General features: G+C 32.5%; 5 protein-coding genes across 21 annotated transcripts in view; 2 read left to right on the top strand and 3 right to left on the bottom strand.

The window, feature by feature from the left end:
* On the bottom strand, positions 279 to 4,693 carry LOC18587204 (NADPH:quinone oxidoreductase). Its single transcript, XM_007010902.2, has 5 exons — positions 4,340 to 4,693; positions 4,060 to 4,251; positions 2,374 to 2,667; positions 404 to 1,016; positions 279 to 327 (listed from the first exon to the last, which is right to left on the bottom strand). The coding sequence occupies exons 1-4, from the start codon at positions 4,434 to 4,436 to the stop codon at positions 604 to 606; spliced, it is 996 nt and encodes a 331-aa protein (XP_007010964.2). The 5' UTR covers positions 4,437 to 4,693; the 3' UTR covers positions 279 to 327; positions 404 to 603.
* On the top strand, positions 10,464 to 18,907 carry LOC18587202. 5 transcript variants are annotated; one of them, XM_007010900.2, is made up of 10 exons: positions 10,497 to 10,764; positions 12,164 to 12,779; positions 13,598 to 13,665; positions 13,756 to 13,957; positions 14,241 to 14,338; positions 14,429 to 14,498; positions 14,605 to 14,676; positions 14,812 to 14,925; positions 17,145 to 17,227; positions 18,711 to 18,907. In XM_007010900.2, exons 2-9 carry the CDS (start codon positions 12,360 to 12,362, stop codon positions 17,205 to 17,207), a joined length of 1,107 nt encoding a protein of 368 aa, XP_007010962.2. In that variant the 5' UTR covers positions 10,497 to 10,764; positions 12,164 to 12,359; the 3' UTR covers positions 17,208 to 17,227; positions 18,711 to 18,907. The 5 variants fall into 5 exon arrangements, with proteins under 5 accessions (XP_017985181.1, XP_007010962.2, XP_017985182.1 ...); XM_018129693.1 differs by lacking the exon at positions 18,711 to 18,907 and adding an exon at positions 17,420 to 17,511; XM_018129692.1 differs by lacking the exons at positions 10,497 to 10,764; positions 18,711 to 18,907 and adding an exon at positions 10,464 to 10,481 and having other exon boundaries at positions 17,145 to 17,511.
* On the top strand, positions 27,173 to 29,260 carry LOC18587201 (aspartyl protease AED3). The gene is made up of 3 exons (XM_007010898.2): positions 27,173 to 27,776; positions 28,043 to 28,517; positions 28,612 to 29,260. Exons 1-3 carry the CDS (start codon positions 27,318 to 27,320, stop codon positions 28,965 to 28,967), a joined length of 1,290 nt encoding a protein of 429 aa, XP_007010960.2. The 5' UTR covers positions 27,173 to 27,317; the 3' UTR covers positions 28,968 to 29,260.
* On the bottom strand, positions 30,296 to 39,850 carry LOC18587200 (putative disease resistance RPP13-like protein 1). The gene is made up of 8 exons (XM_018129279.1): positions 35,452 to 39,850; positions 34,354 to 34,482; positions 34,000 to 34,075; positions 33,323 to 33,397; positions 32,584 to 32,746; positions 31,322 to 31,891; positions 31,093 to 31,217; positions 30,296 to 31,004 (listed from the first exon to the last, which is right to left on the bottom strand). Exon 1 carries the CDS (start codon positions 39,573 to 39,575, stop codon positions 35,484 to 35,486), a length of 4,092 nt encoding a protein of 1,363 aa, XP_017984768.1. The 5' UTR covers positions 39,576 to 39,850; the 3' UTR covers positions 30,296 to 31,004; positions 31,093 to 31,217; positions 31,322 to 31,891; positions 32,584 to 32,746; positions 33,323 to 33,397; positions 34,000 to 34,075; positions 34,354 to 34,482; positions 35,452 to 35,483.
* Positions 51,909 to 60,948, bottom strand: part of LOC18587186 (putative disease resistance RPP13-like protein 1) — a 29,895-nt gene continuing 20,855 nt past the window's right edge. For 2 of the 13 annotated variants that reach the window (XR_001929859.1, XR_001929860.1), the window contains 8 exons: positions 55,845 to 55,973; positions 55,491 to 55,566; positions 54,813 to 54,887; positions 53,306 to 53,385; positions 53,110 to 53,187; positions 52,817 to 52,861; positions 52,588 to 52,712; positions 51,909 to 52,499 (listed from right to left, as the gene is read on the bottom strand). Coding sequence is in view for 1 of the 13 variants with exons in the window: in XM_018129232.1 (XP_017984721.1) it covers positions 57,025 to 60,948 (3,924 nt within the window). In the remaining 12 variants the exon portion in view is untranslated. Of the gene's footprint in view, positions 52,500 to 52,587; positions 52,713 to 52,816; positions 52,862 to 53,109; positions 53,193 to 53,305; positions 53,386 to 54,812; positions 54,888 to 55,490; positions 55,567 to 55,843; positions 55,974 to 56,992 lie in introns of those variants that run through there. The other 11 variants (XR_001929861.1, XR_001929862.1, XR_001929864.1 and 8 more) reach the window with 9 other exon arrangements.

Genomic DNA, 60,948 nt, shown 5'->3' with positions numbered 1-60,948 from the left:
AGAAAATGTACATCCAAGTAATTAAGACCTCATCAGAAGATTTTAAAGTTTTCAATTAATCAATGGAAAGTTGTGTTTTTCAGGGCCCTTGTTAAGATAATGTATTTGGAAACGGAACTAGTAATCAGTTAATCACCCCTAAAGTAAAACTAAGTACTTTGACTGTTTCCTGGACTTCTCAAATGTCATGTGTCTCAAAGGTTTCCATTTCAGAATTTTCCTTACTGGTGCAAGTTACTGGATATTTCTCCTCAAGAGTTCCTCATAATGGAAAGTTGTAAAAGAGAAAGGGTAAGCTAACTAGGAAGTTACATTCCCAAACTGTTAGAACCTTAAGGAAAATTCAACACTAATAATCAACATCTTCTGATGAAAATGTCATTAAGTTCTAAAAGGCATATTGGAGTTCTACACTTTTAGATAAGGACAAGGCGACTGCGGAACACTACATACAGCACCATGACAACTTAACCACACAAACACTTCAAGAGATTGCTTGATTACACTTCAAGAGATTGCTTAAATAATCAAGCAATCACACAGCTTTATTTTATTCTGTCTATGCTTTCATGCATAGTTTTACATGGCATACACACATAGCACTTAACTATAGGCCACCCAGAAATCAAGGCTCCTGCTAAACACATTTCTCTTGCAGCAAGCATCCTCAACATTCTTAACCCAGTAACTGAGCATGAACACAATGAGGAACAACACCCAAGATGCAGCCAGTGCCATTTTGTACATCCTTTCCCTTGCATTATGATTGTACAGTTTATCCTTGAGCTTGAAGTTCTTGTCTTGAAACTGACTAATAACTCTTCTTTCACCGTTGCAGGTTTCCAAATCATACTGATCATAAGGTTCTGAGGTTCTTCCAAGCTTGTATTCTGTGTTAGCATGGAATCTTTGCCCAATATTTCCTTTGGTGAATGGTATTAGAACAGGTCCTTCCTCAGATACTCTGCCACTCTGCCTTGGCAACTCTGATATCGCCGAGAGGTTAAAATTGCAACCTACATCAATAGATTAAAGAGGACAATTAGGCAGAGCAAGAACCCTGGAGTGATGCTGCCTTAGAAACTGAAAACAGGAATAAATGCATAAACAGAATCTTCACCTCTTGGGTGCTTTTGTCTAGGTCAGATTGCTCTTCTGGGAACTGTTGTCAGTAAATTTAAGTTCTAACCAGATTCTGGTACTGGATTGAGGAACATCCTTTGGTAATGTCTTCTCTCCCGTTAAAGGAGAGAGACAGAGTTCAATGAAATTCTGGAATTATAAGTACTATTTTACAAAAGAACAGCATCTTTTGTAACTGTGAATGTGACTTCAAGAAGGGCAGGACTGCAACTTCTAAGTTGGCAGTTTCAGTACGGGTTGCAGATACAAGCTGGTTTTAATTTGATCCTAATCAGCTCAATCGTTTGCAGATATTAGAAATATGCATTCTTTAAAATGTCCAGTGCATTACACCAACAGACAGGATCCAACATTTGAGGACTTGAGGTAGTTGCTAATTGGAAGCACACTCACCCTCCCGACACATTGATGACTCTTCAGATGAAATAATGACCAAGTTGTTCCTAGCTAAAATTATCCTGAAGTTTGAAAAGGTTACTTAAAATCAAATTATTTCCAACTCTCTTCCCTGTTTAGATTCAAGTAAGGTTAGAGAACTAGTACATACATGCTTAATACCCTGAAGGATGCTTTACAGAATAACCCCTAGTATTTTTGCTGAAGTGCTCCAGAATGATCCCACCATGGTTATGACTGATAATCATCTCAATGGGCAAATTTTATGTCCAGAAAGATTTTAAAAATTTAGCATCATGAAATTCATTGCACGTTCAAGTGAGAAATTTTATCTCCAATATCATTCAAGCCAAGAGATAAGCCTGAAAGCAAGAAAGCGGCAAACTGTCGCTACAGACCCAGTACACAGGCATGATTTTCTTGCTCACAACAACTTAGAAATAACTGACTTTATTCTGCAGACTGTCTGAGTTCATATGATATGTATGCTCATAGTGTTATAATTTAATTCAGGCATATTGGGTGCATAAGGAATAGCAAGTTCAACATCTTCGCCCAGGTAATGCCTATGTGTAATGAAGTAGCTGTTTGCAAGGCAGTGGACTATCAGGTGCGTATTATTACTATTACTGCAGTACTTTTTGTGTAAGTAGTGCACGCATTATTAGTACATAAAGTGAATGGGAATTACAAGGTTTGAATTGCACCTAGCATACTGCAAAGAAAATCTAAACAAAAACAGAAATTACATTGTCAAACAGCAAATGCTTATCCATCACAGTAACAATCGAACAATTGACAAAAGCCTGACTGACCCACTTACTCAGCACTTACCTTGGAGCCGCAGCGTAAATGCTTGCAAGGCAAGAAGAACTTCCTTTATTTTCTGCTTGGATGATGGGTCAATGAGGTTGCCATCACTATCAAACTTTGCAGGAGGCTGAAATGCATTCAAGTAAAACTCAGGCTTATTGATAAAATGAAGATCAAGATAAACCCCAATTTGGCGAAGATGATACTGTGCCCGCCCACCACCGAAACTTCCTCCAGCGCTTACAATGGCAGCAGCTTTATCAGCCCAAACATTTGGTGGTCTAGAAGCCCAGTCAATCGCATTCTTCAGTGGTCCTGGTTTGGTGCAGATAATAATATAAAGTGAACAGGATTGTTTAGCTATGCAAAACCTTCAATGCTGACCTCAATCTATAAAGAAAAGTCAAATCAGTTTAATAAGCCTGTACCACAGTTAATGCCATGGAACTTTTAAGTTAGAGATTCTACTTCACCATCTATAGTGGTGAAAGTCTGCCATTATACATGAGAAAGAGTTCCTAAGTACTCTAACCAAGCAAGGAAGTAGCCTTCTGTCAAATTGCAACAAACATTATAAACTGGTTTTGAACTAAATGACTACAAAATATCCTCAAAAGGCTTATGTTTAATCAAAATTCTTCAAAAGAAAAATTCCAAAGAACAGAATGCAACTTTAGGAAGAGTATACTACGTTTGAGTATTTATTATCCCTTTAATACTTTGAGGCACTCTTTTGAAGATGTATCACATTACACCTCATCTATGTAACGTCACAGAATGACATTTATAGGTCAATCATGAATCGCATCTTAATAAGTGCTTTAGCAAGACCTAGTTTTAAGGTAAAGAACATGTTTGCACTGATTGAATTCACAAGCTATGACCGCACATAGAATTATCCACACAATAGAGGGGGAAGACATCTGAAATTTCAAAAACTGAAATTAATTGGTTTAGTCCATTAATCTGGTATTCTCTGAATAATGCACACCCCTAACATGAGGCAGCTATGGGTTATATCACATGTATTACAAAGTTTGACAGTACGTTCGATATAAGGTGGAACCAGCAGGTATCTTTTAGTAACTCAGAACATGGTAGTAACTACTACAAGAAGTAGTACTTTAGATTTGAATCCCACTCGTACAAAAAATAAGTAGTGATTTAGCCATGAATCACACGTATATAGCACACAACATGCATCTGAAATGGCTTTCCTTGATCACACAATTTTCAACTAACATATCTTGTTTCTTTGTTAATTTAGAGCATATTCAATAATGGCATTCAATATGTTCTGAATCTACTGATTACTGTGCAAAACCAACATAGATCTCTTGCAAACACAAGAACTAAAACTTTTCACTCTTTACATCTTCAGTTAAGGTGTAATAAACTTTGTGACTTGTTAGAGTCACAGAAATGTTGCATTTCTCTTACCTACGCACTTATATTCAACAATCACACTAGTGTACCACAACTCTAAAGATTCTTACAAGTACCATATTTGCAAATCAGAAAAGAACCCAACAATGACTTTACATCTTACTACACCCTCACCACCTCACAGTTCTTCCACCAAGTCAAAATCAAGATTTTTTGATAGACTTCAATTCTGATGAAATTCTGTTTTGGTTTATTGTCTGTAGAAGTCGCTCCAGCTCGTTAAAATTAACATTACAAGGAGAAAGCTTAGGGATGGCATACCAGTAACAGAGTAGTTGTACTCAGGGGAAGCAAAAAGGATGCTATCAGCCTCCAAAATCTTCTGCCTGAAAGCCTCAACAGCAGGCGGATACTTCCCATTATCCTCGAGATCCGTGTTGAGCATGGGAAGTGGTGATATGTCTATGTACTCTATCTGCATCCCATTGATGGACTCCTTACTTATCTCCAAAGCTGAAAATTACAAACAAGAAAAACATAAACAAATCGAATGGAAACCATCACCAATCCAAAAACAACCCAGACTTAGCGGAAACATTACCAGTACGAAGTAAGCCTCTGTTGTAAGAGCCTTTACGCAAAGACCCACAAAGGGCAGCCACTTTGATCACTGGTTTTGCTGCTTGCAGTGCTTCCATTGCTCTCTAATCTTCTTACAACGCCCTCCACAAACCTATGAGTTATTTACTCGCGCGTCTTAATATAGAAGGTTCAGAGCGGCGAGAGAGGAAATGATCAAATGGGGTCGAATGAATCGAGGTTGGTGGGTGGTGAGATTTTTGACCCTCAGATTGGAACGCTCTGGACCACTGAAATAATTAATCAAAGCAGCATTTTCGATGTGAGGAAATAGCTTTTTTAAGCCTTTGCTTGCCTATCCATGGCAGCATGGATAGTGCTTTTGAGGGCATCAGCATTTAGGTTTTTAAAAGCTAAAATGGTCAAATAATGTAAAAAAAAATCTGCATTACAATATTACAGTCAATTTGTCACATAGGTTATGGAAAGTATGCTGAGTTTGAAAGCTCTAGAAATATTATATAGTACATAATAATTTTTTTATATATATTTAATGTATTTTTCTCAAAAATAATTAATTTATTTTTTATTTATAAAGATGACCAACTTTCAACGATTAATCCACCACCTCACAAATGTACCTTTATACGAGAAAGAATAATGAGGGGGAAACCTTTTCTTTATAAATGCATTATCCATAGAAGATTTTTTTTAAAGGAATTTTTAAGATAAAAAAGTTATGAATGATGATTTTTATGTCATGTGACATTGATGAGGCATGTAAACATACTATAATAGATAATAATATGACATGATAATATAGTCACATTATATTTTTCACTTTTCATATTAACATCACATGAGTATAAAATAACAAATGGTATTTTAATTAGTTACAGTTTGTCATGAGAGTTTATTTGATTAAATATAAAATTATAAATTGTTGATTGAATATAATAAAAAATAAAAATTTTATATGAATTTTTTAAAGTATTATATCAAGAAAAAATAAGCAAAAATAAATAACAAAAATAGTCTAGTCTATTTGTTATTTGATATATATTTGTTTACCAATTTAAATTATATGTTTCTATATATAGAGATAAAAAAATTAAAAATAAATAATTTGACTATAGAACAAAATAGATTATTCTCCTTTGTTATATGAGATAATTGAGTCAAAACTCAAAGGCAAGAACATGATCAAAATATTAAAATAAAGAAGAAAAAAAAGGGTTTGTCTCAATTCACAAAATCGGATAAGATAGTTGAAAATCTTTTCAAATTTGGACAACAGCTGGCAATTTAAACTTTTTTCTCTAATTGTCTGCTTAAGATTTGGTCATCCTTTATGTTAATCCAAATATATAAAAATAGAATAAAAAAAATTAGAGATCAAACAATTTGATACCACAATAGTGCACCATAATAGAGGTCGTAATTAAACTTAAGTTTAATAATTTTCTTTACAAGTCACAATATAAATTTTCCAATGCAAATTGTTTCTTTTTCTAAATAGAAAAATAAATACAAAGTATTTTCCGATGCTAGAATAAGAATTTTTTTAATTTCGAAAAAGGCAAATTTGAACACAAATTCTAAAAAGGGTTAAAAGAAAATAAAATCTTATATTATATAAAATTGTATAAGTTACAAAAAATTTTAAATTATATATTAATAAATAATGTGTATATATATAAAGTTAATCTTAATTTGCATCGAAACATTTAGTTCATTGGTTGATGCATGATCCCTTACTTAAAAAATAAAATTCGAATCCCCTCTCTCTCAATTATAAAAAAAGAAGAAGTTAATCTTAATTTTATTAGAGTCCAATTCTATCTAATTAACAATACTATAATATAATTTTAATAAAATATTTTAATCTAACTAGATAATATTATTATATTATAATTTTAAGAGGGTCCAGAATCTCCAGATAACACCATCATTGCCGCCCTTTGTAAGGACAATCGTGCAACCGAGGCTTTGAAGCTTTCATCGGAAATGAGAGGTAAAAAAATATATACAAAGTATTTTCCGATGCTAGAATAAGAATTTTTTTAATTTGGAAAAAGATAAATTTGAACACAAATTCTAAAAAGGGTTAAAAGAAAATAAAATCTTATATTATATTATATAAAACTGTACAAGTTACAAAAAATTTTAAATTATATATTAATAAATAACGTGTATATATATAAAGTTAATCTTAATCTGTATCGAAACATTTAGTTTTTTGATTTATGCATGATCCCTTACTTAAAGAGCAGAGTTCGAATTTTCTCTCTCTCAATTATAAAAAAAATAATTAATCTTAATCTTATTAGAGTCCAATTCTATATAATTAACAATACTATAATATAATTTTAATAAAATATTCTAATCTAACTAGATAATATTATTATATTATAATTTTAAGAGGGTCCAGAATCTCCAGATAACACCATCATTGCCGCCCTTTGTAAGGACAATCGTGCAACCGAGGCTTTGAAGCTTTCATCGGAAATGAGAGGTCAAGGCATTCCACCAACTGTTGTCACTTCTAATTCCTTAATTCATGCAATGTGTAATTCATGTCTGTGGCTCTTTGTAAAGACGGTAGGGCCTTAGGGGCTTAAGATATTGTTGAAGGAATGATTCAAAAAGGTGTTGAGCCTGAGGCTAGAAGTCGACTGAAATCGATAGTTAGTAGTGGTCGGCCTCGCAGGGGACATTGTAAATCTCGAAAGGAGCTCTCTCGTGAAATGGCTCAAAATGGACCCTGACACTATTACTTACAACACTCTTAATGGCATGCAGGTCACAGATAGAGAGACTTTCGGTTGCACAAGAACTCTTCAAAGAAATGATGAGTACTCCTGGCGTAGTACCAAACATGATCATTTACTCTGCTTTGTTATATGGCTTATGCACGCATGGTCGTATTTATGATGCATTGGGACTTTTCAGTGTAATGCGGAACAATGGATAGATGACTTGTGTCAAGTTGGATATTACTTGGTGCACTCATAGTCAAAGGGTTACACCCTAATGTTTACAATTATAGTACAATGATCAAATGGCTTCGTAAAGAAGGGCTACCAGATGAAGCATATTTGTTGCTTAGGAAAATGGAGGTGGATGATGGCGTTGCATGCCTAATAGTTGCTCTTATAATACAATGATCAAAGGGTTTCTTGAAAACAATGACAGATCAAGGGCAGCAGAAGTTCTTCATGGAATGGTTCACAAAGGGGATTTCTGCATATGTATCAGCAGCAGCCATGCTAGTGGCTCTATTATCTAGAGATTCGACAGATCAATCTTTTTGTTATGTTATGTTTTTCAGGACAATTATAGAGTTGTTATGTCATCTGCAGAGAATGCAATGCAAGCATGAAAGACATACAGCCAGGCTAGAGATATTTGAATCTGTGAGTGTTTGTTATGTCGAAGCATCTTTGTTTTGGTATATATATGTATATTGCTAATAAATCTTCCTTAATTATTTATATTTATTGAAGGAGTTGGAAATCAAGTTTAATTGAAGCTTACCTTTAAAAATTGCATGTGTTGAAAAGCAAGTTGGCTCCCAAATATTCTATTAGGATAAATAAATTTCAAATTTTTTTGAGAAAAAAAAAATGCCAGTTGTAATAAGGAACATTTGGGTACCAATCAAATTGATACCTTTCCCACTTACAACCTCAGCATATCTTATCTACCAATAAACATTCCTCCCCTCAAATGGTAACACCTTTTGCTTTTTCCTACTTTCTCAATTCTTTTATTATTTTAGGTTATTTTTAGAAGTAAAACTATTCTTAGCCAAGACAACGAGAGACATATTTTTAAACTTTTATATTTTTATTTTGAGTTAAATAAGTTCTTAAAATTAACTATTTATTAAATATCGTTAATTCACGTAATAGTAACTTGTTATATTAACATATCATAATAGATGGTAATATGACATTCTTCTACAGTATGATGAAATGGTAACGTAATATTTTTTACTTTTCATGTCAACATTATATAGATGTAAAATGATAAATGATATTTTTATTAATAATAATTAATCAATTATTAGTTATAAGACTTATTTGACTTAAAATAAAAGTATAAAAAATTTGATTGAGCGTAATAAAAAAATATTTATTTGAATTTTCTTAAGTATCTTAATTAAAAAAAATTCTAGTACAATATTTCCATAATCTAATTTTTTTTTTTTTCAGAACATTGGGATACTTCAATTTAATACATGATAATTGTTCAAAATCAACTTGAATCAAACCATATATAACCCTTACTACAAATCTCATATATTTGTTGGTTTATTAAATCTCACCTTTGTTTGTTTCTAAGCAGCCCTATTATCTGTCCTTTGTGCAAGATGGAACATCAGACAGTGGAACATTTGTGTTTGCTTTCTGAGTGGACAAAAAGAGGGGTTTAGTTTGGTGGGTGCAATTGTCTTAAGATTCAGAAAGATAGGAGTGACAAAATTTGATGATGGGCTAGCTAGTTATCCTTGTTGAAATATTTGGAGAAAAACATTCTGATGGAAAATAAAGTAAAGGAGAGCTTTTCCTTGTTGACATGCCTCGGAAAACCAGGTGTGAAGTTTGTATTGGCAAAGAAGACTTGAGATCTTGAAGGTACAATCATGAGAATACTTTGGCATTGAAGGAGGCTGCCTTCCTAGCTGTTAAGATGAGGCTCAACAAAGTTTTCTTTTTTTTTTTTATTTGGTTAAAAAGAATTTAAATTCTGTTATTTAAACAAGAGATTATATATCACCTAATAAATCAAATGCTCGAATGCATAGAACTCAACAAAGTTATATAAGAAAGCATTCTGGTAAGCAGAATTTGGAAAATTTTGACAGATTTTTCTGATTCCCTAGAGTTGTTGGCAAAAGCAAGGTGGAAATGTGTGAAGGATCAGTCAAAGTAAGAAGAATGGAATGGCAAGAGAAGTGAACCTTAAATTGATTTCATTTGCAAGAATTAATTCAATAAACCAAGCTTCACGGCCAAGAGTTGATTTCCACCAAAGAATGCAGCCACCTTCCCTGTATCCATGCAACTCTGGAACCTGCTTTGTGGGATCATAACATTTTAACTTTCTTGAACAACTTTTGAATGCTAACTTGTCTTCTTTGCTAACGTCAAATGCTGATGTGGCTGCAGTCAAGAGGGGGAAATGCCATCGTGTCATGTTTCATTCTTCGAAGATGAAGTAAAATGGATGTTTTAATCTCACAAAATTTTTGTACATTTTTAATTATTATATATATTTTAATGGCCATAAAAAGTAGTATATTTATAGAGATAGTGGCTTCTTAAAATTTTTGTAATTATTTATTTATTATATATTTTAATACTCTTTAAAATAATTTTTATTTAATAATTAATATAAATAATAAATAATAAAATAATTTCATAAACTCTAATATTTTTATCCTAATTCTTAAATTTATTCACATCTTTTTTTTCTCTCTCTTTCTTTTTCTCTTTTTCTTCTCTTTTATTTTATTATTTTTACTTTGTTCTCTTCTATGCAAGTCAAACACAATTCATTCTTAAGATTTATGAACTTGTAAGCTTAAATAAAGACCACTCATCATAATTGTGTGAAATTAAGAAGAGGTAAATTTTTTTTATTTATATTTTATATATTATATTTTATAAATTTAATAAATATTGTCGAGTATTATTTTTTTGTAAATATTTTTTTTATTTATATGTTACATAAAACTATTATTTATTGTGAATTTTTTATTATTACTTAAATATAATGTATTAATTTTAAAAATTTTTAATTTTTATTTTTTTATCTTAACAAAAATTATTAACTCATCATTGTCAAGCAAGTAGAGAATCCTGAAACACTTGTAAACATGAATGGCACATCTTATTAGATTAATTTTATAAAAAAAACGTAGAAAATGTGCTGATGAATAGACTAATGAATCCCATGTTTCCTGGTGCATTCCTTTGGCACACTGTATATTGTAGAAAAAGACAAAACATAACCCCACTGGATAGGGATGGGAACATCTTAATTCTGGTACTAATGGGGAAACCATTCAATATAATACCCAATGATTGATTAAATAAATGAATTCCGTTAATTGCGCTGTTGACTGAAAAACCCCGGTAGAACATTATAAGCAAATGGTAAGCAATTTCCTTTCCTTTAATGGCTTCCTTTGATGAAGGATGATGGATCTTGAGTTCCAGCCGAAAATACTTGGTAAATGTAAAGCATACCAACCCCTCCTACACTAACCAAAAAAGAAAGAAAGAAAAGAAAAAGGCAAAAACTCCCTAGGTTCCAAGCACCAAGACTTCAACTTTTCACTTTTAAAATCTCCCTCACAGGATTCTTGATCCAAAGAAAAAGAGAAAAGCAGATCCTTTGATTGTTTTTCTTTTCTCTCTCTGCGCTCACGTCACTACTGTACGTTTCTCTGTCTCTCTCTTTTAGCATATAAAAAACATAGTAGCATATTAACAAACTTTGTTGGTTTCCACGTCTTATGCCCTCCTGTAAATACCATGAGACCAGGAACATGGGTTTTGAGCTAATGAGCTTTTAATACTATATTCACTCCCAAAGTTCTTAACTTGCGCCTTGGGTTTTCTCATTTACCCTGTTTTCGCATTAAAAAATCATTGCTTTGCTGTCAAATTCTCACTCCTTCTCAATTGTAATGGATAATCATTTTCTCTCTTTAGGTAAAGTTCATGAAAATTCAAAGTTTTTTTATTTATTCATTCATACATCTTTTAATTTTTTTGTTTGTTTGACTTCTAATTAGTAAACGCTTTAAATAGAAATGACTAGTGGCTGGATTTTGTTTGTTTGTTTGTTTATTTATTTACTTATTTAGTTTTTTGATCTGAATTTTGACAAAGCTGCCTGTGAGTGGGTTGTTTAATTCTAGTTTATTGGTTGTATCTTGTTTTGACTTTCTCGTCTGGTTCACTTTTAGTTCTGGTGTGTCTGAAGATTGCTTGGTTGTGGAGGGCTTGAATTTTGTTTGGTGTGCTTTGAAATTTTTTTAATTTGAAGTTTGATCCTTGTAGGAACAGTGTTTAATTGTGCTAACTACATTGTTGTTTTGACTGATATTTGATTAATTTGAGGGTTTTGTTTGGTTTTATGGAATATGGATCCCACTGTGTTCTTTTCGGATTTCTTTGATCCTTTTATGGAGAAATTCTGTTATTCGACTGTGAAATTCAGTTGTTCTTAGATTATAATATGCAATGTGAGCCTTTTTTTTCTTTTTGGTGTTTCATCTCTAATAACCTTTTTTTTTTTTTGAAAAGGGATTTTATTGGCATAAAGCCACTATGCCATATGAAGTCTTTAACATGTTGCTAAAGACTTCTGCTCGGATGAGACCTTTAGCTTGTGCAGAAGAGGTTATATACAGTTACAACGGGAAACTGCTCACAAAATTGATAGCAATTCCCTTCCCTAGCTGAGCTACATAACAAAAAGATAGCTCTTTGCCCTTTCCTAAAGATCTGCTCTGTACAGAGAAAGGGAAGAAAACAACACGCATGTCTCTCTAACCCAAAACCCAGAAAAAGCTTGGCTGTCGAAAGCCAAACACAGCCCCTTGACAAAGCAAAACCTAGAACAAAATATCTTGTCTATTCTATGTAGATTTGCCGGCTCCTGTTTGTATATTTTGTAGTAGAATGTATATAATTGATATCAAGTACTTCATATTCTGATTTATGAATAATTCTTTGCATGATTTTGATTTCTTGTGGATTACTGTAAGTGTGTAGCCTTGGGTAATTCTTCATCTGCATCAAATTGATTTACTGTAAATCTTTTGCAGGTGGTCTTTTGGAGCTTGCATTCTCCTGCAAGTCAACTGGAACTTCAATCAAGTTAGGAAAGAAATGAATTAGTGGCTTTTTTGTCATTAACCAGTTTGGACTTTTTGAGTATAACAGCTTGTTTTAAAGCAATTTGAACCAGGAGGGTTTGTTATAATTTGGAGGATCGTAGTCCTCATTTAACAACAACCATCAATGATAGTGAGAAAGAACATGGGACGTTTGTCACCACTCCTTCTTGTTACATTAGTTCTTGGCTTTTGCTTTGCAACATATAATCTGGTAACAATGGTAATGCACAATAGATCTATTTCAAAATGGAAAGTCAACGACTCCAATGGTGGAATATTTTTTGATCCTGTCATTGAGATGCCTGAAAATGTGAAGAAACCAAACAACGCCAAACAGCCTTTCCATGTTGCCTTAACAGCTACGGATGCTCCATACAGTAAATGGCAGTGTCGCGTGATGTACTATTGGTATAAAAAGCAGAAGGACTTGCCTGGGTCAGAGATGGGAGGTTTCACACGTGTTTTGCACTCTGGAAGTCCTGACAACTTGGTAGATGAGATTCCTACCGTTATAGTTGATCCTCTTCCAGCAGGGCTGGATCGGGTGAGTTTTTTGCATCATGTTTTTGGTTAATGCTATTCATTCCTTTTAAGAGCTGTCACTTGTTTCACGTGTGTTAAAAGCCTTATGATGGTCTTAGATTTTCATTTTATTAGTTTGAGTCTTCAATTTGCTTATAGATGAATTGAACTACATTGTCACACGGTAGTTAGTTAACAGATAAATTAAAGAATAATATTTCAGAGGAACAGAATTGTTTTGTTGAAAGAAGGCAGCAGTTCATATCTTTTATTTGGTCCAGATCGTTGGCCTTCTTGAGTGAGTCATTAATTATTGAATAGATAGCAGCAAAACGAATTTTGATATATTCTTTTCTTAAGTTTCAGAGCATATGAATAGGCATTGTGTGCTTCAAATGGTTGCTTGTAATTCTAAACTCCTTTAAAGTGTTAGAACTATGATGATGTTGTGACTTCTTATAGAGCACAAGTTGCATCTCATTGCAACAAGCTGTAAAACTTACCTTTCAAAAAGTGGGTACATTCTCATTAATTTTCATGAACCTTCATGACTCTGAAAACAATTATAGATTAGTATAAATTTGGCTTGAAAGAATGCATTCTTCATATATGCTTTATTTATTGAACAGCTACAAATGGAAATTTTCATCTGCTGAAGAAATGAACATAGAAGGCTTGTGGCTGATGACTTGTTTATTTTGGCAACATATACTTGAATATTCTTCTGTTTTGTGTCTATTAATTTTATTAAATCAAAGCAGTGGCAATTGCTATGACTGTCTTTGTTTCTAGAATTTGCGCTGTGCATGTGTTTTCTGAAAAGATTCTCTCTCTTCTCAGGGATACATTGTCTTAAATAGGCCATGGGCTTTTGTGCAGTGGCTGGAAAAGGCTACAATTGAGGAAGAGTGAGTGTTCTTACATGTCATGATTTAATAATCAGTTTCATCATACCTTAATCAGTTTTTAAAGCATGTTAAACTTTTCTCTTGATGCAGATATATATTGATGGCAGAGCCTGATCACATATTTATCCGTCCCCTGCCTAATCTGGGGCATGGAGGATACCCAGCTGCCTTTCCCTTTTTCTACATTAAGCCGGCTCAGAATGAAAAATTGTTAAGGAAGTTTTACCCAGAGGAGATGGGACCTGTGACAAATATTGATCCAATTGGCAATTCACCTGTCATAATCAAGAAGGTAAAAATCTCCTATTAACTAATTAATAGATTTGGCTTGATGCAAATTTTGTTGTTGAACAATTAATATCTGAAGTAGTTGGGCTTGTTTTCAACATGGTTGATATTTACTATTGATACTATGTTGTATCTATCCTCAAACGATTGTATTTGTTCCTTTGTGTCAACTTAATTTCATTCCGTTTACACTGTTATTGTTATTCTCTGTCTTAGATTTCAATTTTAATATTATAGGGTTTCTGTTAGATGAGATGCATCTATACTGAGTGAATTTTCTTTCACAGGATTTACTGGAAAAGATTGCTCCTACTTGGATGAATGTTTCCTTAAAAATGAAGAATGACCCAGAGACCGATAAAGCTTTTGGATGGGTGCTAGAAATGTGAGTATTGGTGTCTAAATGGCTGTTTATTTTAGAAAATTTAAGATCATTTGCTTGATTTTTAGTACTGACATGTTTTTCAAACCTAAGGTATGCTTATGCTGTGGCATCAGCTTTGCATGGTGTGCAACATATTCTTCGGAAGGACTTCATGCTGCAGGTTTGGCACCCTATTTTTCAAAGGCTTTCATGAAGGTTTTTCCCCTGTAGTTTTGATTAGATTAGGTGCAGCATTGATTAGACTTGTTGCATTTTAAAAATTTCAGCCCCCATGGGATTTGGAAACTGGGAAAAAGTTCATAATTCATTACACCTATGGATGTGACTACAACATGAAGGTAAAATGTTTTTAGTTGTTTAATTAAATTAATTGTTCTTGCTATTCTAAATATGAGTACTGACATGATTTTGTTTTAAATATTAACTTATTTCAAGATTGCTGAAACTTTATTTATTTGTCAATTAACATTCAGGGTGAGTTGACATATGGTAAAATTGGTGAGTGGCGATTTGACAAGAGATCATATCTACGTGGCCCACCTCCGCGAAATCTCTCCTTGCCTCCTCCAGGGGTCCCTGAAAGTGTGGTATGTCTTCATAAATATCAGTATTTAGAAGTGCTACTTGTTACATTGGATGAAGTACTTTTATTTTAAAAACCTTATGTTCATATAAGCTGCAACTTACCATCTATATCAAGTTCTATTCACATTACATTTTCATGGTATTGAAGTGTGGCTTGTTTTGTGTATGAATGTTTAATGTTTTGACTTGTTGGGGAGAATAACTCAATGAGAGCAGATGCTTTCCTTGAATTATGAGAAGCATGATGGAGAATGGAGACTATGTGCTGTTAAATTAGGTTTGTGTACCTTAACTGGATGCCTAGTATTGACTTTCTGCAATCAGAAATGGCTGATAATCAAAGAAGAAAAGATTTGGAAGGATATATATGGTTGAGAAGGAATGATCAGAAACTGTCTTTCCTATTTGTGGATTCGGAATATATATATATATATATATATATGTATATATTTGTTATGAAAATGCTAAATGCCTGGCCAATTTGCACTGTCTGCCCATCCTGCCTGATGCAGCACCAATATTGAATGCTCGTCTCTTCTCTCTCTGGTTTAGCAGATCTGTTTCTTTCTTCTCTCTCAGCAATATCATCCATTGTCTTCTCTCTTCACTTCTCTTCAATCAGATACATTTCCTAGCTTCATTTCCCTTTTAACTTTTTCTAATTTTCTTTTCCCTATGCCTTTTATTCTGTCATTTTAGCACTTTGCAACCCAAACCTTTTGGACTCAGTTTTTACCACAGTACAATGCCCATCTTAGTTGCAAACACATGGATTCATGTCAGAGAGAAATAGATTGGAAGGAGAAGAGCAAGGTGTAGGGAGAGATAAGACTGTTTTTGGGAACTTTTTTCTAAAAGGAAAAAAAAAAAAAAGAAGAAAACTATGATCAAACTTTTTGGTGATCTGTCACCTGCCATGTCAGGCAGGATGGGCAGGCTGTGCAAATTGGGTGGAGCATGCAGCATTTTCCCTCTTATTATTGATCAAGGAGGCCTATTTGTTCTTGCAATAAAGCTTTTGGTGAAACATAAATTGTTTTATCTTTCTTGAGGGTTATTGACAAGAGCTAATTTGTTTGAAAGTTTATCCAATGGAAACTTTGTATTTGTTCGGGAGTGAAGAGAAGAGTGAACAGAGCTACTTCCCCAATTTGTAACTTGGACATGTAGTGAAAAAAGGAGTTGGCACAATACCTTGATTATATAGATTTCTTGAATATTTTTGGAAATTCTGGATAAACGATGAAACTTTCCACCCATTCTTTTGTTTTCTTCCTACCAATTTTCTTCTATTATTTTTGTCACTTTGGCTTGGGGCTGACTTCTCTTCTTTTATTTAGACTGTGATGTTGATATGGAACGGCCTCAGAAGAGTCCCTTTGGATGCACTGTTAGTCTTACTCTTAGTTCATAGCAGTTTTACATGTTAGATAAAGTACATTGGTGGAATGCCAAGGGATAAAATATGGGAAAATTTAAGATTCAGGCTGTTATTTGGTGCGTAGTGTCTGTCTCCTAAGGTGGATTATCCAACTGTGAATTTGTTGCATAACCTGATTGTTAAACTCATCTTCTACCTGCTCCTTAGGTCTAATGATTGAGGATGTTGCCTGTCCAATGGTAACCAATCTTAGGAAACCCATATTTCAGATTTTCTTTAAACTAGGGTGCAATTCTATCTCTCTGTACTGTGCCTTCTTTAGCACATGTTGCATGTTATGTTTGGTCTGAGGTGATCTTTGTTTCCTCGATGACTATGCATGGTAAAGCTGAGCCAAGCCATATGGCAGACTATTTGAGCTTGACTCCGCCAAAATAAGTTCAAGATCAGCCTGGTCAAAACCTAACTTGAGCTTGTACTGAAGAAAAACAATTAGATACCTCAAGTTTGGTTTGAGGTAGCTTGAATATGCTAGTGAGGGATTCTTTCTTGAAGCATATTTTTTAGGCCACAGCTCTTTCTTGTCACCACCTTTTTTTGCCCTTTTTAGAGAGGAATTCCAGTAAAACATTTTAAAGCCAATCTATTAGGTAATGTATAGCTCATATTAGTTAATATACTGATACTCAATTGCAAGTATTTTTTTTCCCGAAGCAGATTCCAAGTTGAGTTCAATCTCTTTAATCTAAACCATTATTGATGACTCTTTCTTGCACTTTTCTGCATTGCGGTTCATGCATTTGTACTTCCGTTGTGACCCCCACATTACTGTGTCTGCAGGTGACCCTTGTCAAGATGGTGAATGAAGCAACGGCTAACATCGGCAACTGGGATACAGAATAAATGCCGGATATGATAAAGGGGTATGGAAATTTTATTTGTCCGAAACAATTTTTTTTAAATCTATGCAGACTCTAGAAAATTGATGTACAAATACCTCAGGTCAATTGTTTTAATGTTTAAAGCAAGAAATAGAACAGTTCAATATATATACATAGAAGCTAAGAAAGCTTTGATGTTTCAGATAAGGATTCTGAATTACAACCTTTTGTTAGGTTTATGTTTGCATGATTTACATGGGAGAGGTAATGGACTGATCAAAGAAAGTGAAACCTGGTTTGCTAATAACATTGTTCAGGTTCTAATACAGACTATGTACAATCAATCCAAACTTTATGATTTCTTTTATTTTATTTTAAATGTGAACCGAATAGTACACATTATAATTTTATAAGACATGACAGAGGGCTGCTCACTTTTGTAATCCAACTATTTAACACAACCAAGAAAAATAAAACAAGAAATGTGCAAGGATTGGGAATCCATGGTTGATAGTAATCAATGGAAAAAAAAATAATTGTCACTCTAAAATTTTACATTATGTTTGGTAGGAAAGAAAAAAAAAGTGGAAGAAAAGCAAAAAAGCAAAGAAAGAATTATGGGAGAAAGGAAGAGAAAGTTGTTTTTCTTTTTCTTTATTTCTTTCTTTCATTTTGTATTTGGTATGAAATATGGAAAATTGAGGGAAAAAAAAAGAGATTAAAGATAAAAGGTATAATATTTTAAAAAGCTCTTGAATATTTAAGAAAATTTAAATAAGTTTTTATTCTTATATTATGTTTAATTAAATTTTTTATATTTTTATTTTGAACAAGTAGACTTTTTAAAATTAATTGTTACTAATCATATGTAATCACGTCATTATATCATATCAACATATCATATCAATATATCGTGTGAGTAAGTTTATGTCATATTAACATATCACGTGGACAAGTGATGTTTTGATTAACAATAATTAATTAACTTTTTGTCATAAAAAATTATTTAATTTAAAATAAAAATATAAAAATTTGATTGAACGTAATTAAAAAATAAGATGTGTTAAAACTTTTTCAAATAATTTAAAGATTCTTTAAGGTATTATGTCAAAATAAAATGGGTATTTTCCTCTTAATTTAAAAAGATTATATTTAAAAAAAAAAAAAGAAAATGTGCAAATTCATCCCTTTTCCTTCTACCCTCTTATTTCTCTCTTACTAAATGAAAAAAACAAAACATTATTTTCCTTTCACTCCATATCTTTTCTTCATCTTTCCCTCTTACCAAACATAGAGTTATCTAATCCAACTTTTCTTTTCTCCTTTTCTAGTCCAACATTTTAACAGAAAACGAAAAAAAACAAAGACATATGCAAGGAATTGGAGTCCATAATTGATAATAATCAACAGGAAAAAATAATTATCATTATGAGATTATAATGAAAATGCATTTACCCTTACATTAGTTTGAGAAGAAGTCTCATTCTCCCTTAAGCTTTCCTGTTCATCTCTTTTGTTTTCACAGTTCTCCTTGGCTTGGGTGTGTCGGTGGGATATCCTGTTGCCAAAGTCACGAGCCTGACAGGAAGAAGTAGTCTTATAAGAGTCAAACACTCATAGAATTTATGGGTTGAAAACTTATAGCATTATTTCATATCCAGCCAGTTTCTAAGCCTAAGACAAAATGTGGTGTCATTTCCATTCTTCTATCTTCTCCACCACCACCACTCCACAATGTATTTTTCCTTTATATAATTCTTTTTTGTTTTCTAACTTTTCATTTTTCAATAGCCACTAGAAAATGGAAAAAATAAAATACCAATAATAAAAGTGGTAGTATATTGGGTAATTGAAGATGTATTATTGCCATAAAAAAATAAAATTTTTTTTCTCATGGGTTGTTTAGTCAATTTTTAATTTTTATTAATGATGTTTAGGATTTTGGACGGAGTGTTTATATTGAATACTAATAGAGCCGAGATGAATGCAAACAAAATTCTAAAAGTGGAGGTAATTTATTTAAAAATTTTAAATTTTTAACAATAACATAGGATTGTCTGATTATTCACAAACAGTATGAATAATAAATATAATAATTATATAAGTATTTATTTTTATGAATAGCTGAATGTTTGGAAATTTTAACATTTTTTCCATGAAAAATATTTGTATTTAGTTTTAAAAATTTGGAACAATTTTACAGAACTAACATTTTTATCAAATATTTTCCAATAACGACTTCAATTCCATAATCAAAATATAATTTTTCTGTTGTTAATATGTTTAAACAAATCAAGTCATATTTTAATAATTATGTGAACGAAATCATGCCGTGACCGTAACTCTATTGTTAATCATTACAAAGAAATATGACATGTCACCTTTAAATTTCTCTCACACAAAAAGAAAAATCTTCACAAAAAGTTTGTGAAAGTTCCTCCATTTTAATATGCTATCCTCTAGGGAACATCGTAAAGTTGATTAGAATAAAATTTTTACTTTAAACCCATCATCATAATCATTTTCCCATTATAAAATGCTGCTTTTTGTCGAGTCATGGATCAAAAGTTTGAAAGCTCTTCTATTCAAAGATAAGTGATAAATTTGATCCATCACTTTAAATAAAGTAATAAATGTTCACTTTATTCCTTTTAATAAGTTGTATTCAAAGCTTGATACATTAATACAATTTTTATCAATGATAATTGAACTAAATCGAAAATATCGTTTGTGTCGATATAAGTGATGATCTTGTATTTAAAGTTTGATACATTAATTTAACTTTTATCAATGATAATCTATTCAATCGAAAAAAAGATTCGTTCATTTCAATATAAGTGATATTGAGTTTGAATCTTATTAATGATTTATCTTAATATTGTCCAACAAAAAACATAATTCCCAACATCTTCACTTTTACGAAAGTCGAAACAATTTATTTGTTTCGAGTTTTTCACATGTAAAGATATTTGTTGACCTGAAATATCATTTCCTTAAAATCTAATGTCTAGTTTTTAAAGTTGTCTTCTTTTAAAAATAAATTGATGAAGGGAGACTTGAATTTTACTCTATAAATAAGGAGATCATATATCAACCAATAAATCAAATACTTAAATAGTTTTTTTCATTAATAATTATAATAATGTTTTTAAGGCTGTCTCTTTCTGCTTAGATGGCCAATTTCCTTCCCAATAATGAAAGAAAAAGAAAAAAAATCTGAGTTAGGTAATGGGGGAACAACCTCCAGTGAGACAACATCTTAATATTGAGTAGAAGAGGTAGAGATACATCCCTTTCTCTTAAATTTGGTTGAGTCTTACAAGGATAGAGACAGTTTATGTTCTTAATAACCAATTATAGGCTAAGGTGCTTATACTATTTATGGAATTGCATTAAGATGAACCCTGACACTCGATCCGGATGATAATAGGCTTTTTAAGTTTTGTTTGATAGAGAGGTTCAAAAATAAAAAGATGAAAAATTAAGAAAGAAAATATATATTGTTTATTAGTATAAGTGGTGAGAAAAATGAAAAATTAAATAACAATAAGGATTTCGTTCCTTTAATTAGTAGTGTTAAAAAGTGAAAAAGAAAAAAAAAGATATTGATGTTATTTTGTCATTAGGCATAATACTTAAAATAAGTCTTCGAAATATTTTAAAAAATTCAAATAAAACTTTTTAATAATATTCAATCAAAGTTTTTATGATTAATTGTCACTAGTCAAATTGTCATATGATATTTACGTGACATGTTGATATGTTATAATAGATGATAACGTGATATGTTATTATGATATAATAATATGATTACGTCGTATGTTCATCTTTCACCTTAATATCATATAAGCATAAAAATGACAATTAACGTTTTGAGTAATAACAGTTAATTAATTATTAATTATAAAAATTTATTTGGTTTAAAATAAAAATATATAACCTTAATTGAATGTTAAAAAATAAAAACTTATTAAAATTTTTTTAAAGTATTATGTCTTGTCTTATCATTAAACTTTTCCTTCTATCGGGAAAAAAAATTTTAAAATTACGAAAAGACCCCTTTCTATAATAATGGTGGGCCCAGGCCACTAGAATATGTTTTGTGATGTTAGGCCCGGGCAAGGCCTATTATTCTGACAAAGAAGGCCCGTGAAAGCTCCAGTGCGTTGAATTTAGATTTCTGGAAATTCAATCCCATTCTGCTGCAAATGGTTGATGGTCCCAACCATACACAATGGAACTGGACCCAACATTTTTATTTTTATTTTTTAAAAAAATCTTTTTCCTATTTTGTGGTTCAGTGGGCCAAGATTTTAATTCCTTTTTCACCAATTAGATGTGAATGCTCTCAAATTATGAGTCCATTTTTGATTGCATATATATATATATATATATATGACTCGATAAGGTTTAGAATGATCCTTATATCATTTGATTTCGAAATATATCTTTAATTCTCTTTTACGTCTTGAAAAGATAATATATTATCAGTATTAAAACTCCTTGTGTCAGAAATCGAAATTATATAACATGAAGTTAATTTTTATTATCTTTTATATTTCAATTGCTTTGTTTGAGATTCGAAAATTTTTTTTACTAACTAATTCGATATATATAAAAAAATAATTATTACACTTGAAAGGTTACATTTTATTATATTTGTTTGTTCAATTTTTTTATTAATTATAATATTTAAACTCGATTCTTTGAATTAGAGAATATTTGGACCAATCATTGGGTCTAAGAGTGAAGCCAAGGGTCTACTTGGTTTCATTACAATTTTGTCCCATTTAATATCTTAAAATTGAGTTGTTTTCATATTTACTAAGATCCAAATTTTCATGTTCCCCACTTTTCTCATCTATCTCTATTTAAAACATTCTAGACATCTCTGGATTTTTTTTTTTTTGCATACTATGCCTTGAACCAAATACTTGAACTATAAATAGGACGAGTTTGAAAGTTCAACAATGGATATGTCTCGTTATATGATGGGTTTTATCAAAAAAATTGTTTCTTATTTAAAGAAAAATAAATTTGAATTCATTTCTTTGAATGAAGTGATATGCATATATTTATTATTAAATCAAATGTTAAGAGATTAATATTAATTATTTACATAAATAGACGTACGAAAGGTGGAATTTCAGATAAATATAAGTGTTTTACCAAAATCAATCACAAATTTTGACTAATTTAGTTGATATATCACGTTTTTCGTTTTAATTGATTTATTTATTTTTATCAAAAAAAAGAAATCGAATGTAACTCTTTAATTAAAAGATACACGCATTTAACGTTGAGCCAAATTCAGATATATGTTAAGATGATTTTTTGTTTAATTTTTGGAGTTATACCTCAAACATTGGGTCAAGAACACCACAAATACCCTACAACATTTCCAAAAATAAATAAAGAATTTCCATTTATAAATAGAAACATGATCTCCCCACCTCACTGTTTGTAGGAGGATTTAATAGTGAGAGGTCAGAGGGCAACAACAAAGGTCACAATTAATCTACAAGGCCACCATGCATGTGAGGAAAGTGTCGGCCACAGCAAACAAGAGGGAGAGAAGAGAGCAATCACTCTCCGCCTCACCGCTCAGGCAATGTGCTCACGTGATAACCCTTCATCATTATTATTCATGAAACCCCAAAAAAAGTGAAGGAAAGGTAAAAAGGACAGAGAGGGAATTGGACAAAATCTGCAGGTAAAAAGTTTGTCCACCATTATTCTGCAGATTTTTTCTCTCTCTGTTTCTAGCTTTGAAGCCATATTCACTTCATGACATTAAAGTACTTGGTGGGATGCTTCAATCAATGGTGCAGAAGATTTTATTTGCCAAGTATTTACTTCTTCTCTGTGTTTGTCAAGTTGTTCTTTGCACTTTTTTTTTACCACTCTGAAGCAAAACAGTTCACCTCCCAATTTCCTTGGAAACTTACCAATTAAGGGACTGAACTTTGAAATTTATTATGCATTAAAATGAAAAAGTATACTACCATGTCTTAAGAAGTAAGTATACTACCATGCCCTTTATTGCTTTTTTTTTCTAATTCAATATTATTAAAATACAAAAATAAATAAAATATTTGAAGGCTTATATATAAAATATGTAATTTTTTTAGATAATAAAATGTATGGTAAAATATTCTCACATTTTGACTTTTAGTCATAATTTCACGCAGATTCATTAATTTTCAAAATGGACAATCTATTTTAAAAGTGTAAATATCATTAACAGAAACTATGAAAAAACTAAAATGCTTTTTATTCTTTATTAATTTTAAAAATTACAATTATTTTTTTTTACGAAAAAATTTATATCATAGTAATATTTAAAATTTATAAAAGTAAAATTATCTTTTCAATATTATCACTTCATCAAATTAATGAAAACATTAACAGTTAACGGTTGGACCTTTGTGTCCAGAGAAAGATTTTTTTTTTGGGAGCAGAATGCTTATTTCAAAAATTAATAAATTCGTCTAAAATTTCGATTAAAACTTAAAGAGATATAGGTATTTTAAAATGTATGAATCTACTTTTTTGTATATACTAATCATATTGCAACCTCTTGGTAATAATAGTATTATATACCTTTTTTTTCTTCTTCCTCAAGAACTAATTCTTGATTTATTCAAATAAATTCAATTTATATTAGCATCACTACCACTTCTCTATCCTTCTATGTCTTTAGACTCAATTTACCTTTGGAAATCAACTTTTTCTTGTTACTATTGTCAATATGAACTTTCTTGAGCAATCATTTTTCACCGGGGGGACTCCTTGAGTAAAGTTTCTTTAGCTGCTATCAAGAATTTTTACACAACCTTATCCTTTTCCTTAGAAGGAAGCAAGCAGTGAAGTCATAGCAGAAAGAAAGTCTAATTTCTGTTTATGTTGCATTTTTTCTTTGCTGGAAATGTTAAGAATTTCATTATTTTACTCAATGTTTTCTGCTATAGGAAAGATATGGATTCAATTAAATGCCTGAATTTTAATAAAATCATACTAAAGTTCCGTAAAATTGATAAGTTTGGTTAATATTAAAATGAATACTCCTCGTCCGTTTTTCTCGAAGTAGTTATATATTTTCGGAGAAAATTACATGTTTTTACGCTTATTAAGTTGTTAATTATACTCTTTTATTTAACATGTTGATGTTGCGATTAGAGATTAAAATTTCTTGAGTATCAAAAAAAGTTTTTTTTAAAGAGACATTTTCATGATTAGAACTAAAAATGTTAAATTAAAAGTTTTAAATTCAAATCTTGAGAATAAATAAAGGTGAGAATTAATGGGTTAGAGATGACTGCCTTCTATTGTGTACCTGGACCAAATTATAGATCAATCAAAATATTAATTTTCATGATCATCCTTCCCTCAAATAGAGTGTCAAAGCAAACAAAAAATTCTTAGTAATAAAATTAAAAATTTATGTGATTTAAAAATATAAAAAACTCAAAAATCTATGCACTATTAAATTTTATTTTCTCTTTGTTTATTAATAAGTGTGAAATTAACCTCAGACTGACAGCTTATAGAGTTGAGAAGATGTTTATAATCTTCCAAATTCATGTGTAGTTGTTTTATTCCAAAGTGACAAAATTGACAAACAGTGTAGCTTCACATGCTACTTCAAACGGGTGTTTTGTTCCTATCTCATGTCTGATAGACAAAAAGCCAGCAAATGTTTGACTATACTAGACCTGATGAGCTTGACTTCACTATTCATATTTTGTTTTCTTTCTTTCTTTCAATTTTTTATTTGGGATTGAATAGTATATAGTTTTGTTTTCATATTATATGTTATAAAAAATTTATTTTCGATTACATTCAATTAAACTCTTGTATTTTTGTTTATAGTCAAATACGTTTTTATAACGTCATTTGTCATTTTTAAATCGACGTAATGATGTGACGTTAACATTATATTAACGTAAAAAAGTGAAAATAATACACGATCATATCATCAAGTTATGTAAGCATGTCATGTCAATATTTATTATGATATGTCAATATCCATTATATCATTTCAGCATGTCATATTATTAACATGTGACATAAAATGATAAGTAAACTGTCAATCATAAAGTTTTATTTGATTCAAAATAAAAATATAAAAATATAATTAAATTTAATACAAAATAAAAAATAATTAAATTTTTTTTTAAGTATTTTAAAAAAAAAATCTCAATGCGAATGGGAGATGGAACCCTACATAACCCATTATACAAACAGCCCACAAAAGCAAATCAGCTTTTTCTCTCCCCTCCATCATGTAGCTTTCCAATATTTCTTCAATTTGTACTTTTTAAATCAAAGGAATTAAATCATGATCTTGCTTTAAATTAAAATAAATTATCACATGAAAGCAAATAATATATATTAAAATAGACACCAAAGTGCAATTCCTTTGGTTTCCATTTTGAGAGAGAAACAAAAATAATGCAAATCCTTGTCGGTCATCTCCTCAATGCATAATAAATCTAATTTACTAGATACTCTTTAATTAATTAATAATATTTACAGGGTGCTAATGTTTCTCATAATATTTTAATTGTTCAATTTTGACTGCATGTGAGTGATAATATATTATTAGATCCAAAATCTATCTCAAATAAAAAATCATTGTTATTATTAATTATGCTCTTTGTACTTTTGATACACATAGATCTCATTTTGTGTTATATAATAAGAGATAATTCTTTTCGACAGTTAAAATTATATAATTTTGATTATCGGAGTGTTTTGTCAGAGACATTATTTTTAATTTTTATCATTTTATTACCTTAATATAATCACCATATATAACATAGGTTAAATTAATCTAGATTTAGGTTTAAAGTTGTCAATTGGCTTTGTAAGGGAGTATATACCCTTTTGGTCCCCAAAGGAAATAGAGGCCATGGTCAGCTCACCACCAAAATGCCTAGGTCTAGGGTAATGAGAATGACTCTTTTCAGCATCATGATGTGAAAATCCTTTGGCTGAAAACATGATAAACAAAGATAGATAGAAAGAAAAAACTCTCTGCCAACCTTAGCAACAAGGCAAAAGCTTTGACAACTAAGTATCCACTTTATATGGAACGAAAACATTTATGAAGAGTTGGTATACTCACCTATTCCAATCCAACTTTTTTTCTTGAGTGTCTACTACTCTCATAGAAAGAATATGTCGTAAACATCAACGAAGTCAAAGTGATGACGAGATGATGACTGTCACCCTTTAGTTTTAATTTTTTTTATTATATATAAAATTTAAGATATATAATATGATTATTCTCTAATCATCTTTCATATAAAATCTTGAATCCATCATTGATCACAAAAGAATTAGTAATCCCTGTGTTAAGATGATACAAATTGCATGTAATAATTTGTACTAGGTCTTGCATCTATCTACTATAGTATTTGTTCTTTATATCCCCTCAATTGCGCCTAAGTTTCCTCCCCTAAGTTAGGCGTAAGAAATGATGCTACCAAATCATTCTCTAGGGACTTAATGTTGCTTTTCTTTTTTATCAATGTTAAAAATAGTTAATCATAATACAAAAGCCACTTTTTGCTGCTTGTAAATTGCCAATCAGATCCCACAATTTTTTCCATTAAATTGGCATGCAGCAGTTGATCAGCAGACAGACAGAAGAGAATAAAGAAAAACCCCAAGATTTATTTTGTACTATAATAAGAGCATATCTTGAGATTTGTTCAATCTCACTCAGACATTATATACCCCTCCATGAGTACTATTTCCTCTCATAATAATGCTTAAGTTTTTATATATTAACCAATTAAGCTTGTCCTAAATCATGCTGCAAATCTTTCTCTCTGAATGTGACACGACGTAATGAGAATATTGCAAAAAAAAAAAAAAAAAGAAGAAAGAAATAGTGCTAGTAAGATACTATCTCTAGGTAGAATTGGACGAGAAGGATGAGAGGTCCAGCCTACAAAAGCAAATGGAATACAGTCTGTTAGCAAACAACCCACTAAACTACATGTCACTCCACTCCACTTAACATACTTCCCCACTTATATATATACACTCACTGCCCACACTCTTTCTCTGAGTTCCTAAACCATTAAAGAAACTTGAGTTCAGTTTTCCTACAAATTAAACCATGAAAACCCATCTTGTTTCTCTTGTTTTCCTCTTCTTTTCCCTAGCCGAAGGTCTGCACCCCAAATGTGACACCCAAGACCATGGCTCAAACCTCCAAGTGTTCCACATTTACAGCCCATGCTCACCTTTCAAACCCTCAAAGCCACTCTCATGGGAAGAGGATTTGCTCCAAACGCAAGCCAAGGACCAGGCCAGGCTGCAGTACTTGTCAAGCCTGGTGGCTAAGAAATCCGTGGTGCCAATAGCTTCAGGCAGGCAGATTGTGCAGAGTCCAACTTACATTGTCAGGGCCAAAATTGGAACCCCACCTCAAACCATGCTCATGGCCATGGATACTAGCAATGATGCTGCTTTGTTACCTTGCTCAGGCTGCCTTGGCTGCTCTTCTAGTGTTTTCGACAATGCTAAATCAACCACATTCAAGGCCCTTGGCTGCCAAGCTGGTCAGTGCAAGCAGGTAACAAGGATAATGCTCTACACTTCTCAACAATTCACAGTTGTCACTTAATTACTGCCACGCGCTAGACTAGCGCGTGGGAAAGATTGGTTTTACATGCTTCCATATGTTTTTTAATATGCATAACTATTTTATTACTTTTGGCTAAATTTGTGAAAGCTGACGAGAGAGTTCACGGGAAGTTGTCCTGTCAAAACAGGAAACATGGGAAATTCTATGGCAATGATCGAATCTCTTCTAACAGTTGCATCATGTGATAATTTCAGGTACCAAACCCCACTTGCGATGGAAGCGCGTGCATATTCAACATGACCTATGGTGGTTCAAGCATTGCAGCAAACCTCTCACAGGACACAATCACCTTAGCCACTGACCCTGTCCCGAGCTACACTTTCGGTTGTCTCCAAAAGACAACCGGTAACTCGGTGCCGCCGCAGGGCCTACTGGGGCTGGGCAGAGGTCCACTGTCACTTCTCTCACAAACCCAAAACTGGTACCAATCCACATTTTCATACTGCTTGCCTAGCTTTAGGTCTCTAAACTTCTCTGGGTCATTGAGACTTGGGCCAGTTGGGCAGCCATTAAGGATCAAGTACACCCCATTGCTGAAGAATCCTAGAAGACCATCACTTTACTTTGTGAATCTGATTGGAATTAGAGTTGGAAGGAAAATTGTTGATGTCCCACCAAGTGATTTAGCTTTCAACCCTACCACCGGTTCTGGTACCATTATTGATTCTGGTAATGTTTCCTTATGGCTTCTGGTACCATTATTGATTAGGTTGAATTTTATTATGTCATTGAAAAACTCACTAAACTTTGCTATTCAACTTAGGTACCGTCTTCACCCGGCTAGTAGCAACGGCCTACGTAGCTGTCCGGGACGAGTTCCGAAGGCGAGTTAGGGTCACCAACGTGACATCCCTCGGTGGGTTCGACACATGTTACACCGTCCCAATCGTGGCACCGACGATAACGTTCATGTTCGCAGGCATGAACGTGACACTGCCACAAGACAACCTACTAATCCACAGCACGGCAGGCAGCATCACGTGCTTGGCCATGGCATCCGCACCAGAGAATGTGAATTCAGTGTTGAATGTGATAGCCAATATGCAGCAACAGAACCATAGGGTACTTTTCGATGTGCCCAATTCGAGGCTGGGAGTGGCCCGTGAGCTCTGCACCTAGACTTTTTGGTTGCATTCTCCTAGTAACTTTTGGGAAAGAGTGGGAATTGGAACATGGGGGACACAATATGTGACATCCAAATCTAAGTCAATTTTTTTTTGTAGCTGTGTATTTGGGGCAAGTCTAAGTCTATGTCACGGGCTTTCTATCTATTATCTCATCTCGTTGTAATTAGTTTAGTAGGCTGTACCATGTTACGGGTCATTTACAAATTAAGACTTAAGTTGTCAAGAAATTTCTGTTTATTAAAGTAACTTTTATGTACCATTTCTTATTACTATTTATATTTTACATTTTTTGGCTTATGTTGAACCTTGAATTTGGTTGATGTGGTGACCATAATTTTGTCATTGGTTAAATTGTTAGATTAATGGTTGTCACATGGAGGCAACCCCTTGTACCAATATGATTAAAGATTTTGCAATGGAAACTGTTGGCGCTAGGCAATATTGTATAGGTTTTGTAGGCATGACAGTTGATAGTCTTGTGCCAAATAAAGGAAATGAACCAATGGTACTTAATTTTCGAGATAGCAATACCAGTCATGATCAGGTAGGTACTTAATCTTTCCACACCTGCTGATGAAAATGAATTCAAGACAAGTGTTATTGTGAACTAATTGTGCAAAAGACTCCAGCATTTGGCAAAGGTCAATCCGCAGGTGTCTAAGCCCCACGAGTAAGCGGCCACTTGATGAAAGATAGGCCAACTTTCAGCAACTCCATACCTTGACATGTTGAAGCCTAAACCTGTAGAAGCTAACCAGCCCCCGATGTTCTGCATCAAGTAAGCTCGCTCTCCGACGACCACCAATTGGAAGAAATTTAGTTTTTGTTAAGCCTAACATCATAAGTCAACTTTGGGATGTTTGAGAGACTTTTTTTGAATGAGCAAAGATCAAGAGAACTCTCATGTCACGCTTCTTTGCACCCAACAATTTCTAATTCACACAGCCTTGAAGGGTTTGGAATTAAAACTACCAATTATCATGAATCACAAGTGTTTCCAAGCAAGGAAGACAACTTAGTAGACTTCTCAATACTCTGGGGCATTTCTTGACAGAAAGATTATGAAGGGAAGTGAAGATCCTGTTTTGCTCATCAACTTGGTAAGGATTTCACTCCTTCGACTCTAGCACATCTTGGAATTGAAGAGTCTATAATGATGGAAATGCATTTGTTCAATTCTCTTCATAGAACTCCACACCCACCATATTGAATATATTCCTTTGACAGCACTCCTCAAGGTTAATCAGTAGAACCAAGAAAAGAAGGTGGCACTAAGCATTGTGTCTTTACAGTCTACCATTACAACCGGACAACCAGAACTCCAAATTTTTATCCCTCTTTATAAAAGTCAAATACATTGTATGATAATTAAAGTAGTAATTCATAATTAGCTATCAATGTAAAAAAATTAAATAACAACGGCCCATAAAAGCGAGACACCAGATTTTACGTGGAAAACCCCTTGGTAAGGGGAAAAACCACGGGACCATAGTCCGTTCAAATTCTTCCACTACTCAAAATAATAGGATTACAAAAGTCTTCTCTAGTACAAGTAAACAATATGACGTGAAGTTGTCAATAAAAAGCTAAATTTCTAGCATCAATAATCACCTTATAAAACATGCTAAGAAGAAACAATCTCACCAGGTATGAACTGTCTGTGGAGACTGGAGGCACATCAAGTCGTTAAAACACCATAACTACGCCTCATTGTTCATTTAAATTAAGGTGGTCACTTTCTCATCCATTTTTCCCTTAGCCACACAATTCTCCATCAAGTCACTTTTGGCAGTCGGTTATTACTTTACACCATGCAGCTCTCTAACTATCAAGTCTTTGGAATTAGACATTCTTGAATCAACATCACTGCCCATGGTTTAAGGGTGCTCTATAAGATGAGTTTTTTGGAAGAAAAGATCTAGAAATCCACTAGTGCCCAAACATACACTCACATGCTGCCTGGAAACCTTTCCGACTTTGATTTTGAGGGCATTAGAATGAGATACAAAATCATGAGTTTTGTTCATCCCTGTCATACAAAGGCCAAAGTATTCTGTTGTTAGTGTTGAGTAGCAAAAAACTTAATACAGTAATTCTCATATACTTGTGATGCTTACATGGCATAAGCAAGCAAGGAACTACAAACATCAAACATTAATTGGTAGAACATCTCGTGGAGTGGCTACTGTCATTATACTGCTTCTGCTCACATCCAATGAATGATGACAGAAACAAATACTTCCTGAAGAGCCAAATAACATAATTTGGTGATATGAAATGAAGGCACTAATTATGCATATGCACAAAGGAGATAGAATTCATAAAACTTCTAGTAGTTGTTCTCACCTATAGTACTTGGAAGGAAGTGTAGAGTCGAGTCAAAGCACCAGCCTTTGCATTAAGAAGAAAAGAGATGGATTTCAGGCTTGCTGATTCTCTAATGCTAAAAATCTTATTCTTAATATATACCAAGTTTGCCACAATACTCCTGATTTATCAAAAACCATAGCATGACTACCTTAGTGTTTAGTTCAATGAAATGTTGAATTTTAGAATTTCAATATTGAATACAAGACCATTATTATGATGCTTCTATTTTACTTGATATTTTGTAAAACATGAGAATTAGTATATAGTTACCTGGCTTCCAATTTCACAATGCATTTGGATCATCTTCTTCGCTCCACTAAATTATTTAAAAGTTGGTAATCAAAGTATCTAAGCTTAGAACTTAAGATAAAGAAACAGAGAATTGTGAAAATAACATTCATGATAATTACGAGGAAGGCTTTATTCTGTTAAGGATGCATTCAAAAATTGACCTTTGAAAACTTACCATTGGTATTAATTGTTGTCAATGAATTACATCCAAAGGTTTGAATTTCATTCTTTCTTAGGTAATTCACACTCAAATTCCTGCACGTTTGACATGAGAAGCACTTTGTAATAATAAAACTTTAATTAACTGTTTGAAAGTGAAAAAGAATTCTATTAATAATGATAGAGAGGAATTTTAAATAGACACGGTGCAGTGAATAGGAGGAAAACAGGAAGTATTACCTAAGAGCTTTCATGCTTCTTTTTATACATAATTAATAAATCAATCATCAATATCAACATAAAGCACTCATTTTGAAAAGAGCTATCTGACTCTTTAACAATTGATTCAGCAGGGAACAGTTGTACAACATTTAGCTACAAACTGAACAAAGCACTCCTTTTGAAAAGAAATGAATGACTGGCAATTAAGTATTCTCCATTTTTAAGGCAGGACAGGGATAAATGCAGAATTTTATCTTGATGGGGGCAAAGTTATCTAGCTGATTGTAAAGCTAAAATTTATGAAACATTGTTTGGGTTTGGTTCAAGTGTTAAAGGTAATATGAAGCATTAATATATATAGTGCTTTCCCTTGTGAAGAAAAAGTTCACTTAACTATGCATGATTAGTATTAAGAGATTTTTATTCATATGGTCTAACTTCCAAATTTTGATAAATTTCAATGGGGACAGAAGCATTGTTTTCATTAAAAGTTATTTTCAATTTTTTTGGGGCAAAAAGATTATTTTTATTAAAATATATTTCAAAAGTAAAAACTGCCACCATACCTCTATATGCAGATCTTTTGAAAGCCTTTTTGTAAGAACTACTCCAAACATTATTTCTCTCATCGCAAGGTGAATGAAGGTGGGAAGCTTTATTTCTCTCTTGTGGAAAAGATAGCATCCAAACGTTCATTGCCACCCATGGAATGTCATCTATGAATGGTAGCTAAAACAGAGTGCATGGTGAGATATAAAACAGATTGAAAATAACTCTAGGAAGAAAATTGGAATTTTATAACTGATTTTCATATTGTAGAAAGGTGAGATAGAAAATCAGAGAAAGATCATTTCAAGAACAAAACAAACAATATAAAACCACACAAACAAGCTATAGGTTATATGGAAGCTGAATTGTATTAATCACAACAAAGAAAGCATTGAATTTTCTTTAAAAAAGTGAGATCAGAATAAGAAATCCATATGAACCATGGAGCAACTCTCTGTGAGTTCCAAAAACTTCACATTAAAAAACAAAATTCCCAACAAGAAAGCCTTTATATGAGAGTTTTACAAATTGCTCTTAAAATGTAAGTTAAACTTTCAACTAGTTTTATAAGCTAGAAACTATTAGAGGTTAAACTTTACACTCGAATAGCTCAAGATCAATTCTGGTGGAACTTTACAGATTTCTCTTGAAATGAATTCGAAACCACATTTTAACTTTTTGGAACTTGGATTCAAATGCAGAGTATAACTCCTATTATATCCATTCTAATAAGTCAACATTTAAGTATTAAGTTACCTGACTATCTTCTTGGCAACAATGGATCATAAGTCTTCAATTCACATCTTTTCCACCAGGCAGCAGAAAGACTACCTTAAAGTTAAAACAAGCATACTAATTAAAACTTGAGACAGATATTGACTGTAAGAGAAAACCTTAAATAGAAAAACAGAAATATAAAATTTAAACAATGAAAAAGAAAATGGAAGAAACTTGAGTTGCTTTCTCTATGACATTTAAAACTCTTAGCATTCATATATTAATCCTTTACCCATTCCAGGGTTGTATAGGTCTAAGTATAGAAGGCAATAATTAAATAATTTCATTGTGAATTCAAATTAGCTCATCATGAATGTGCTAAGAAGAAACAATCTCACACCAAATGTGAACTATCCATAGAAACTATGCCTAATTGTTCATTTAAACTAAGATGCTCTCTTTCTAATCCATTTTTCCCATAGCCACCCATTCCTCCATCAAATCACTTTTGGTGGTCGGTAACAATTTCTTACACTATACAGCTCTCTACGCATCAACTCTTTGGAATTGGACATTCTTGAATCAACATCACTGACCATCTATAATATCATATTTTGGGGACGAAAGGATCAAGAAATCCACTAGTGCACACACACCCAACTTAGAATCATAGTTGAACCCAAAATCTTAATTTTCTTTCAACATGATACACTCACATGCTGCCTGAAAAACTTTGTATCATTGATTCTAAGGGCATTGGTATGAGATACAAAATCATGAGTTTTGTTCATCCTGTCATACAAGGCCAAATCATTCTGTTGTTAGTGCGGAGTAGGAAAAAACTTAATACAGTGATTCTCAAATACCTGTGATGCTTACATGGCATAAGGAAGAAGAGAACAATAAATATATAACATTAATTGTTAGAACATCTTGTGGGCTGGCTATATTTATTATACTGCTTTTGATCAAATATAATGAACATAATTTGGTGATATGAAATGAAGGCACTAATTATGCATATGCACAAAGGAGATAGAAATCAGAAAAATTCTAATTGTTGTTCTCACCTGTAGTAGCTTGAAGGATGTGCAGAGTGAAGTGAAAGCTGCAACCCCATTTATTAAGAGGAAAAGAGATGGATTTCAAGACTGCTCATACTCTAATGCTAAGAAGCTTCTTCTTAATGTCTACCAAACCTGCCATAAAAGTATTGGTTTTAATTCTGAATTCAGCTTCAATCTTTTTGTTTCACAAAATTAGTTTCGAGAAATTGACTTCAACATTTTTGGATATTTGGAAAATAGGATGGTCAACAAAAAATATTTGATTGTCAATGGAAAATGAGTCTTGAAATTTGGAAATTGTTCCCCTTTTACAAAAGAGGAAGACAATTTCCAGACTCAATCATGCACAAAATAAATGCTCTCCCAAAAGAAAGTTGGAATTTTAACTGATTTCATATTACAAAGAAGGTGAGATAGAAAAGCATATAAACGATCACTACAAGAATAAACCCGACAATATGAAACTGAAGAAACAAGATATAAGTTGTAGGCAAGCTGCATCAAAGTAATCACAATGAAGAAAGCAATGAATTTCCTTCAAAAAAGTGAGATCAGATTATGAAACTCATGTGAACCATGGAACAACAAGAAATCATCCATACTATATAAGGAGCATTGAGAAACGCCTAGTTTTCCGAGCTAGAGTCTATTAGAGGTTAAACTTTAAACTTAAATTGCTGTAAATCAATTAAGGTGTAACTAACATGAGAAGCTTTCAACTATCTGATCTCTACACTGATCACGAGTTAGCATAATACTTGAAGTAATCTCCCATGGATTGCACAACCTTGTCGATTGCTCATGAAATGAATTTGAAATCACATTTTAATATTTTTGGAACTCAAATTTCAGATGCAGAATATAATTCCTGCCATCTCCATTTTAACAAGTCAACATATTAGTATTTTGTTACCTTACTATGTCCTTTGCAACATATCAATGCTGAAACAAATAAACAAGGAACCACAAGATTTCACGCTAAAATATTTCAGAATTAAATGCAAAAAAAATTCAATGTTCGCCCATGTCATGGTTCGTGTAGATATATTTGTACATAAAAAAAATCAGTTAAAATAGTAATTAGTTGTAGGCTTTAAATACCTAAGTTGACATGCTCTGATTCTTCCTCTTGATCATTCGTAGATGAATCTGCAATCAATTCTCACTTCAGGTATGTGGGCGATGTTGGACCATTGTTTTCCTTTGTCCCTTTTGCACCTTTTCTTTAGCACCGGACAATCCCTAATCCATAGTTGCGAAAGCGAGGGAAGCAATTCCTTTCGGGGAATGGATTTGAGCTTTGGGCAATTGATGATCCACAAAAGTTGAAGAGAGGTGAGGTTTTGAAAGCCGTTGGAGGATAGCTTTCTTAGATTTTTGAAATTTTGGATAGTAAGATGGGTGAGAGAAGGGGGCAGCTTCATTCCTATCTCCTCCTGAGGAAACGACACCGCATCGGCACAATTACTACCATCAATGTGGAGATCTGCCAGAGAGGTGAGTCTATGCAATCCCCACTCCATTACTACCTTACTAATATTGGGGTCATTGATTTCAAGGGTGGTTAGGTTGGCAGGGAAACCCCTTTCTCCGATGGAATTTTGCACCCTTGGACATCCCCCTATAGTCAAACGTTGAAGATGGTGGAGGTTGGGCAGAGCTTCTGGGAGACGGAGAAGATTTAGACAACCCCTTAAAGAAATCTGTTGAAGACGGCTGAGCTTGTCCAGTCCTTGGGGTAAATATTTAATATTTCTACAACTCCAGAGGTTAACAGATTCAAGACAAGTATTATCCCCAATTTCCCGTGCTAAACATTCAAGCTCTGGACACATTAAAATAAGCAACTTCTTAAGCTGCACGGGTAACTTACCACTCCATGATAATGATTTCAGAGCTTCACAATGCCAAATATCAAGAGATTGAAGAAGAGATGTGCTACTGAAATTGATATTCTCCTTGTCATCCAGTAAACATTCCAAATTCTCACAACTCCAAATCTCCAAAGTCCTAAGAGTTGGAGGCAAGTTGTCCGTTGAAAGTGAAACCAATTTCGGGCACTTTTCAATCCTTAACCGTGTAAGACATGTAAGGTTGTGAAAGGTCTTCGATAATCTCTCTAACCCTTCACAATATGCTAATCTCACAAATTCAATGTTGCACGGTATTTCTAATTGCACAAGCTCTTCTTTTGCCTCCTCCTTTAACCCTCCTCCTATACACACGACTTGCGGACAATTTTTAAACTTTAAAGTACGAAGAGATCTCAAAGGCGCCAACCACCCCCACTTTGTTTGCCACAAAGACGTCAGCTCCTCACAACCTTTAATTTTGAGAACTTCTACTTTCATCGACTCTACCATCTTCATTTCTTTTGTTACACATGCAAACTTTGAAATGTTTGAAAGACTGATTGTTTTAACAGACCATAGATCATCATATCTCCCAAGCACTACTTCTTTGCATCCATCAATTTCAACTTGACATAGCATTGGAAGATTCGAAATTGAAACTACCAATTCTTCGCACTCACGAATTACAAGTTTCTCCAAAGAATGAAGCTGATCAGGCAAAGTTCTTTCTAATTTTGGACAATTCTCAATAAAGAGTTTTTGAAGGCAACAAAATTTCTTATCTTGTTCATCAACTTCATAAAGTTTCCATTCTTTCCATTTTGGCATATCTTCAAAGTGCAAGGTCTCTAATAATGGAAATACATTTGGCCCATTCACTCCATAGAACTCATTGCCAACACTAATCACACTTCTCATCCCCTTGACATAGAGATGTTTTAAAAGTGGTAATTTTCCAACTCCTGGTAAGAATGTGCAATTTTCACAATATTCAAGTCTTAAAACTAGCAAATTTTTGAATGAATCATCTTCCACCCAATCCGAGAACTCTGTTCCACCATAATACTTGATGGCAAGCTCTTTAATATCTTTATGAGGTTGAAGCGAGTTCAACACTTCTTTCTCAACTTCTTTCTTTCTAAGATTTTCATTGAAATCTGCACTCCACTTCAACTCTAAGTTATCAAGGTCACACTTACTAGATAGCTTAGCTTCCCATGCATGTTGAGCTTCATCCACATTATGCAATTCAGAAATACAAAGCTGACCTTTGAGATTTAACAAATTCTGCATCTCTCTTATATTCAATCCATCACCTTGACCCACAATAAAATTAGACAACACTTGAAGATTTGTTAATTTGCCAATTCCACTTGGCATTTCCCCTATTGAATTTGCACCAGTTATATCAAGATGACATAGGTTGTCTAAAATTCCTATTTTTAGGGGTAGTTTTTCAAAATTCTCACAATACCTTAACAAAAGAGTCTCCAAATTATAAAGACTACATATTGAATCAGGGAGACTTTTTATTTTGGTATAAGAGAAATTTAGATAGCGCAAATGCTTTAAATTTCCAATAGAAGAAGGAATTTCTATGATGTAGTACCTTTTCAAAGAGAGCACCCTTAAGCATTTCAATGCCAGTAAATCATTGAGAATGTTATTGCTTAAGAAACATTCCGAATGTTGCATCATCTCAAAAGGTAGGTAGCTTCGTAGAGACTTCGCTTCAAAAAAGGTTTCAAACTTGTTGATTCCGTCCAAATGATTAATGATATAAGAGGAGTGGCGAGTACGATTAATTGGACCTTTCATATCATCATGCCTTTCCCTTTTAAAATATACTTCTCCTGCAACGAACTGAGCTAGATCATTAATCAGATCATGCATCACAAATTGAGATTCATTCTCACTAGATGCTTGAAAAAATGACCTTGATACCAATTCTTCAAAATACTTGCTACCCAAATCTTCCATTTTCCTTTTAATGTTTGATTCATTTAGAAAACCTTCTGCCATCCATAAAAAGACTATTTCCTCCTCCTTAAATTCATAATCTTTAGGGATTAAAGAGCAATAAGCAAAACACTGCTTTAATTGTGAAGGAAGATAATAGTAACTCAACCATAGAGCTGGAGTTAAGTCACTTTTCTCTTCAGGTAGATTCCAAATATCACTCTCTAATATATCTTTCCATGCATCATGATTCACCTTGGTGCGCAATAGTCCTCCGATAGTTTTAATTGCCAAAGGCAAGCCACCACACTTCTTCACAATCTCCAAGCCGATCTCTTTCAAGTCTGGATGCTCAATAAAATCATCTCTCTCTAATGTATAATGAGCAAGCATAAAAAGAGAATCATCATTTGATAAAATTTGCAAAGGGTAATCTGAATCTGAAACACTTCTCAAAATTGATGAAACATTAGAACTACGTGTTGTTACGATTATTTTGCTTCCAGTAATCCCGGCATCAAAAGGAGATCGAAGCTTCATCCAATCATTGAAGTTCTCATTCCAAACATCATCCAAAACAAGCAAGAATTTCTTGCTCGATAGCTTTTCCTTTAGTTTGACTTGAAGTAAATTCAAGTCATGTACATCACAAGACTGGGAAGTGACCGATTCTAGAATTGTTTTCGTTATCTTAATAACATCAAATTCATTAGAAACACATACCCATGCTTTGAGATCAAAATAATCTACTATGCTACTGTCATTGTAGACAAGCTGAGCAAGGGTTGTCTTGCCTATCCCTCCCATGCCGGTGATGGGAATCAGAGAAACTCCAGCATCATTGCCATCCTTCCTCAAAAGCAGATCAATTATTACCTTCTTGTCTTTGTCTCTGCCTTGTACAGTAGCTTCATTCACCAGAGAAGTGCTTGGCTTGCTTTTTGGTATTGTCATGGGCCTTCCAACATATTTCTCTAGTTGCAGGTTAATCTTTCTTGTTGCTAAATCTTCCAACCTTCCTGTAATCTCTTTGATCTTGGACATCATCTTAGTGTTAAACATGATGGAACGTGGATTTAAACTAGTAAGGAATTTTTGTGCCTTACTAGTGCTGGCCTGATGTGCTTTCATCAACTTACGCCCCAAAGCTTCAGTGGCAAACTCGTCCAAGATGTCATCGACGTCATAAGCCAAGTCTTGGAGGTCAGCCAGCCAAATCTTCACAGCCTTGTTCTTCATTTTCTTCTCCTCTGCATCAGCAAGGACTGCGTGGATGATCTCCAATGTCTTTTTCCAGTTCTCAATCTCCTCGCGAACCCGCTTCTCAGTGACAAAGTTGAAGTCGGAAGAGGAAATCTTGGCCAACAACAAGTCAAAGGAAGCAGAGAGAGCAGCCTCTGCAACGAAAGCCATGGTCAATATGTTTGAGAAAGGAATCAAGAGACTTGAAGTAGAGAGAAAATCCAAGAGAAGGATATTGGACTAGAAGAAAAATGGATTGTGGAAACTGTTTCTGGATCTAATTCGGTTGCTAGATTTTTGAGGTTGGGTGATGATACGAATTACAGAAAAAATCATAGGGAATTAATGTGGTTGTGAAGAGTTACCAGTTTCTAGACAAGCTGAGCAAGTCAAGTCATGTCAAGCGTTGTGCTTTTCTTTGGGCCTAATTTGGTTGGAAAGTTTTTTGTGCATTCCCATCAACCCTTTCCAATAATATAATATTTACACTTGTTGTTATTTATTCTCGCGTGTGAATATTTATTTTCAAATAATAATTACATATAAGAAGAAAATTAACTTTTCAATTCTATATAACTGATTTTATAATATAAATTTATTAAAAAATTAATGAAAATCATTCAACATAATTAAAATTTTTATTTACAAATTAGATAAATCTTGTTTCATATCAATAATACCAAAAAAAAAATTAAACTCTGCTCTTTCATAACAGAGACATGCATTACTATTAAATTAAACATTTAGATGCATAATGTATTAAACTAAAAATTTTATACTTATTAATTGGCTTGCTTATTAATATTTTTATGGATGTAATATGTGATATGTGAAAATTATTTGACTATAATTAAAAATTTTACTTGGAATTTAATTAGAAAAGAATATTGTTTTGGAGTTGACGTCAAGTCAAGATGTGTGGATCGCAGGAAACAACCAAGAAACTCAGACCAACATACTGTTGAAGTGGGGTTGGTAAAGGGCAGTAGCTGTACGTTGCTCTCCAAATTTATTGAATGGTCCTACATGCTTTTTTACCCATCTCGTCTTTTTTATTTATTTGAATATTTTTTATCTATTTTTAAATATTAATTACATATAAAATAAAGATATTTAAAAGTGTAAAATTAATTATTCATAAATAGAAGATCATAATTAATTTTATTTACATAACAATAAAAAAATCCAAAAAAATTATTTTTATTTATCATTATTACTTGTATGTATAAAAAATATCAATTAAGTCTTTATAATTTTATTATATTTCATCAAATTTTTAAATTTTCATTTTAAATCTAATAAATCTCTTCACGATGGCATAATTAAAACTTTTATGCCACTTGATATGTTTTTTTTTGTTTTGTACTTTCATGATAATCATCACCTCACATCACGTAGATACTTGCCAGTCATTTCCAGATTTTTCACCATGCTCTCAGCCTTCGAGCTGTTTAGACATCCCTGCTCTTGCAAAATAATGTGCAGAGTTTGATGGACATCTTTAGCCAAGCCCTTGGAATTGCCACACACGTATAGGTAACCTCCCGGAGAAATCATATTCCAGATGTCCAAGGCCTTCACGTGAAAAGGCAACCACAATATCATAAAGTGATATATTATTTTGATAATGTCAATGTCACGTGATAATATTATTTATTATTTAAGAATTATGTATTTATCTTTTTTATTTCAACACGTTTATAATTGAATGAGGAATATAAAAAAAAAACATCAAATTAAGAATTTTAATATATCCATCCTTTTATTTCTTTCTTCTTAACTCTCAATTTTGTTGCTAGCTAAATTTCACACGCTGGCACGTCCTGATTATTTATTTTCTTTTTCTTTAATAGAATTGAAGCAACAGATATTATCTTATTGATAGCATTCTAATTACTAGTACCAGAAACATATTAACTCCAATTGTTAATTTCTAAGTTTGCTGATCAACTAAATAAAATAAAAGAATAATATGATTTTAGTACAGATCAGTTAATTGTTTAGTCGTAATTAAATGATCAAATCACACAATCTTATAAGCTGAGTTTTCCCTTATTCTAATTGGACGTACTACAACATTTCCACACATGAGCAGTTGCAAAGAATATGAAGCCGGTTTATCCATTTCTATTGACTATTCATGAGAATAGAAGTTCTACTTAAACTAAATCATTCATACTCATCTCTATATTTGTTACACGGAGCATAATACTTGCTTAGCATAAATTAACAATGATTTGTTATTAATATTATATTAAAAATAAATGATAACAACATATTAAAAGATGGATAGTACTTAGGTGGAGTTTCACGAAGTTCCTAATTCAAAAAAAAAATCAAAATTTAATAATGTTAGATTACATAATATTGTACAAAAAATATTAATATCCCTCAACAAATGAAAATAAAGAAATAAATTTTTGTCAATAGTTTGATAATATGTTAAAATTTATTTATTTTTCTATATATTAGGGAGGAAAACAATTTGCAAATAAACTCTTTGAAAATATATACAGACACCTACTATTAAGTTAAATATTCGAATGAATAATGTATTAAATTAAAACTTGTATTTAAATATTTAGCTTATTGATTGATACATGATCTTTTCGTTTAAAGAGTAAAGTTCGAATTTCTCAGCTCTCAAATTCAAACAAAAAAAAAATAAAACTTTTAAGTTAATATGTTGGTGCATTTATTAATTCTTTTCATGGATGGAATGTGATATATGAAGGTTATTTGATTGTAATTGAAATTCTTTTAGTTATAATTATTATTTCGAAAATAATAATGAGATTTAAGATATCCAGATGGACTATTCAACAATAAAATAGCAGGAAAGAACCAAGAAGCATGACTAACATCTTATTGTTGAATTTAAAATGTAATTAATGTGTAGAAATGTAATTTAAAATGATTGGCATGATTGTAAAAAAGTATTGTGATGAGTTAACATATTTAAAGTAGACATGATGCTGAGAAATAAATAAATAACATTTCTAAATTTAAAATTAATTGCAAATGGCCAAATATTGTTTCAATGATGTGTAGAAAAGAATTTCAATAATTAAACATATGTATATATATAACAAAAAATAAGTGTTCTTGATCATGCAATATAAATATCATCTTGGCTTCAAAATTTATCTACTTATTGAGTAAAAATAAATTATTAAACTAATAATTGATGTAATAATATATACTTTTTCTATTTCAAATTGAATATCCACTTTTTTAAAATCATTACAAAATTACGTCAACTTTTCTTTTTTGAATATTTATACCTGTCTTATTATTTTTTCTATATTTCATATTAATTTTAAGTCAATTTTACCTTTTTTTCTATCAATATGATCCAAGTATGGTCTTCACTAATCTACTAACTCAATCATCAAAAGATGCATCACAATTTTACATTTAAGTTGATATTAGAAGATAAAAAATAGATAATAAAAAAATTGATAAAACTGAACTGTTGAAGAATTGATAAACCATATTAAATAATAAGAACATTGCTCGTTAATAGTAGTTTTACTACTAACTACTAGTATTTTTTTTTTATCAGCTACTAACTGCTAGTATACTAGGACTGGGTGGACTATTCTTGCTGATGCTTTTGTTCTTTTGAGGCAGGGAAGCTTCTTTTGAATGCCCGATATTGAGTTCATTGAGGGGTTATTGCTAAAATATGCCCAGTTCATAAGGGAGGTATATTGACCAATATCCTCTGTTTTTTGAGTTCTTTGTTCTGTGGCTTGTATTCTCACAAAGAGATTTCCTGCTCCCTTCTTTTAATGAAATCCTTTTCTTTGCTCTTAAAAAAAAAGTATAATTATGTGTAAACTATATATGGGGTTAAACTATAATTAAATTTTAATTATTTTAAATTGGAGATTCAAAGAATTTTACTAAAAGAACTCTATTTCAAAATTTTCCCTTAAACAACATCCAATATACCATGTGATTGAAAAGTCACTAAACTTTGTTAAGCAATATCACATGCTTGGCCATGGCATCCGCACCAGAGAATGTGAATTCAGTGCTGGATGTGATAGCCAATATACAGCAATAGAACCATAAGGTACTTTTCGATGTGCACAATTTGAAGCAGTAAGTTAACGTGAAAATAAAGATTAACACTCAACAGAGTCTTTAAAGTTGATAACTAAGTTTCAAACGTAGAAACTTACACTCAAAATTTTTTTTAAAAAAATATAATGTTATTCAATAATTTTAAAAAAAATTATCTAATAACTAAATCTAAAGGTACTATTTATAATAACCTAATCCTGCTTGACCTAAACTTGGAATACAAATATACTAATTTAAATAAAATAGTATTATACCCTAGACTTCCTTAAAATGCAAAAAAAAACTAAATTCCTAAACCTATGCTTACTCATCATTCAAGTAAATTAAAATAAAAGGTAAATTTTATTATACCTATAATTTTTAATAAGACTCCTAACTAAATAAGAAAGTACTAAATTTACTTGTCATCTGCTAACATAATCTACGTCACAATTCGAGATTGGTATTGAATCTTGAATTTGTTTGATGTATTAGTGATCATAATTTTGTTATTGGTTAAATTGTTAGATTAATAGCTATCACATGGAGGCAACCGCAATCAATATGAATAAAGATTTTGCAATGGAAACTGTTGGCGCTTGGTAATAATGCATAGGTTTTGTTGGCATGGTAGTGGAAAGAGTCTTATGCCTAATTAAGGAAATGAAACAACGGTACCTATTTTTCTAGATAGCAATACCAGTCATGATCAGGTACATAATCCCACTCCTGCCAATGAAAATGAATTCAAGGCAATTGTTATTGTGAACTGAATGTGCAATGGACTCCAGCATTTGAAAATGAAAATAAATTTTCATTGTTTTGCTTTTAAGTCATAATTATTACTCTCTTCGCAAAGCATAGAGTCATGATAAAATATGTAGAAAATTCAACGAAATCGTACAAACTTATTATCAACTTACTATAGTAAGAAAGAGAGATGTAGTGTCTTTTTGCTATCCTTGTCAAAAGTCTTCAAAGAATATGATAAAGAGAATGCCGCTTTTTGGAAAGTAAAGTAAGAGGATATCGTGGCACCGACGATAACATTCATGTTTTGAGGGCATGAACGTGACACTGCCACAGCACAGCAGGCAGCATCACATGCTTTGTCATGGCATCCAGGCCAGAGAATGTGAATTCAGTACTGAATGTGATAGCCAATATGCAGCAACAGAATCATAAGGTACTTTTCGATGTGCCCAATTCGAGGCTGGGAGTGGCCCCTGTGCTTTGCACCCACGCTTTTTGGTTGCATTCTCCTAGTAACTTTTGGGAATGAGTGGGAAATTGGGACATGGGGGACACAATACATGACATCCAAATCTAAGTCAATTTTTTTTTTTAGTTTTGTATTTGAGGTAATTCTAAGCCTATATCACGAGCATTCTGTCATCTGAGTTTTTGTCTTCTTTTCTAACATTGGGTTGATTAGTTTACTAGGCTGTACCATTTTATGGATCATTTGCAAATTAAGATTAAGTTGTTAAAAATTTTCTATTTAATAAAATAATTTTTATATACTTTTTCCTATTAGTATTTATATTTTACAACCTTTGATTTATGTTGAATCTTGAATTTGGTTGATGTGACGATCATAATTTTATCATTGTTTACATTGTTAGATTAATGGTTTGTCACATGGAGGCAACCCCTATCAATATGATCCACACACCTTAAATGAAGGTAATCAGAAGTCTTGAAATTTTTTGTTACTGATGTTAAGCAGATGCTAGATTTAATTTAGCAAGGGAGGGTAAAAGGGAATAGCACACATGATAGAACAGGTGGTGGTTTTCACAGACCTTGGTGCTGCTATCTATAAGGATTCTTGGGAACTGCCAGCTGTGTTCAAATGGATACCAACAGGCTGGAAATATTGAAGATGCTAAGATGAGATGGAGTTTTAACATGGGCATTGGCATGGTTCTCGTTATGAGTCGGGGAGGCATCTCATAGAATACTTGAGGATGGAAATGGTGCTTATACAGGCTATCGCATTGGCGAAGTTGTGACTGGAGAATGATAGAGAACTAAACATTCATTGCTTTGCTTAGTTGAAATAATGAGACGTTAACTTAATGACAACTACGAGACCTTCGAATGTTGATATCTCGAGTTCAAATCTCATCATAAGCAGGCATAATACAATTTTATATTGAATATATCTGATTTATAGTAGTTTGTTGGTTGATTTGTCTATTTGATTTATTTTATTAATTTGTAATTATATGAAATGTAATACATGATTATGAATATAATTTTTATCTTTACATGTACGTTGGTAAACAAAATTTATATGATAAATTTCATTTCATTACTTGTACTTTTGTGGGAGTATGATCAAATTTGTATTATATTACGTTATGGTGAATTTTGTTACTATATTTTCAATTTTGTTGATTTTTTAACAAAAATTAATAAAATTTCTAAAAATCAACAAAATTGAAATATTCAATAAAATATTTCATAAATACAAAAAATAAATAATGTTGTTAATTTTTTGTATTGTTTGTCAAAAAATAATAGAATTGAAAATACAATACCAAATTCAATGAAATTAAAATAAAGTGGAAAAATCCAACAATAATCCATAATAAAATGAAAAATTTAATCTAAAACTCTTGCTTTCATTCTAAAATCTTTCATTTCCTTTCCACAAAAGCGACTAACGCCTGTTAATTATATAAACTTTTCCTTTTGTACGTTTTGAAAGGCTGTCAATAAGCTTGGACAAACGACAGATCCTTCAGTACTTAACTGCTAATTTTTTTCAATAAGAGCCTTAAAATTGTAAGACGTTTTTGATTGCCAATGTCTCCAAACTATTCCTGCACGTTTGGTACAGGGAATAGATAAGCTATTCCCTGTTTATTCCCAAGGCAATAGCATACCTCCGTTTGGTATAGCAATATCACAAAGAATAGCTATTATCTAGTAATAGCTATTCTTTAAAATGGGGTAAAACTCAAGTATAACTATACCTGAGCTTTTTCATGGGTTTTGCTATTCCATAATTGAGGGAATAACTTTGAATTGTAATAAAACTAAAATGCTCCTTATAACTTAAAAATATTACAACCCTAAACCTATAAATATTTTGCTCTTCTCATTTTCCCTTCTTCTTTCTCTCTCTTCTCACGTTCTTTCCTCTCTCATTCTCTCTCTAAATGGCACTCAACACCGAATATGACGGCAGCGATTGCGATTTCACGACCGAATATGGTCGGACAAGATTCTATTGGAGATCTAGCCAAATCTGGCACTCAACGGCTAGATCTAGCCGCAGGAAGCACCGGATTTTGTGCTTCCCGACCAAATCCCTCAGTTGGATCTGGCACTCCACGGCCAGATCCAGCCACGAGGAAGTGTCGATCTGGCACCGTAGTGGCTAGATCTGGACACATGGTGCGCCAGATCGACATTTTATTACATCGGTCACCTTTCCAGCAATTGGCCCATCAAGAAGAAAAAAAGAAAAAGGAAAAAAATAGAATAAAAAAAATTATTTGTAAAATTTAAAATATTAATATTTATATATAATTTAAACATTATTAATATTAACATGATTAAAATATTAAATATTAATATATTTAAAATAATTTAAAATGTTAATATTTTAAAATATAAATGATTAAATTATAAATAAAATACTAATATTTAAAAAATAAAATAAAAAATAAAAAATTATTAATATTTNTGATTAAAATATTAAAATATTAATATTTTAAACTATTAATGTTTTATTTATTAAATTATTAATATATTAAATTTTGAATGAGTATAAATAAAAAATAAAAAATTTAATATTTTAATCATAATAATATTAAATTATAAATAAAATATTAGTAATTAAAATATTAATAATTAAATTATACTAAAATATTGATATTTAAATTATTAATTATTAATATTTTAATTAATTATAAACTATTAATATTTAAAAAATAAAATAAAAATAAATAATTATATATATAATAAAGGGTATTTTTATCTTTTTATTTTCTATTCCTTTCTTATTCCAAAGTTATTGTTGCCAACTAAACACTGCAATAAGTTATAATAATTATTCCTACTCTATTCCATTCATCATATCAAACTACGTAATACTTATTCTATTTTATTCTCACATCATTATATTCTCACGTAATAATTATTTTATTCTATTCATGTCTATTTTGCGAGCCAACCATGCCCTTCGAGTCTATATCACCCAAGGGGCCAAAAGAAAAGGCCAACGACATTTCTACTGCTGTTTGAGGACTCTTCCCCATCTAGCCGGGCCTGATTTACCTTTAACAAATCCATCTACGTTAAATTTCAACTCATTATTCTTCAAGGGAAACCACATAATCTCTTACCGAGCGTCTTGAATGGCAAAGGGTCTATAGGAAATCCATGGCATTGTCCATCAGCCAACCTCCTCTATAACGTTCTCTAGTAGATCCATCTTGTCTTTTTACTTTATTGAATGGTCCTAGATGCTTTAAATCCTATCTTGTCTTTTTACTTTGATTCTTATCCTCAGGGGTATTACTGAAAAGAAAAAAAAGTTAAAATCATTTGAGAACAAGTTATTCATTTACCTAATTCTTTTGACTGAAGAGATTAATTTATAGTGATCAAGAAAACCTAATTAACATCTATGCCTTTCTTATAAAAGAATTAATTGACTGAAACAAGCAGCTCTCGTTTCTATTGTTTGATTTACAGATTTTGGGAGTACAGATTGGAGCATTCTACTGCAATTGGGCTTATTCCTGTGGATGAAGTCTCTTTACCTGTAAGGATTTGGTTTTAATAGAACAATGGGTGCCCAAGGTGATTGGGCTATATTCATTATATGAGGAAAACATATCCTTTCTCTTAATTGTCACTATTAATATTCTTCCATCTCAAATTAAATGTCTATAAATCTTTTTTGTGTAAATTTAAATTTTGTTTTTAGTGCTGCAGAAAGGCATATTGACGAATGAGATTTTGTCAGCTTTAGCAAAAGAGACTTGTGCATCCAATCATATGAAAGGCGTTCTTTTTGGGTCTAATTTGATTTGAATTTTTGTGCATTCACATGAGATTCTCATTCAAATCTAAATATACATAAACCCCGTTGGATACAACAATAGTAAGTTAAAAAAAATATTAATAAAAGGATCACTAACTTTATTTTTAGTACTCAAGAAATGCTTTTAAAAAGCATTAGAACTTACTAAGTGTTACGATTTATAATAATTTTTTTTAAAAAATAAACAACAAATGTATTATCCAAATTGTATATGGACCTCCAATGTTCACCTCAACTTTTTCTTTTTTCTCTATAAATAAGACCGGAAATTCCCTAGGATTGACGGAGAATAGCAGCTATTTTATAATATAATTTTTTATTTTTAACAAATAAAAATATAATTTTTTATTTTATAATATAACAATAGTAAGTCACCACGATGTGACTTGTCTTTGACAACAAGCAATGGTGCATAATGGGTGTCATGAAAAAGAAAATGATCATTAAGATAATTAGATATAAATTGGTATATAATATAATTTTATAACAATATTTCATATTTACGAAATTAATGAAATTAATGAAAATTAGTAAAAATCGTTATAATATTTAATAACAATTATTATTAAAAATTAATATAACAATATATTCACACGTGTTTAAAACTGATAAAGTAATATTTTATTTACTTATTTAATTATTTATGTATTTATGTATTTACTAAATAAATTGATTTCATGGTTATTTTAATCAATTATAGCATGGTTAAAAAAATTAAATTGTAAGTAACATTTATGCTGCTGCTTCTTTCTTGTTGTGGCTATCTATAAGTTGGTTGTGAGCTTTTACTTTTTCTTTTGGCTAGTGTCGACTGGAATGCAGGCAATGTTTTTGTACAGAAACTTTTGTATATTTTTGACCTGCTGACAACAAGAGTAGGGCTGGTCGTGTATATAGTGGAGCCAAGCATGGCGAGAGCTTGTCAACTTTTATGGAGGGTCAAAGACGAAAAAGAATAAGAGTTAAATTTTTTTAAATTAATATATTAAACTTAATCAATAATCAAATAATACATAATATATAATAATTTTTTATAATATGTAAAAAATATAAGAAAAAAATATTTACAATAGTTATTTAGAAAAATTGTGTTCTACGTTTGAAGAATGAAGTGTATTTTAATAGTGTGTTATGAAAAAGAAGAGTAAGTAAAAAAAAAAAAAAACCAATGTTTGTTGGCTCCAGCTTCATAACATGTGCATTCCATCAAGACTCGTATTTGTGCACTATGCTACTGGTTTGAAAATTGATACAAATTCTTTGTGCTAGTTGGTAAATCAAGACTAGAGGAATGAATTAATTTTCTTTTCGGTATTGATATATAGTTAAAGTGAGGTTTGTCTAGTAAGGACGATACACAATGCTTGTTGAGATTATTTGTAAACCAGAGAGCTCTGTATGGAGATTTTGCAGGAGCCATGTGTTTCAAAGGAAAATGGCTCTGAACTTTGGTTGTTCATGCAAGTAGATTGCTACGTTTTAGGTGCGTTCTGTTTCATTATAAGCAACTTATCTTATATTAGGGACATGTCCTATATGTTTTTGCTGTAATACTACCAAAATGAGGTAGCTTTATATCCATTCATTAAGGAATGAAATTTCATTGATTGCTTTTTTAAAATAAATAAATAAAAAGACAAAAGAGAAGAGAAAAAAGAGAGAGAGAGAGAGAAAGATATGTAGAGAAACAAAGTTGAGTAGGACTTTTGACATTATTTTATTATTTTTTATTTATATTAATTATTAAATAAAAAATTTATGAAGAGAATTAAAATATATATAATAATTAGAATATTAAAAATTTTGGAGGGCCACAGTGTCAATGAATATACTATCTTCCATCCTTGATTAAAAAATATATATAATAAATAAAATATTTTAAAATTTTTGAGAGATCGGCTTAACTACCTTCTGCCCTAGGAGCCAAGTGGTATTTTTTGTTAACTTTTGGGAAAGAGTGGGGGATTGGGACAGAATATATGACATCCAAATCTAACTCAAATTTTTTTTGTAACTTTGTATTTGGGGTAAGTCTAAGTCTATGTCACGGGTTTTCTGTTATCTCATTTTATGTTTTTTTTTTCTCATATTGGGTTGATGATAGCTATACCATGTCACGGGTCATTTGCAAATTAAGACTAAGTTGTGAAGAAATTTTAGTTTAATAAAGTGACTTTTATGTACCTTTTCCTACTACTACTTATATTTTACATTCTGCGGCCTATGTTGAACATTGAATTTGGTTAATGTGGTGATCATAATTTTGTCATTGATGAAATTGTTAGATTAATGGTTGTCACATGGAGGCAACCCATTATATCAATATGATTAAAGATTTTGCAATGGAAACTGTTGTCGCTTGGCAATAATGCATAGGTTTTGTTGGCATGGCAGTGGAAAGTCTTGTGCCAAATAAAGGAAATGAAACAATGGTACTTATTTTTCCAGATAGCAATACCGGTTGTTATTGTGTACTCAATCTTTCCGCACCTACCGATGAAAATGAATTCAAGACAAGTGCTATTGTGAACTAATTGTGCAAAAGACTCCAGCATTTGACAAAGGTCAATCCGCAGGTGTCTGAACCCCACGAGTAAGCGGCCACTTGATGAAAGATAGGCCAACTTTGAGCAACTCCGTATCTTGATATGTTGAAGCCTAAACCTGCAGAAGCTAACCAGCCCCCGATGCTCTGCATCAAATAAGCAAGCTCTCCGACAACCACCAATTCGAAGAAATTTAGTTTTTGTTAAGCCTAACATCATAAGTAAACTTTGGGACGTTTGAGAGAAACGTTTTTTTGAATAAGCAAAGATCAAGAGAACTCTCATGTCACACTTCTTTGCACCCAACAATTTCTAATTCACACAGCCTTAAAGGGTTTGGAATTAAAACTACCAATTATCATGAATCACTAGTGTTTCCAAGCAAGGAAGACAACTTAGTAGACTTCTCAATACTTTGGGGCATTTCTTGACAGAAAGTTCATGGAGGCAAGTGAAGATCCAGTTTTGCTCATCAACTTGGTAAGGATTCCACTCCTTCAACTCTGGCACATCTTGGAATTGAAGAATCTATAATGATGGGAATGCATTTGTTCACTTCTCTTCATAGAACTCCACACCCACCATATTGAATATATTCCTTTGACATCACTCCTCAAGGTTAATCAGTAGAACCAAGAAAAGAAGGTAGCACTGAGCATTGTGTCTTTACAGTCTACCATTATAACTAGACAACCAGAACTCCAATTTTTTATCCCTCTTTATAAAAGTTAAATACACTGTATGATCATTAAAGTAGTAATTCATAATTAGCTATCAATGTAAAAAATGAAATAATCAACAGTCCATAAAAGCGAGACACCAGATTTTACGTGGAAAACCCCTTGGTAAGGGGAAAAACCACGGGACCATAGTCCGTTCAAATTGTTCCACTACTCAAAATAATAGGAAGACAAAAGTCTTCTCTAGTACAAGTAAACGATATGACGTGAAGTTATCAATAAAAAGCTAAATTTCTAACATCAATAATCACCTTATGAAACATGCTAAGAAGAAACAATCTCACCAAGTATGAACTGTCTGTGGAGACTGGAGGCACATCAAGTCGTTAAAACACCATAACTATGCCTCATTGTTCCTTTAAATTAAGGTGGTCACTTTCTCATCCATTTTTCCCTTAGCCACACAATTCTCCATCAAATCACTTTTGGCAGTCGGTTATTACTTTACACCATGCAGCTCTCTAACCATCAAGTCTTTGGAATTAGACATTCTTGAATCAACATCACTGCCCATGGTTTAAGGGCGCTCTATAAGATGATTTTTTTTTTTTGAAGAAAGGATCAAGAAATCCACTAGTGCCCAAACAGACACTCACATGCTGCCTGGAAACCTTTCCGACTTTAATTTTGAGGGCATTGGAATGAGATACAAAATCATGAGTTTTGTTCATCCCTGTCGTACAAAGGCCAAAGTATTCTGTTGTTAGTGTTGAGTAGCCAAAAACTTAATACAGTAATTCTCATATACTTGTGATGCTTACATGGCATAAGCAAGCAAGGAACTACAGACATCTAACATTAATTGGTAGAACATCTTGTGGAGTGGCTACTGTCATTATACTGCTTCTGCTCACATCCAATGAATGATGACAGAAACAAATACTTCCTGAAGAGCCATATAACATAATTTGGTGATACGAAATGAAGGCACTAATTATGCATATGCACAAAGCAGATAGAATTCATAAAACTTCTAGTAGTCGTTCTCACCTATAGTACTTGGAAGGAAGTGTAGAGTCAAGTCAAAGCACCAGCCTTTGCATTAAGAAGAAAAGAGATGGATTTCAGGCTTGCTGATTCTCTAATGCTAAAAATCTTATTCTTAATATATACCAAGGTTGCCACAATACTCCTAATTTATCTAAAACCATAGCATGACTACCTTAGTGTTTAGTTCAATGAAATGTTGAATTTTAGAATTTGAATATTGAATACAAGACCATTATTATGATGCTCTATTTTACTTGATATTTTGTAAAACATGAGAATTAGTATATAGTTACCTGGCTTCCAAATTCACAATGCATTGGGATCATCTTCTTCTCTCCACTAAATTATTTGAAAGTTGGTAATCAAAGTATCTAAGCTTAGAATTTCAGATAAAGAAACTGAGAATTGTGAAAATAACATTCATGATAATTAGGAGGAAGGCTTTATTCTATTAAGGATGCATTCAAAAATTGACCTTTGAAAACTTACCATTGGTATTAATTGTTGTCAATGAATTACGTCCAAAGGTTTGAATTTCATTCTTTCTTAGGTAATTCGCACTCAAATTCCTGCACGTTTGACATGAGAAGCACTTTGTAATTATAAAACTTTAATTAACTGTTTGAAAGTGAAAAAGAATTCTACTAATAATGATAGAGAGGAATTTTAAATAGACATGGTGCAGTGAATAGGAGGAAAACAGGAAGTATTACCTAAGAGCTTTCATGCTTCTTTTTATACATAATTAATAAATCAATCATCAATATCAACAGAAAGCACTCCTTTTGCAAAGAGCTATCTTACTCTTTAACAATTGATTCAGCAGGGAACAGTTGTACAATATTTCGCTACAAACTGAACAAAGCACTCCTTTTGAAAAGAGATGAATGACTGGCAATTAAGTATTCTCCATTTTTAAGGCAGGACAGGGATAAATGCAGAATTTTATCTCAATGGGGGCAAAGTTATCTAGCTGATTGTAAAGCTAAAATTTATGAAACATTGTTTAGGTTTGGTTCAAGTGTTAAAGGTAATATGAAGCATTGATATATATAGTGCTTTCCCTTGTGAAGAAAAAGTTCACTTAACTATGCATGATTAGTATTAGGAGATTTTTATTCATATGGTCTAAATTCCAAATTTTGATAAATTTCAGTGGGGACAGAAGCATTGTTTTCATTAAAAGTTATTTTCAATTTTTTTGAGGCAAAAAGATTATTTTTATTAAAATATATTTCAAAAGTAAAAACTGCCACCATGCCTCTATATGGAAATCTTTTGAAAGCCTTTTTGTGAGAACTACTCCAAACATTATTTCTCTCATCGCAAGGTGAATGAAGGTGGGAAGCATTATTTCTCTCTTGTAGAAAAGATAGCATCCAAACATTCATCGCCACACATGGAATGTCATCTATAAATGGTAGCTAAAACAGAGTGCATGGCCCATGCACGATGCACAAATTCACTCTAGGAAGAAAATTGGAATTTTATAACTGATTTTCATATTGCAGAAAGGTGAGATAGAAAATCCAAGAAAGATCATTTCAAGAACAAAACAAACAATATAAAACCAAACAAACATGCTATAGGTTATATGGAAGCTGTATTGCATTAATCACAACAAAAAAAGCATTGAGTTTTCTTTAAAAAAATGAGATCAGAATAAGAAATCCATATGAACCATGGAACAACTCTCTGTGAGTTCCAAAAACTTCACATTAAAAACAAAAATTCCCAACAAGAAAGCCTTTATATGAGAATTTTACAAATTGCTCTTAAACTTTAAGTTAAACTATCAACTAGATTTATAAGCTAGAAACTATTAGAGGTTAAACTTTACACTCAATAGCTCAAGATCAATTCTGGTGGAACTTTACAGATTTCTCTTGAAATGAATTCTAAATCACATTTTAACTTTTTGGAACTTGAATTCAAATGCAGAGTATAACTCCGACTATATCCATTCTAATAAGTCAACATATCAGTATTAAGTTACCTGACTATCTTCCTGGCAACAACAGATCATAAGTCCTCAATTCACATCTTTTCCACCAGGCAGGAGAAACACTACCTGAAAGTTAAAACAAAGCATACCAATTAAAACTTGAGACAGATATTGACTGTAAGAGAAAACCTTAAATAGAAAATCAGAAACATAAAAGTTCAGCAATGAAAAAGAAAATGGAAGAAACTTGAGTTGCTTTCTCTATGACATTTTAAACTCTTAGCATTCATATATTTAACCCTTTATCCATCCCAAGGTTGTATAGGTCTAAGCATAGAAGGCAACAATTAAATAATTTCATTATGAATTCAAATTAGCTCATCATGAATGTGCTAAGAAGAAACAATCTCACACCAAATGTGAACTATCTGTAGAAACTATGCCTAATTGTTCATTAAACTAAGATGCTCTCTTTCTAATCCATTTTTCCCATAGCCACCCATTCCTCCATCAAATCACTTTTGGCAGTCAGTAACAATTTCTTACACTATGCAGCTATCTAACCATCAACTCTTTGGAATTGGACATTCTTGAACCAACATCACTGCCCATTTATAATATCATATTTTTGGGAAGAAAGGATCAAGAAATCCACTAGTGCACACAAATCCAATTTAGAATCATAGTTGAACCCAAAATCTTAATTTTCTTTCAACATGATACACTCACATGCTGCCTGGAAAACTTTCTATCATTGATTCTGAGGGCATCGGGATGAGATACAAAATCATGAGTTTTGTTCATCCTGTCATACAAGGCCAAAGCATTCTGTTGTTAGTGCGGAGTAGGAAAAAACTTAATACAGTGATTCTCAAATACTTGTGATGCTTACATGGCATAAGGAAGAAGAGAACAATAAACATATAACATTAATTGTTAGAACATCTTGTGGGCTGGCTATATTTATTATACTGCTTTTGATCAAATATAATGAACATAATTTGGTGATATGAAATGAAGGCACTAATTATGCATATGCACAAAGGAGATAGAAATCAGAAAAATTCTAATTGTTGTTCTCACCTGTAGTAGCTTGAAGGATGTGCAGAGTGAAGTGAAAGCTGCAACCCCATTTATTAAGAGGAAAAGAGATGGATTTCAAGCCTGCTCATACTCTAATGCTAAGAAGCTTCTTCTTAATGTCTACCAAACCTGCCATAAAAGTATTGGTTTTAATTCTGAATTCAGCTTCAATCTTTTTGTTTCACAAAATTAGTTTCTAGAAATTGACTTCTACATTTTTGGATATTTGGAAAATAGGATGGTCAACAAAAAATATTTGATTGTCAATGGAAAATGAGTCTCAAAATTTGGAAATTGTTCCCCTTTTACAAAAGCGGAAGACAATTTCCAGACTCAATCATGCACAAAAGAAATGCTCTCCCGAAAGAAAGTTGGAATTTTAACTGATTTCATATTACAAAGAAGGTGAGATAGAAAAGCATATAAACGATCACTACAAGAATAAACCCGACAATAGGAAACTGAAGAAACAAGATATAAGTTGTAGGCAAGCTGCATCAAAGTAATCACAATGAAGAAAGCAATGAATTTCCTTCAAAAAAGTGAGATCAGATTATGAAACTCATGTGAACCATGGAACAACAAGAAATCATCCATACTCTATAAGGAGCATTGAGAAACGCCTAGTTTTCCAAGCTAGAGTCTATTAGAGGTTAAACCTTAAACTTGAATTGCTCTAAATCAATTAAGGTGGAACTAATTACATGAGAAGCCTTCAACTATCTGATCTCTACATTGATCATGAGTTAGCATAATACTTGAAGTAATCTCCCATGGATTGCACAACCTTGTCGATTGCTCATGAAATGAATTTGAAATCACATTTTAATTTTTTTGGAACTCAAATTTTAGATGCAGAATATAATTCCTGCCATCTCCATTTTAATAAGTCAACAGATTAGTATTTAGTTACCTTACTATCTCCTTTGCAACATATCGATACTATTTTTCATGCTAAAACAAATAAACAAGGAACCACAAGATTACATGTTCGATTCATTTGTGGGGGAAAGAAAAGCTAAAATATTTCACAATTAAATGCAAAAAAAAAAAAAAATTCAATGTTCACCCATGTCATGGTTGTGTAGAAATATTTGTACTTAAAAAAAAATCAGTTAAAATAGTAATTAGTTGAAGGATTAAAATACCTGAGTCGACATGCTTTAATTCTTCCTCTTGATCATTCGTAGATGAATCTACCATCAATTGTTACGAAAGGTATGTGGGCGATGTTGGACCATTGTTTTCCTTCGTCCCTTTTGCACCTTTTCTTTAGCACCGGACATTCCCAAATATAAAGTCGCAAAAGCGAGGGAAGCATTTCCTTTCGGGGAATGGATTTGAGCTTTGGGCAATTGATGATCCACAAAGATTGAAGAGAGGTGAGGTTTTGAAAGCCGTTGGAGGATAGCTTTCTTACATTTTTGAAATTTCTGAGAGTAAGATTGGTGAGAGAAGGGGGCAGCTTCATTCCTATCTCCTCCTGAGGAAACGACGTCGCATCTGTGCAATTACTACCATCAATGTTAAGATATGTAAGAGAGGTGAGTCTATGCAATCCCCATTCCATTACTGCCTTACTAATATTGGGTTCAATAATCGAAAGGGAAGTTAGGTTGGTAGGGAAACCCCTTTCTCCGATGGAATTTTGCACCCTTGGACATTCATCTATAATCAATTCTTGAAGATGGTGGAGGTTGGGCAGAGCTTCTGGGAGACGGACAAGATTTAGACAACCCCTTAAAGAAATCTCTTGAAGACGGCTGAGCTTGTCCAGTCCTTGGGGTAAATATGTAATATTACCACAATTGGAGAGTTCAATAGATTCAAGACAAGTATTATCCCCAATTTCCCGTGCTAAACATTCAAGCTCTGGACAGCCCGAAATAAGCAACCTCTTAAGTTGCACGGGTAACTTACCACTCCATGATAATGATTTTAGAGCTTTACAGTCTCTAATATCAAGAGATTGAAGAAGAGATGTGCTACTGAAATTGATATTCTCCTTGTCATCCAGTAAACATTCCAAATTCTCACAACTCCAAATGATCAAAGTCCTAAGAGTTGGAGGCAAGTTGTCCGTTGAAAGTGAAACCAATTTCGGGCACTTTTCAATCCATAACAGTGTAAGACATGTAAGGTTGTGAAAGGTCTTCGATAATCTCTCTAACCCTTGATAATATGCTAATCTCACAAATTCAATGTTGCACGGTATTTCTAATTGCAAAAGCTCTTCTTTTGCCTCCTCCTTTGCCCCTCCTCCTATACACACAACTTGCGTACAATTTTCAAACTTTAAAGTACGAAGAGATCTCAAAGGCGCCAACCACCCCCACTTTGTTTGCCACAAAGACGTCAGCTCCTCACAACTATTAATTTCGAGAACTTCTACTTTCATCGACTCTACCATCTTCATTTCTTTTGTTACACATGCAAACTTTGAAATGTTTGAAAGACTGATTTTTTTAACTGACCATAGATCATCATAACTCCCAAGCACTACTTCTTTGCATCCATAAATATCAAGTTCACATAGCATCGGAAGATTCGAAACTGAAACTACCAATTCTTGGCACTTACGAATTACAAGTTTCTCCAAAGAATAAAGCTGATCAGGCAAAGTTTTTTCTAATTTTGGACAATTTTCAATAAAGAGTTCTCGAAGGCAACAAAATTGCTTACCTTGTTCGTCAACTTCATAAAGTTTCCATTCTTTCCATTCTGGCATATCTTCAAAGTACAAGGTCTCTAATGATGGAAATACATTTGGCCCATTCACTCCATGAAACTCATTGCCAACACTAATCACACTTCTCATCCCCTTGACATAAAGATGTTTTAAAAGTGGTAATTTTCCAACTCCTGGTAAGAATGTGCAATTTTCACAATATTCAAGTCTTAAAACTTGCAAATATATGAATGAATCATCTTCCACCCAATCCGGGAACTCTATTCCACCATAATACTTGATGGCAAGCTCTTTAATATCTTTATGAGGTTGAAGCGAGTTCAACACTTCTTTCTCAACTTCTTTCTTTCTAAGATTTTCATTGAAATCTGCACTCCACTTCAACTCTAAGTTATCAAGGTCACACTTACTAGATAGCTTAGCTTCCCATGCATGTTGAGCTTCATCCACATTATGCAATTCAGAAATACAAAGCTGACCTTTGAGATTTAACAAATTCTGCATCTCTCTTATATTCAATCCATCACCTTGACCCACAATAAAATTAGACAACACTTGAAGATTTGTTAATTTTCCAATTCCACTTGGCATTTCCTTTATTAAATTTGCATCAGTCATATCAAGATGACATAAGTTGTCTAAAATCCCTATTTTTAGGGGTAGTTTTTCAAAATTCTCACAATACCTCAACAAAAGAGTCTCCAAATTATAAAGACTACATATTGAATCAGGGAGACTTTTTATTTTGGTATAAGAGAAATTTAGATAGCGTAAATGCTTCAAATTTCCAATAGAAGAAGGAATTTCTGTGATGTAGTACCTTTTCAAAGAGAGCACCCTTAAGCATTTTAATGCCGGCAGTAAATCATTGAGAACGTTATTGCTCAAGTAGCATCTCCATTGCTGCATCATCTTAAAGGGCAGGTAGGTTCGTAGAGACTTTGCTTCAAAAAAGGTCTCAAACTTTTGGATTCCGTCATAACTACCAATGATATAAGAGGAATGGCGAGTGCGATTAATTGGACCGTTCATATCATCATGCCTTTCCCTTTTAAAATATACTTCTCCTGCAACGAACTGAGCTAGATCATTAATTAGGTCATGCATTACAAATTGGGATTCATTCTTGTTAGATGCTTGAAAAAATGACCTTGATACTAGTTCTTCAAAATACTTGCTACCCAAATCTTGAATATTCCTTTTAGTGTTTGCTCCATTTAGAAAACCTTCTGCCATCCATAACAAGACTATTTCCTCCTCTTTAAATTCATAATCTTTAGGGACTAGAGAGCAATATGCAAAACACTGCTTTAATTGCGAAGGAAGATAATAGTAACTCAACCATAAAGCTGGAGTTATGTCACTTTTCTCTTCAGGTAGATTCCAAATATCACTCTTTAATATGTAGTTCCATGCATCATGATTCACCTTAGTGCGCAATAGTCCTCCGATAGTTTTAATGGCCAAAGGCAAGCCACCACATTTCTTCACAATCTCCATGCCGATCTCTTTCAGGTCTAGATGCCCAGTAAAATCCCCTCTTTCTAATGCATGATGAGCAAGCATACAGAGAGAATCATTATCTGATAAAATTTGCAATGAGTGGTCTGCAACAGTTCTCATAATTGATGAAACATTAGAATTACGTGTTGTTACGATTATTTTGCTTCCAGTAATCCCGGCATCAAAAGGAGATCGAAGCTTTGTCCAATCATCATAATTCTCATTCCAAACATCATCCAAAACAAGCAAGAATTTCTTGCTCGATAGCTTTTCCTTTAGTTTGACTTGAAGTAAATTCAAGTCATGTATATCACAATACTGGAAAGTGACCGATTCTAGAATTGTTTTCGTTATCTTAATAACATCAAATTCATTAGAAACACATACCCATGCTTTGAGATCAAAATAATCTCCTATGCTACTGTCATTGTAGACAAGCTGAGCAAGGGTTGTCTTGCCTATCCCTCCCATGCCGGTGATGGGAATCACAGAAACTCCAGCATCATTGCCATCCTTCCTCAAAAGCAGATCAATTATTGCCTTCTTGTCTTTGTCTCTGCCTTGTACAGTAGCTTCATTCACCAGAGAAGTGCTTGGCTTGCTTTTTGGTATTGTCATGGGCCTTCCAACATATTTCTCTAGTTGCAGGTTAATCTTTCTTGTTGCTAAATCTTCCAACCTTCCTGTAATCTCTTTGATCTTGGACATCATCTTAGAGTTAAACATGATGGAACGTGGATTTAAACTAGTAAGATATTTTTGTGCCTTACTAGTGCTGGCCCGATGTGCTTTCATCAACTTACGCCCCAAAGCTTCAGTGGCAAACTCGTCCAAGATGTCATCGACGTCATAAGCCAAGTCTTGGAGGTCAGCCAGCCAAATCTTCACAGCCTTGTTCTTCATTTTCTTCTC

Source organism: Theobroma cacao, chromosome 10 (genome assembly GCF_000208745.1).
Source record: "Theobroma cacao cultivar B97-61/B2 chromosome 10, Criollo_cocoa_genome_V2, whole genome shotgun sequence".
NCBI classification, from domain to species: Eukaryota; Viridiplantae; Streptophyta; class Magnoliopsida; order Malvales; family Malvaceae; genus Theobroma; species Theobroma cacao.
Note: the sequence above shows the minus strand (reverse complement) of the source record. Positions and strands in the feature narration are given on the sequence as shown.

Excerpts from the sequence above, each read along its gene's own strand:
- LOC18587204 (XM_007010902.2), bottom strand. The coding sequence starts at position 4,436 with ATGGAAGCACTGCAAGCAGCAAAACCAGTGATCAAAGTGGCTGCCCTT. Across the intron at positions 4,252-4,339 it reads CAGAGGCTTACTTCGTACTG|CTTTGGAGATAAGTAAGGAG; the intron begins GTAATGTTTCCG and ends TGTAATTTTCAG. Across the intron at positions 2,668-4,059 it reads GTACAACTACTCTGTTACTG|GACCACTGAAGAATGCGATT; the intron begins GTATGCCATCCC and ends GCACCAAACCAG.
- LOC18587202 (XM_007010900.2), top strand. The coding sequence starts at position 12,360 with ATGATAGTGAGAAAGAACATGGGACGTTTGTCACCACTCCTTCTTGTT. Across the intron at positions 14,339-14,428 it reads TTTGGATGGGTGCTAGAAAT|GTATGCTTATGCTGTGGCAT; the intron begins GTGAGTATTGGT and ends TTCAAACCTAAG. Across the intron at positions 14,499-14,604 it reads GGAAGGACTTCATGCTGCAG|CCCCCATGGGATTTGGAAAC; the intron begins GTTTGGCACCCT and ends TAAAAATTTCAG.
- LOC18587201 (XM_007010898.2), top strand. The coding sequence starts at position 27,318 with ATGAAAACCCATCTTGTTTCTCTTGTTTTCCTCTTCTTTTCCCTAGCC. Across the intron at positions 27,777-28,042 it reads AAGCTGGTCAGTGCAAGCAG|GTACCAAACCCCACTTGCGA; the intron begins GTAACAAGGATA and ends TGATAATTTCAG. Across the intron at positions 28,518-28,611 it reads TGGTACCATTATTGATTCTG|GTACCGTCTTCACCCGGCTA; the intron begins GTAATGTTTCCT and ends TATTCAACTTAG.
- LOC18587200 (XM_018129279.1), bottom strand. The coding sequence starts at position 39,575 with ATGGCTTTCGTTGCAGAGGCTGCTCTCTCTGCTTCCTTTGACTTGTTG.